General features: G+C 43.2%; 2 protein-coding genes across 7 annotated transcripts; one reads left to right on the top strand and one right to left on the bottom strand.

Annotated features, from left to right (window-relative positions):
• Window positions 1–16893: 16893 nt before the first annotated feature.
• On the bottom strand, window positions 16894–64433 carry FBXO15 (F-box protein 15). 6 transcript variants are annotated; one of them, XM_073898035.1, is made up of 10 exons: window positions 64415–64433; window positions 56515–56628; window positions 53840–53944; window positions 50280–50522; window positions 49515–49739; window positions 45988–46114; window positions 44426–44508; window positions 43325–43467; window positions 22737–22861; window positions 16894–17284 (listed from the first exon to the last, which is right to left on the bottom strand). In XM_073898035.1, exons 3-10 carry the CDS (start codon window positions 53941–53943, stop codon window positions 17018–17020), a joined length of 1317 nt encoding a protein of 438 aa, XP_073754136.1. In that variant the 5' UTR covers window position 53944; window positions 56515–56628; window positions 64415–64433; the 3' UTR covers window positions 16894–17017. The 6 variants fall into 6 exon arrangements, with proteins under 6 accessions (XP_073754136.1, XP_073754133.1, XP_025742478.2 ...); XM_073898032.1 differs by lacking the exon at window positions 64415–64433 and adding an exon at window positions 63773–63970; XM_025886693.2 differs by lacking the exon at window positions 64415–64433 and adding an exon at window positions 63773–63960 and having other exon boundaries at window positions 49515–49724.
• Window positions 64110–70586, top strand: TIMM21 (translocase of inner mitochondrial membrane 21). Its single transcript, XM_025886710.2, has 6 exons — window positions 64110–65134; window positions 67618–67680; window positions 67779–67876; window positions 69719–69792; window positions 69879–69984; window positions 70092–70586. Exons 1-6 carry the CDS (start codon window positions 64837–64839, stop codon window positions 70185–70187), a joined length of 735 nt encoding a protein of 244 aa, XP_025742495.1. The 5' UTR covers window positions 64110–64836; the 3' UTR covers window positions 70188–70586.
• The last annotated feature ends 1503 nt before the right edge of the window (window positions 70587–72089 follow it).

Genomic DNA, 72089 nt, shown 5'->3' with positions numbered 1-72089 from the left:
TTTCTTTCATAAGTGTTCCATAGTTTTCAGAGTACGGATCTTTTACCTCTTTGGTTAGGTTTATATCTAGGTATCCTATGGTTTTTGCTGCAGTTGTGAGCAGGATCAATTCCTTGATTTCTCTTTCCGCTGCTTCAATGTTACTGTATAGAAGTGCAACAGACTTCTGTGCATTGATTTTATATCCTGCAACTTTGCTGAATTCCTGTACCAGTTCTAGCAATTTTTTGGTGGAGTCTTTCAGGTTTTCTACATAGTACATTATGTCATCTGTGAAGAATGAAAGTTTGACTTCTTCTTTGCCAATTTGGATGCAATTTTATTTCTTTTTGTTGTCTCATTGCTGAGACTAGGACTTCCAGGACTATGTTGAACAACAGCAGTGAGAGTAGACATCCCTGTCAAGTTCCTGACCTTAGGGGAAAACCTCTCAGTTTCTCCCCATTGAAGATGATATTCGCTGTGGGTCTTTCATATATGGCTTTTATGATGTTGAGGTATGTTCCCTCTATCCCCCCATTGTGGAGGGTTTTTATCAAGAAAGGATGTTGTATTTTGTCAAATACTTTTTCTGCATCTATTGAGAGGATCATATGATTCTTTTCCTTTCTTTTATTAATGTGGTGTATCATGTTGATTGATTTGTGGATGTTGAGCCACCTCTGCAGCCCAGGAATAAACCCCACTTGGTCATGGTGAATAATCCTTTTAATGTACGGTTGGATCATATTAGCTAGTATCTTAGAATTTTCGCATTCATGTTTATCAGGGATATTGGTCTGTAATTCTCCCTTTGAGTGGGATTTTTGTTTGGTTTTGGGATCAAGGTAATGCTAGCCTCATAGAATTAGTTTGGAAGTTTTCCTTCCATTTCTATTTTCTGGAACAGTTTCAGAAGAATAGGTATTACTTCTTCTTTAAATGTTTGGTAGAATTCCCCTGGGAAGCCATCTGAACCCTGGATTCTTGTTCCTTGGGAGATTTTTGATTACTGATTCAATTTCTTTGCTAGTTATGGGTCTGTTCAGGTTTTCTATTTCTTCCTATTTCAGTTTTGGTAGTTTACAAGTTTCTAGGAATTTATCCATTTCTTCCATATTGCCTAATTTGTTGACATATAATTATATTATTATAATTGTATTTCTTCAGTGTTGGTTGTGATCTCTCCTCTTTCATTCATGATTTTATTTATTGGGTCCTTTCTCCCAAATAGGGAGTCTAATTTTAATCTTTTGCATATGGTTCTCCAATGGTCCTAGCACCATTTTATGAAGAGTCCATCATTTCCCATTTGAACTACAATTCTACCGTGCCATAAATTGTTTCCATTATGCATGATTTTGTTTCTGGGTTCCCAACTTTGTGTGTTTGTAAATCAATATTCTACCCTTGAGCTAATTTCACACTGTTTTAATTACTATGGTTACAAAATAAGTCTTAAAAGTATGTCTGCTAGCTTCTTCCTCAAAATTGTCTTCTCCATTCTTAGTCCTACAGTTTTCCATATGGCTTTTTAATTGTCTTTTTAAGTGTAAAACATTTTTGCAATGAGGTTGCAATTAGATCGCATTCATAGATTAACTTATTGGGAACTGACATTGTTAGAGTAAGTCTTTCCCTCCACAAAAATGGTCTCTACTTATTTACATTTTCTTTAATGTCTTCTCAGAAAGTTTAATAATTTCTCCATAAAGGTCTTATATATCCTTTGTTGAGTTTGTTCCCAAGGGCCATAGAGTTGTTTATTTAGGTTTTGGGTGGATTTTTTGGCAAGTACAAATAATATCTTATTTAATTAAACTTTCTAATAATTGATTTTTAAAAGAAATTGATTTCTACACATGGATAATTTATGCAGAAGCTTGGATGAAGTCTCTAATTTTAATATTCTTTCAACGGGTTAGTTTGGGGTTTTGATGTAGAAAATCATATCATCTGCAAATAACAGTTCGAGTATTCCTTTCTAATCATTTTTTCCCTTTTCCAGGCTTCCTGCACTACCTCAGACTGCTATCCAAAACAGTTACACAAACATCACTAATGGGCAAAATTAAGGCATTTAGGAGTGCATACTTCAATTATTAAAGTATGGAGAAAAATAAGGATGTGATAACCTAAAAGTCAGGATAGTGGTTGTCTTTAGAGAAAAGAGAGAGCGTTTTTACTGGAAAGGCACCTGGGGACCTGTGGGGTGAGGGCAGTATTGGGGTGAGGGCAGAACTGCGCCACAACTCTCTTGTATGCAGGGTTTTGAATCATAGTTCATCAATCTGTACACTTTTTCTTCATACAGCTTTTCTATAAGTGTTATAATTTACAATTTTAAAAAGATTTTAAATTGTTTAAAAAGGAATTGGAGAACATTCTGTTTTCACATGCTCCAGAACAGTTGGCAAAATGTTGGTATTATCTGGTCCTTACTGAACATCAAGTGAAAAATCAGTTTTAAATTCTTTAAACTTAGCGAGGGTTTTTTTTAATATATGGGGTTTTGATTACTGAATCTCTTCTAACAATTTTATTTCATTCACATGTTCTATTTCTTATTAAATCAATTTTTGTTGTACTTTTCCTAAAAAGCATTAGGTTTCTCTGCTTTCCTTTGAATAAATTAGTTCATTATCTCCCCATATTTTCAATTTGTCATATCAGTACTTTTGTCCTTTGTTTCATTGTTAATATCATTTATATCTACACCGTTGGAAGGCGATTTTTATTTTCCACGTTGTACTTCATTTTATACTTTTTAAGCTTCTTACAAGAAGCATGCATTGCTTTTATATTCCATGACAATCTAACATGTCTATTTCAATTTGGGGAGGAAAAAATAAGGCCTGTAGGCATTCTTTCATAAGGTGAAGTGGCACTGGATAGGGGCAGCAGCCTCACCCTTGTGTCCTAATTAACTGTCCAGCATGTCACAAGTCGGGCTTGCTAACATGTACGTCAGTACAGGAAAATGGATGTCACACAGCCCTTTTTAAAATAAAAACAATGCTTGTATAGGGATGATTATCAGAGCAAATAGATTCGTCTTCACATGTGCACCTTGCCCTAGGGAAGCCCCAACCCTGTGTTGTCTCCAGTTTGGGAACAGAAGTGCATTTACACCAAATCCTTGCTCTCGTGGTCTCCCGACAACAGGTGTTTGTTTCCATGACCACTGGCTATTGGAATGAAATTTTTGTCAACATCCACAGAAAGGTCAGTTCCCTTAACAGGAAGAAAGTAGACCAAGTTATTTTCAGCAAACCCTAAAATTCTGAGATTAGAGGAATGCAATGTATTAGGGAAATTATCTCATTAGCTTTTCAAGCAGGAGTCATTTATCAATTACTTGACCTCATATTTGTCATGCCCCTTAGCTGCTTCTTAGCTTTTGTTCTAAATAGTAGTACCACATGATCTCAATTTATCTTTATCTTGTATCTTAAGCTACAGAGCGTAATAAGTGAAAAGGTCATCCGCGTAGGTTAGTTTTTAACTACCCATTTCTTTTTTACTTCTCAGAGACAGACAGGCTCTCCCAACTCCTAATCTCATCCTCCCTATGCCACATGGTCTGCAGAGCTGGTAGGCTAAGAGGTAATTCTGCAAATGACACTAGCAGTGATTTATCATTTGTAAGGTTCACAGATGGCTAAAAGAGGGCTTATCCCATTGTTTCCTAGGTGAAACACCTCCTAGAGGCTGACTCTGGCTGAGGAATTTCACGAAAGCTATATTCCCAAAACTGAAGCTATTAACTTCTCTGGACACACAGCTACAAAATGTGCTGTGAGCAGAGACTTGGGCACAATTTCCAGCGTTCATTTGCCTCTAAAAATAACTTGCCTGATCACATAAGCAAAGCACCATTTCTCTAATGGATATTAGCGGCTCAATTATTTGAGTCAAGTCAGGAGGACACGCATAATTGCACTCACTTCAATGAACTAACTCACTCAGGTTGGACATTTGTTGACGGCCTACCATGTGAAGGGTGACATCAGTTGGTTACTGTAATCTCTTTGGCAAACTTTAATGAAGAATGAAGCTTCATTAGTTCAACATGTCCTCTCTGAGGGCTTTATTTAGCACGCTATCTTGTTCAGCAAGATTCCCTTCTAAATGACATCCTAGAGGTCACCGTGAAAGTGAACCACAAAGTGAGAACCGAGACGCATCCACTCCTTCAATGCCCAGATGGTTACAGTAAACACTAACCTCGGCGCAATCTCAATGCTCCTAACTTTCTAAAATTGAACGTTTTCAGCTGCATCCTGCCTTCCTCATCCACACATTAATGTCTTCCTTTAGATGCGCTCACAGTTTAGCTGCTGAGGAGGAGGGAGAGTTTTGCGCCACAGCATTCAATACCATCTGCAGCTGGTTGCTATATATACTGGATTTCCGATCCCAGGATGGGCACAACCGACTTCCTTTCATATGGAACAAATTCTCTCAGATTCCAATACAGCAAGTGGAAAACAGTGTTATGAACCCATTTTTAATTCACAGGGAGTTTCAATTTCCTCACTGACAGGTGTCCGGGAACTTTAATTTGAGCTCTGAAATTTTAGGCGTATCTTCAAGTTAAACAGACACTGAAGGTTGAAAACAGGGCAATTACTGTTGAATCATAGACAAATTTTATTACAGACTGTGGTAGAGTAAATGTTGTGAAGACAGGTAATACTTTGTACCTGCTGTGTGCTCAGTAACTATCCGTCGTACTGGGTTTCATAACTGAGAAGGAGCCTGGAGAAAAGCAGTTCTCTCCACTCTATCACAGCCCTGGCCTGTGTGTTTCTCAGAATCGGACCCCGTCCTCTACTGGGGTGTCTAAGGGCATACACGAGCTGCACAAGGCATTTCTCCTCTCATCACCATGTGATTTGTCATCGTCCACACCACACCAGTGGGACAGTAAGAACACAGCTATCTACCTGAGGCTGAATTCCTGGTGGCTCTGATTTATGATTCAGAACTCTGAGGGAATATTCTCCCAGAAAATGAATGCTGTTAATGTTTCTGGCGGAAAGAGAGGGGAGAGGGAGTGTGCAGTACGAGCTGCATTATGTGTTTGTCATTGCGAGCCACTAAATCCACATCTAACTCTCTACCTCCCATCAAATTTACCCAGGGATGACATCCACCATGTTTCATTGTGCCTGTCTACACCGGATGCTTTGACTTCCATCACTCAGTTATTTCTCTGGAGAATTCCAGTCTGGGTTATACACAGCATGCAGATTCTCAATTGCCCAAAGAACAGTGTATATTCATTGTGGGATGGCTGAGCGAGGAGCATTAACCTCTTGGTAACAAGCGCCTGGCATGGTTTACTTCCCGCCTCCCCCACCCAACGAGACAGCACATTCCCCAGCAGGGGTGGCCCACCAGGGCCATCAGACTGTGCACAGGTCAGGAGACTCCTTGGCTCAGCCACAGCACAGACTCTCCCTCCTTTGAGATTACAGATCCCAAGAGATCCCCTGGCTAGGCTGTGCATGTTTTGAAGACAAGGAGGGGCAGGAATATCCCCTGCACATACAAAACGATGTCTCCCACGCGCTAGGAGCTTAGTGAGTGAGCATTTTGTGAATGAATGAATGAATGAATGAATGAATGAATGAATACCTCTGAGGTTCCTTCTGCTAGCAGCAGTTTCTCAGGGGAAATGTACAAATATCACCTGATGGATTCAGGGCAGATACGAGAAGGAAAAGCCTTCCTACCCTGAATGAATATTATTACATGGGAGTCTGACATCTGGTCATGACTTTCGAGAGGGACCTTGTATGTCTATTCAATGTGCACTTACTGAGTCTGATGAGGAAGAATAATGAACAAAAAGATGCACCAGCCCTGTCCCAGGGGGCAAATCATCTATTCCAAGCCTCTACTTCTCTTCTCTTAGGCCTTCTTAGGACGGCCTGCCCCATTGCTCCCTCACCCCCGATCTTCTTGACCATTACCCTCTCCACCCCCCTCACTCTATCCTTGAATGAAGAAAGAGTTCTGTCTTGTCCTCTGCTTTGGTTCCTGACCCTCTAGCGACATGGTCAGCTACGTGTGCTGTCTGGAGACTGGCCAGGGGTTCTCTAGGTGGGGTCCTCGGTCTCATCTGGGAGCCCATTAGAAATGCAGATTCAGGGCCCCACTCTAGGTGTTGTGAATCAGAAACTCTGGGGGTGAGGCCCAAAAATTGGAGTTTTATTCAGATGTGAGCTACAATGTGTGAACCCCCACTTTAATCAAATCCCCCAATACCCTCCTGAGGCCCTCCTGAGTGGGAACGTGATTCTGAACAAGGGCAGCTCCAGAGCCCAGGACAGGCCACTGGGAGGCTGTATGTCTTCGTGGGGGCTGCAGTGGGGGTGACAAGCATGGGCGACATGTGGTGGGCATTGACCAGCAAGAGGAAGGAGGGATGACAGAGAAAGGAGAAGACCCACTCATGGGTGGCGGGGACAGTGTGTCAGTCAGGGTCCCCCAGAGAAACAGAACCAACAGGAGATAGGCCTATTTGTGATTAATGTTAAGAAATGGCTCACTCCTCTGTGAGGGCTGGCCTGCCGAGGGGAAAGCCAGGCAGGGTCCGCGGATGTGCAGTCTTGAGGCCAAATTCCTTCTCCTCTGGGAACTCTCAGTTTTTACTCTTAAGTGATAGATGAGCCCCACAGAGATAATGGAGGGCAACCTCCTTTACTCGGAGTCAAATGACTGTAGGCATTAGCCACCTCTACATAATCCCTTCACGGCAGTGCCGAAGTTAGTGCTCCAGCCTGGCGGGTGAGAGGACCTACCACGGGCCCTGGAGACACACCTCGCTTGTAGGGGGATTTTCCAAGGACCACTACCAGATGAGACGGAGCCATCTAAGACTGCAATTCCCTGGGGACCAAAGTCCCAGCAGAGGCAGAAATCCTGCCGTTTTAGAGTAAGATCTCAGCGCAGAGATCACCCAGCTAGAGGGTAACGTCGGATACGATTTTGCTGCCCACACTTGTAACTGAGGTCAACAAAGAGTTACTGAGCAGCTACTAAAGACACAAAATTAGGCATCTTTTCCATTAGCAGCCAGATCTCACCTCACATCCTTTCCTGGCCCGAAGCCAGGCCTGGGTGAGCTGTGCGATCTGCTTTATCAGGTAGTGAATGTATCTTGTCATCTTGGTAACCAGAGAACCCAGATCCGGCCCCGCACTGAATGGGTGCACGTGTTTGGATCGCTGGTCATTGTTGAGGGGAAACAAGGTTTCCTACCTGTGGTTTAGAATGAGTGCCATAAAGTAGGAGCAAGAACTTGCCACTTAAATGTGACGTATTCGCTGGAGCTCAAGGAACACTGACACCTCCAAACACCCCAGGGCTCACACTGAAGTTTGAAACACGGAGTTTACATTCATCTGCTACACGATCCTCTCACTGCTTTTACAGAATCCAACACATTTTAAAGGACTGAAGGCAATCCTCAGTATTCCGTCCAAGTTTCAAGCCCATACAGAATATCAAGGGAACAATTTCCTCACCTGAGATTACATTACGCTCTCTGCCTCCGGAATGAAACTTTTACCCTTTTCCTATTACCGTGTGGAAGGTTTTCCATTTCGCTCCCCTGCCCCCCTCCCAATGAAACAAAGTTTTTGCCATCTGGGGACTTTTTCCTACGGAGAGCTTTGAGGATCTCTGTAAAAAACTAGTTATAAATGTACCATAATTATCTCCTTGTGAAAGAGAGAAGAGCCTACAATTTATGGTCGGGCATCACGCGGGCCTATTTTAGCTGCACACAGAGCGCGTAGTAAATAGAAACATCAGCTTAGCCATTTCAGAGGGCCGCTTCGGAAACAGATTTCTCTTGCATGACCACTCATTCCACTTGAGCAGAAAGAATAATAGGGCAAATTAGCGATTTAGTTGTGGAACAGTGGCCAACAGAATCTTATTACAGAAAGAAAGTATTGTGTTCTGGGAAAATGGGTGGCCAGGGTTTATAAATCTGTAAGAGATACCACTTAGTATCTCATTCCATGACAACTACAATTTCTTGTGCCCTAATCAAAGGCAAGAAATCAGTATGTATTGGAAAAGCACGAGAACCAGGGGCAACAGAGGACTACTGGGGTGTCGGCCAGATGTGAATAAAAGATCAAATAATTCCTATTGCAGGCTCCAGAGTCTAGTTACATCAGAATTTAACAGACTTCATGCAGCCACAAACTAAATTTCAGATTTTTAAATATTTTATTACATTACAGTGACATTAATAGAATTACACATAAAATGTACTCATAATTCCATGACTTCAACAAATCAAATTGCATATATTTGTCCATTTTTCCATCTAGTCCCTGTTACAAAAAATATATATATAATTTTTGCTGAGCTTAAAGCACACTGCAGCTAAGAAGTGCTTGACATTTTAAATCAATACACAATGTTTTTAACCCCACTGTTTTGACCCTGAGGATGTTTACTCTCTATTTATTAATAAAAACATTTTCCTCAGAATTATACCAATGATAAAGGCCATTAAACCAACACAACCCTTTGACGGGCTCTCTAGACCACGTAAGTGAACTGTGCACACTGTTCCCTCTTCATAGCGCCAAACCCTTTCCATGTACAGTCCGCAACAGAAATGTGACTCACTTTTTTTTTTTTTGGTGCCTATCAAATTTTACAAATTAACATTTTTGCCACTAAGCATTTCCTTAAGTACTCATTACTTCTTCCAGGTCTGCTGTTCTTACGTGAAGTTTTGGTGACCATCAGGCTTCTTTTGGGCTCACTGTTTGCACCAAGGCTAACTTTTCCTAAAAATGTATGCAACCAAAAACATCACTGCAGCTGAAATGGTAAGAGTCCAAACATCCTGCTTTATTTATATATACACTACATAATAAGACTTTTCTTTTGTTTTTCATAGGTATAACCATCCATGACTGACTAAAATCCCTTAAACAGATGTATCAGAGATCAGTCCACCAGCTCAGTTGATGTTTTAGGACCTGCCTCAGCTTCCCTTTAAAAACAACAGAGGTGGAGCCAAGTGGGATCAGACATACACTGTGCACCACCACCAGTCAGGGGAATGCTGGCCCGGGAGTCACATGTTTGTTTGGTTTTTTTTTGACAGTTATTTAGTCACAGGTGTTGGTACAACATGGAGAGGAATACTCAGCATGAGTTATTAAAACGGGTGGGGGGCTGGGTGGCTCAGTCGGTTAAGTGTCAGATTCTTGATTTTGGCTCAGGTCGTGATCTCAGGGTCATAAGATCAAGCCCCATGTCAGGCTCCATGCTCAGCATGGAGTCTGCTTAAGATTCTCTCTCCCTCTCCCTCTGCCCCTCCCACTCATGCTCTCTAAAATAAATAAAAAAATCTTTAAAAAAAAATTATCAAGAGAAGGCATATGTCTCCTAACAAGAGAAGGTCCTGTTTCTAAAAGAATAAAAGAATGGTGTCTGGGGCACCTGGGTGGCTCAGTTGGTTAAGTGGACAACTCTAGATTTCGGCTCAGGTCATGATCTCAAGGTCTTGGGGTCATGCCCCGCATCGGGCTCTGGGCTTAATGGGGAGTCTGCTTGACGATTTTCTCTCTCTCTCTCCCCCCCTCTGACCCTACCCCTGCTCACATGCACTCTCTAAAATAAATCAAAATAAGCCTTTAAAAAAAAATGGTGCCTGAATTGAGTGCCCATCAGAGATGCTGCCACATGGAAATACTACCCATGTTGTCTTTTTAATTGTGGTGAGAACACAACATGAGATCTACCCTCTTAACAAATGTTTAAGTATACGATATTGTGAAATGTAGACACCGTGTTGTACAGATCCCTCGAGTTTATTCATCTTGTATAACTAGAATTTTATGCCCAACGAACATCTGCCCCACTGCCCTCTCCCCCAGCCCCCGGGGGCTGCTCTGTTCTCTTCTTCTCTGAGCTTGACTATTTTAGACACTTCATGTAAGTGGAATCATCAGTATTTGTCCTTTTAGGACTGGCTTACTTCACGTAACATAATGTCTCCAACATTCATCCACGTATAGCAGGATTTCCTTCTGTTTTAAGGCTGAAAAATATTCCACTTTATGCATACACCACATTTTCTCTATCCATTCATCTGTCTATGGATAGATTGCATCCGTATCTTGGCTGTTGTAATGAACATGGGGGTGCAGAAACCTCTTTGAGATCTTGATTTCAATGCCTTTGCATATATGCCCAGAAGTGGGATTATGATAGCTCTGAATCATATGGTAGTTTTATTTTTAGTTTTTTGAGGACCCTCCATCATGTTTTCCCCAGTGGCTACACCATTTTATATTCCTGCGAATAGTGCAGAAGGGTTCCGGTTTCTCCGCAATTTTACCAACACTTGCTACATTCGGGTTTTTGATTTCAGCATCCTTCCAGGTGTGAGGTGATCCCTCACTGTGGCTTTGACTCGCATTTCCCTCAGGATTGGTGATCCTGACCACCTTTTCTTATACCTGTTGGCCATATGCCTATCAAGTCTTTTGCCCATTTTCAAAATCAAGTTATTTTTGCTATTGAGTTGTAGGATGCCTTATCGTCTCCTAAGAGCCTTATTTTGCTTTTCCCAAAGTAAGCGCCACAGAATACGCAGCAGTACGCAGTAACAGTTAGGCACGGGCTTCAAAGACATGTGAATCCTAGCTCTGTTACCAGACGTGCACCTCTGAGCATATAATCCCTCTGAACCTCAGCTCCTTGTCATACAATGTTGTTAGCACACTACCTACCCCGCAGGGGTTTTAAGGACTTTTTTTTTTTTTTTTTTTTAAGTAGCCTCCATGCCCAGTGTGGAGCTCAATGTGGGGCTCAAACTCATGACCCTGAGATTAAGACCTGAGCTGAGATTAAGAGTCAGGAGCTTAACCGATGAGCCACCCAGGCGCCCCGGGTTTTTAAGGATTTTAAAGACACAGGTAAAGCTTGTTACACAGTGCCTGGCACACAATAAGCTCTCAAGTTTTAAAAAAATGAAAGTCATTATTTCATGGTGAACAGCCAACAGCAAGCCAGTAAGAGATCATAGGTGTTTCATCTCAAGTGTATGGGTACTTTTCTGAATTAGACACATAAAAATAATGTACTTTTTATACCCATCTCACTGTGACTCAATCATTTGACTATATGTCAACCAGTTAGCAAACGTTTGCCTTCGGGGCAATCCCCAGAGTCCAGTTTATAACCCCCAAGAGGCCAGAAGGTAAATGAGAGGGTTAACTAAGGCCAGCTGTCCAGGCTGAGGCTGAACCAGTTCGGTAAGACTCTAAAATCTGCCGTTCCACAGATAAATCCGACCGTTTCGCATTTCTCAGAGCACATGCTCATCCCTGTGCATCATTTTCAGGAAAAAACATAATTTTATGTACACCTGAAATGATGGGTGTGTGAGCCTGAGTCCCTGCCTGAGTCCTCTTGTCTCTCCTGTTCGGCTGAAGGCAGGGCCCGTCGCTCTTTCTAGCTGTGCCCAGACCAGCCCTTTCCTCCCCGACCTTGCCTGCAGCCTGGTGGACCTTGCAGCCTTGATCACGGGAGAGGCACCTTCAGCTGCTCCTCCTTTCTCCAGGTGCCCTACTGTCCCCCTTTCTTTCCCTGTGCTTAATCCTACTGAGCTGTGCTCAGTGCAGGTAGCTTTCGGCCCCAGGGGCTTCTGCAGCCCATGTCTTGTTTAGTGGAAGCTCAAGGAAAATCCGGATGTTAGTCCATGAAGCCGCAGGAGACTACAAAAGACATCCTATGCTGAAGTTGATGTGATATTCCACATACGAAATGTACCCTAGTGTGTAGAACCCACACCTTCACACCCAGTTCTTTAAAGGCACATTCTTTACACTATGGGCATTAAAAACATTTTGCAGAATGATTTTCTCATGTGAGCATTTTCTTTCTGCAGCAGTTACTATCAGACTTATCAAAGGTTAATGACAATGAGACAACAGTCAGGTGACATATAAAAATCATCTTTAAGAAGGCTGGTCAGATCTTTGGTCTGATTTTAAATCAGGCAAGATTTTGCATCTGGAGTACTCCTGAAATAAAAATATGTCCCTTTTATTCTACAGCGGTGGTAGGTATGCTTTTCTGGGTGTAGCTCACGCTTGTTTCCTTTACCAACTGCATAATTAAGAGTTTGCACCTGTTACTTTGATTTAACTTGAACTGATTTAAGTCAGTGAGTCTCCATCCTCACTGTATTTAAGACATCCAGCATAATTCCTCTTGCTTTACAGTCAAAAGTCTTCCCTTCAGACAAAGGAGTACGATGAGTAAAGGCTTTTATCTTACATGTCTGAAAACAATGTCACTAGATACAATACTAAGATGGTCAGCCCCCTAAAAGGTTTATTATTTAGGTTGGGCATAATGTGTGAGCATTTATGATACACACTAATTTATCTTAACCCTTGAGAAATATCTGCCCTTCCCCCACTGTTAATTCCTACAGCCACGAAGCCAGGTCCAACGAGGTGGGCACCTGCAGTGGGTGGAGTGGGGGATCCACATGGTCCAGGCAGGGTGAGGAGGGCGCCTCACTTGAAGCAGCCTGGTGAGGGAGGGCGGGCCTAAGGAGGGTGATGAGGACATCCATGCAGAGAAGTGGCTGTAATATGGTTGGTTTTGATTTGGTTTGGGGCTTTTCTTACTGCTGTCCCGAGACAGTCTTGAGGCTAGAGGCAGGTCAGTCCCCTTCCTAAGAGGCTAAGTCCAAACTCCACCCAACTCCCTTACCAGAGGGGCTCCCCCTCTCTGGTGCCACTCTGCACCTCCCCCAATGGCCCCCGATGTAGGCACCTGAGAACCAGGGACAACCCCTGTCAGAGGATTATCCAAATCTGCCAACCCATAAGGAGCTTTCAAAACCTAGCTATCGATGCTGGGCTTTTCATTCATAAGATGCCCCCTCCAGTTCGTGTGCTGTCGCCCTGTCACCGGGCACAACTCCCCGCATGGCCCGGCCTCCCTCATATGCAGCTGCCTTTCATCTATCTGAGCATTGGTATGTCCCAGCATCAAAAGACTCTTGAAATCTTATAAAATGGTGGCCCCACTGTGATGTTTCCAGGCCCACATGGGGAGAGGAGGCTGCACATGCAGGAGTGGGGGCCACCGAGGCATGATGTGTTGGGGCCCTGGCAGGGTGCGACGGGTCTCCTCGTGGCACAGCATGCAATCACGGTGTGCCAAGGTGAGGAGGCGGCATCTGCAGAGCCAGAGGGGAGCAGTGGGGGAACGAGCTGTCTCCCCAGGTCCCTCCACTGTGAACACACTATTCTGTCCTCTGTAACAGCAAGTGCCTTGTGGCAACACACTCCGAGACTACGTCCCTATATTGTTCCTATTTTCACCCACGAATTTTCGCATCCATTGAGGATTCTTGCCTATAAGAATCTACTATGGTTTTGTCAAATGGTGAGGATGAAGTTTTTTGGGAAAACTAAAAATAACCTCAGAGGCTTTTGTGCCGGACTTGCAAACTATAGCCCGAGGCCAATCTCAGCCCGCTGCCCGTTTTAGTAAATAAAGGTTTCCGGAACACAGGCAGGCCCGTTTGCTTGTGCACCATCTGTAGACTTCGCACTGCGGGGACCCAGCTGAGGAGGTGCAACAGGCACCGCACGTCCCCCACAAAGGCTAAACGACACTCGGGCCCCTCAAAGAAAAAGGTCTGCCAACCCCTGTGTTTAGGAAAAGATTGCATTTATGAGACAGGTACAGAAAGTTCAATAAAGAAAAAGAAAAATAATTCTTATAAAAACTTGACCAAATCATCAAAATAAAAAAAAAATCAACAGAAAGACTGAAGAACAAAAGTGAGACAATATTCCAGAAGAAAAGACTAAGAAGATAGAAATAATCGGAAAATCAATCCAAAAAGCATGACAGTTGATTAAAGCTACAGAAAAAGAGAAAATACTTTTTTAAATCCAGAATTGAAGTAAAAAATTCTTTAAATGACCCATAATGAATGAAAAAGATTTACTCCAAGGCACAGTGTCTTGAAATTTTGAAATACCAAGCTAGAGAAGAGAAAGAGAACAGCTCTCATACAAAGGAAGAACAATCAAATGGCACGACCTCCATCAACAGCAGTGCTAGGATATGTGCACATGTTAAAGCTGTCTTCACGTTCTAAGAGAAAACATTTGTCATCCTACAGTGTCTACCCAATTAAACCATCCATCAGACGTCTTCAGGAATTCATGGATGCAAAACGTGTCTCCCACGTCACTTTTCTTAGAAAGCGGCAGGAGAATGTGCACCACAAAAAAAAAAAAAAAAAAAAAAAAAAAAAGATATAAATGAAGAAAGAGGAAGACAAGACTCCATAAAATAAGATTCCCACAGGAACTTCCCAAGATAACGCTGTCCAGCAGGGCTAAAAAGAAGTTTAAAGCAAACAGAGGCAGAACTCTGGAAATGAAATAGCCTGGGGAAAAATAGAATTCGTAGATTATTTGACATGATTGACTTAGAAAAAACTGACCAACATATGAAAGACTGAACTTCTTGGAAAATTTAAGTTTCACCAAAGCCATGCAAGAAAAAAGGGAGACAATTATGCATCCAAGAAAAATAAAAAGCTGTAAAAGAAAGAAGTGCCCTATTACTCTGACCCTGCAGGGAACGATGCCACAGTCATAATTAACAATCCATAACAACTACATAAAACTGCTATATTTGATATGATGCAAGAGAGAAGATGGCTGGAATAGAAAAGCTATTATTTTATCTATACCTTAAGTCAATAGATGTCCAAAACTGACAAATCCAGAAACAGCCACAGAAGAATATTACTTAGAAATACGGGGGCAAACCTGAGAAGAAACAGCTTTAAACAGCTGACGTTATCTTAGACCCACGAGAGGACAGGTGGGGGCAGGGCTGGGTCTTCTGGCACCATTTGGCGATGTGTGGTGCGCACACCGTGCTCTGATAAGATGCTCACAAATGCCAGGACGCCGTGAATGCCCTTCCTCGCCTGCACTCACCCTTCGCCAGCACTGCTCACAGCGAACTCAGATGTGAAGGGCTCCCAGGCTCCTCAAGTCAGAATTTGTGCCTGCTTCCTTCATGCTCCCATAGCTGCTGGTATATTCCTTATAATAATTTCTGTTGATCCAACAAATCACATTATGAGACTGGCATCCTGTTAGATGCTGGAGATAGAGTAGTAAACAAGAGAGCTGAGTCCTGCTCACGGGACTAGCAGTCTGGCAGGCAGACATTACACACACACTCAATTCAGTATGGACAAGAGTTCTAAGAAGACGCCCCAGCCTGAGTTTCCCCCCCCATCCAGATAGCATTCCCCTGGGGCTAAAGAGAACCATGCTTGGTCTCTGCCTCTGCCTGGCTTCCGACATTTCCAGGACATCTACACCCTCCACAGTTTAACTCAGTGAGTTCCAGGCATCACCACAGTCTCATGGTCATCTTCTAATTCTGACCTGCAGGTGACACGTGGCTTCCACCCCTCTCCTGACGTCTTCATGGCTCAAGCCACTGCCTCTCCATCCCCCCCACGCTCACCCAGGTGGGGCAGGTGCTCTGCACCTCTCTGGGGGTACCACGAAATAACATGATCCCCTGCTCTCCGCTCTGACCCAGATTTCAGATTTCTCCCTTCCCAGGGCTCCTGAGCGAGGCCCCAGAGGCCAGGACAGCAGGGACAGCATCGGGGCAGGAGTCCTTTGTACTGTCACTTTCTTTGGCTAAGAACCTAATATCTGTCCCAGATCTTTTATTGCAGTCTTCAAGCAGCTCACACACACACAAACATCCCTCGAGAGAGAGCTGATCAGATAGCTCAGGATGAGAAAGAAAAATACAAAGGAGGGGACGCGCCTCCCAGTAGGAGCAACACGGCATTTCAGAAATCACTTCTGAGAGCGCCTGGGTGGCTCACTCGTTAAGCGTCTGCCTTCGGCTCAGGTCATGGTCCCAGGGTCCTGGGATCGAGCCCCACATCGGGCTCCCTGCTCTGCGGGAAGCCTGCTTCTCCCTCTCCCACTCCCCCTGCTTGTGTTCCTGCTCTCGCTGTGTCTCTCTCTGTCAAATAAATTAATTAATTAATTAATTAATTAAAAAAAAAGAAATCACTTCTGAGAGTAACCTTAAGGAGATAAAAACATGTTCAAAAAATAATCTATACAATCTAAAATGAATTTAGAGCAAAATCCCTAAAAAAAAAAACAAAAAAAACCCACATATACTTAGATACACGTTACCCCTGTTTGAAGCCCAAGTGTCTGTCAATTCTCTTAAAGCACTTCTGCAGAGGATGCGTTCACCACTAACTCATCCGTCTGGGTCTCCACTAATGTCCAGCTGGGGGTCTTCACTGCATTTGTATCACACTTTGCTCTATTAAGCAATGACAGTTTCTTCAAATGATTTCAGATACATCTTACCTTGTGAGGTAGGCCCTTGTTGAATTTAGTTTCATTAAATACTAATGTGGCTGCTGAATGCTATGATTACAGCACTTTCTCATTTCAATGGACACCATGAAGTTCATATTTAAATACACTTTTTCATTTTGGGTTCTAGCCAATAAAGAAAAAAACCTTTATCTCTACCACACACACACACCCATGCACACAATGATCACACACATACACACACATGTACACGCACACATGTGCACAGTGATCACATGCACACACACACACACACATTGATCACACACACAGTGATCACACGCTTAAGCAGAATTCCTTGTCTTTTAAATTCTAAGGGCAAAAGAGAAGTAAATATCTTTTTCCTTATTTTATATGAATTTTCATTGGGACATGCTATTTTCATGTTTTTAAAATTTAACTTAATTCTCTAAACATTAACTTTGAAATGACCCATAAATCATAATTTCTAATGTGAAAGAAGAACGCTTCAAACAGACTGCTTTATTTCAACTTCCAACACCAAGAACACAACCGGTGAGTCCAAAATAAACAAACAGCAACAATAATTTGCCACCTCCTGCCAACACTTAGTATGTTGTCCCAAACCAGTGGTTTATTTTTGCTATCCTCAGGTAAAGGACCAGGCTGACGATGAAGTATTCTTCTGTCTCTCTGATCCACACCAGCTCCATGTGCACTTTTCCTTCCGAGTCCACATAGTCAACATAGTAAGTGTGTCCCAAGAAGTTAGGCCCATCAGAGGGCCCGGAAGATCTCATGCAAACAGGGGAACTGAAACACCAAAAGGGTTTCCCATATTCATCCAAAAGGGTTACGTCCATTATAGAACAGCTCTACAAAATAAACACAAATACTCATGAGTGTAAGGGCAAAATGGCCAAGTGGACCTGATTTCCAGGTCTAACTAATACGTGTGTAAATGCGTAAATGAAGCCTTTGCTGTGAAGGACGAAGTGAAAGGGGAGGAGGAGATAGAAGAGAACAGTTACAGAAGAAGGCAGGGCCACACCAAGACGGTGAATGAGCAAGAAGCACCGGAGGGACTAGGAACCGGGGGCGCTGGGGGGCGACGGGGTCATGCGGGCGGCAGGGGGGCTCTCACATCACCTCCACCACCGCAAGCAGCAACCAGTGCCAGTAAATGCATCTCCGATAAACGGAGCAATGAAACCGGGCTGGGGGCAGCGAGAACAGCACAGGGACGTTGGTGACCATGACACGCCTGCGAGGAGACAGTAACGTGAGCCCTCAGCCGTCGGTGGTAGTAACTCACGGGAAAGAGATGGAAGGAGTATCTATAGGACACACTGAGCAGCACCCGGTACCGGGAGGTGTGGGTAGGGGAGAAAGGGGCGCTGACCTTCTACTCTCTCCCCCACTGCTGCAGAAGGGCAGGGTCTGGGGAGAAGAAACGTGTCCACTTCAGACACGCTGCATCTACAATGCCACGTGAAGAGTCACTGCTGCACGGGGACTTGAGTCGGGGGAGGTGCTGATAATGATTAATCAATATACATTGACTTTTTTAGTTGTGGTAAAACACATGCAACAGAACTTTACCACTGCAACCGTTTTTAAGCGTACAGCTTAGTGGCATTAAGTGACACTGCTGTGCGGCCTTCAGTACCGTAGACCTCCAGAGCCCTTTTCATCTCGCAAGCCTGACACTCTGGACCCATTAACTTCCCAGCCCTCCCTCCCTGCAGCCCCTGGGAACCACCATTCTACTCAATGTCTCTGTGAACTGACCACTCTCGGGACTTCATGTAAGTGGAATCTTACAGTATTTGACCTTTTGTGTCTGCCTTATTTCACTTAACAAAATGCCCTCAAGGTTCACCCATGTTGTAGCGTGTGCCAGAATTTCCTTCCTTTGTAGGGTGGGACAATAGTCCGTAGTATGCATACACCACCTTGTGTTTATCCGTTCAGCTTCTGGTGGACACCGGGTTTCTTTGAGTCACCTTTGACTCTTGTGAAAAAATGCTATGAAATGAACATGAGTGTGTAATGTTAGCTATAATTTTTAACATGTTCTGTTTACTAAACACTAATCCAAGCAGTTTACATATACTATTTTATTTAATTCTCAAGAATTAATTTTTTTTTCTCAAGAAACTATGTGGTAGTATGAAGGCTAAAATCTTCTAACACTTCCCTTTTTAAGAAATGGCTCATTATTTGCCATGACTTATGCCCTGTGTTAGTATTTTACTAATTGGAATTTAAATGCTTACTCTTAGATATCTGCATAAAATGGAACAATGATATCAACCTAATTATAGAGACACAGATATTACAGATACCTACATAGAGAGATATATAAAGATATTATAGATGTCAGCATAAACACTGCTTTCAGAGATCTATAAATGATTAAATGTGGCCAATAGCACTGACCATTTGGACCTGAGTATGATCAGGCCAAAGAGTCCTGCCTCAAAAAAGTGTTTCTCAGAGAGAAATTAAAGGAACACAAACATTCCAAAAGTTAAAAAAAAAAAAGAGAGAGAGATAGAGAGAGAGATGGTCTAGTAAGTAAGGGATGAGAAGTGGTTCCTGCCTCTGGAGGAGACCTGAGTGAAGAACAAGCCAACATGAACCATCCCCAGGCCCCGATGGCAGAGAATACAGACCAGAGCTGAAAGCCACTGCCCACATGAGGTGGGGGCCATCCAGCGAGACAGCCTGAGGAGCCCAACACTAGACCCTCCACGTCCTGGAACAGCACACATCCACCCATCACACCCTCTGCTTCTGACAGAACAGGGACTACGTTCACAGACCATGGAGAAGGGCTCACTGGGGCTGAGAACAGGGGGAACCAAAGCCAACCCTGAGAGCTAGAATGTGTCTCTGTCTGTGCTCAGGCAGCCAGAGCCCTTCTGGAATAAACAGCTATCATCACGGCCATTTGATGAAGGAAGCTCCGTGGCCATGTCAATGCCCAAGATAATACACCTGGTCGGGTGGTCATGCGGACCCAAGCCTTTCTTTACCCCATCGCCCTTCATCATCTTAACTACTGGTTTAGCAGTCTCTCGGTTTTGTTACTTAAAACCTCATCAAAATCCAGCAGCACAGACACAGTGGCTAGAACCATGAGCAAGGAGGAGACCATGAGAAGAAGGTGACACCCTGGGCTGCCCCAACATTCCAGAGGAAGATAGAGAAGGAAATCCAGGAGGTACGGTCAAGAGGTATAAGAACTCTTTGATAAGGATGCTGCTCATGAGCCCTGAGCCCTTCAGGAAACGGCTTCCTGTCTGCTTTCGGCCCCTCAGCTGCCAGACAGAGTTGTGAGCTATCTTCCGAAGCTCTCCTGGTTCTAAAAGCCTAGCATTCTCCAATTCCTACATATCCTATGGAACACCCGGCACACAGTGGCACAAAAAAACCCTTTAACAGCCTCAACTCCAAATTCTTTATCCTAGGTTGTGAGGCCCTTTGTGAGCGCCCCCCAGCCTGCCTTTCCACCCACCTCCTGGTACCCCCTCCCTCCTCTGGTGTGGAGCCCGGTCACACTGGGAAAGCTCAAGATGGACAGACAGCCACCGCTGGGCTCTTCCACCCCTTTCCAGGCTCAGTGGATACCCAAACCCTGCTTCACAGAGCACAGAGGCCACCTCCTCCTTAATGCACGTGGGGTGTCGGGTTCCTCCCAAGGTGCCGACTCCTTCAATCACCCAGCACTGCCAGCAAATCCACCAGGGCATCTTTCTTGGGGGCTGGGGTGGGGGCACAGCCACCATCACACACTGAACCTGGGACACGCCCATCGGCAGGCTTCACTATTCTTGCATAAAGCACAACCACAGTTACACTAAAATATCTGGCTTGAATTACAACGAATGCTGAGCTCCATATAGATCTAGAAGTAAGTAACATTAAAATAACACAAAAAATGCCAAGGCATGAAAGGAGAAAGTACAAGGAATGGATATAAGAAAAGCCTTACCAAAGGACACTCCATCCATCAGCACTTCTGATAGGAACGGAGAGAAGGCAGGGCAGGAGAGCGGTTTTGACCGGCACTGAATTCTACCGAAGCCTGCAGCAGCGACCACCCTGGCCATTCAAACGGCCTTTGTAAGACAGACTGGAGAGCGGTCGGAGAACAGCGGGCCTGTGTGGGTTCAGCACTAACAGCACCCGGGGCAGGCGGCTCTACAATGTATTTGAGACCACAATCTGACTTTGAAAAGGAAAAGAAAACCTCATCAGCTTTTAACGTGATGTTTTTAAGTATTTATGGCTGAGCAATCCCCCGTACAAAATGATGGGTTACTGATGTTGGACTCCAGGCACCCAGGCGGGAGTTACGTCTGGTTTGAACGACCAACGGGGCCGGCCTCACACTCCCGTGGCTCCTCTGGCAGAGAAGATCCCTCTGTGAACAGTAACCAGGAGGACCCCAGAGAGCCCACCCGTGACCACATGCCACTTCGACAACACAGTGCAACGGGCAGCTCCGCCGTCCGTCATTATCACGATCACTGGTATCTGTCCCGGGCCCAGAGTTGACAGCTTGGGTGACACTTTCTCACTGACCTGCGCCACAACAGCGTGCTGAGCGACAGTCCAGGAGGCCGTTTCCACAATCTCTGCCACAAGCATGCCGCTTTGTTGGTTTTTCATAGTTATATGTATTTAAGAAACTTTTTTACAGTTTACCCTTGTTAATAAAATACCCTGAGAGCAATTTCTCAAAACATGTTTTATAGTTTCACAATAGTCACGCTGCTCAGATGCCTGAGGGAAATGCCCGACCCGCGCGGCAAACACAAGGCACAGGACATCCCTTACCTCGCCCTTTAGGACCTCTGAGGGTAGCTCAGTCCTAACACCAAACCCCAAATTACGAACAGGAAAATACAAATGGACCTTGCCCAGCCGCAGCAGGCCCCCGGGAGAGGGTACAGCCGTGGAGCCCCACTCCAGCTCCCCCCAGAGCCCAGCTGGGAGAAGAAACTGCAGGAGAAAGTGTGCAGGGACATGCAGCCCATGCCTGACTGCAAGGACCAAACCCCGTTTTCAGATCAAGCCATTTTACTGGAAAAATGCATTCCTGAGTCACGTCGGTCTAGCGACCTACAGAATCACGGCCTGGAGCTCATTTTGAAGCTATACCTTCGGCTTCTGTTTGCTGTAAAAAATCTGTCCCCACAGTTGCAGCTAAAATGCTATTTAGGGTGTCCTACCTAAAGTCCCACCAGAGACTGTGTGTGTGACGAGAGCTATGATGGAGCTCTGTTTCTCTGTAGAACTACACCACGTCCCTCACTCTGCTCTCATCCTGCTCCAAATACCAGAAAACACAGAACAAATTACATCAGTTTTATAATCACACAGACACGTTAACTCTTCAGTATCTGTATTTTGCCTTTCTTGGACCACAAGGTCTACTCTGACTATAATATTTTATTTTAGTACATATTTTTATAAGACCCATTAAAAAAGGATCTGTGCTCTTAAAGACATGAAGATTCTTTTATATATGATAAAAATAATCTATACCAAAGTTTAAATGTTTGTTTTCCAATAAATAAGGGCTAATAAACCAGCTCACTGTATCAAATTACAAGTGGCTCAAGAGATAATACTTAATGATAATTAACTGTTTTCAACACTCAATGATAACACTGCCCTTGTCATCACCAGTAATCGTCCTAACAAAGTGTCCACACTTGTACGGCAGAAGAGAGGCGTGTTACTGATGACAGATCCCAGTGGCTTGCCAGGAACAGGTAAATGCCATCCATCCCACAAAGCAAAGACAGAGAACAATGAGAACCAGGGGCAGCCACGGGCACAAGATCACAGAGGAAACAAAACTACGTCTCAAAGGCTCTCATGCTCCTCCGCCGCCTCTTCTTTCCCCCTTCCCTGCCGACTCCCAACCGTAACTGTTCAAGGGAGGGTGTTCCAGGAAATCTCTGCATCCTGACTGGTAACCTGATGTAAGAGCAAGTAAGATGTTGAGTCAATGCTACTTGCCTGGTCCAACCTAGAGCTCCACTTTTTCTCCACAAGACAGACAGACAGACAGACAGAGGGGCTTCAAGGGAGGGCAGGGGTACAAAAACATTGCTGCATATTACGCACCACTCCTGATCCCCACCCTCAGCAAAAACCAGAAGGTACAGGCTAAGAGAATGCGCACGTATCTTCAGACATTAGAACACTAAAACTGGGACTTTAAAAGCAGTATCAAAGATATACACAGACAGACTTTTTTATTATACAGAAACCAGGTTACATTAAGAAAATAAAACAACAAATTACCTTTATACAGCCATTGAAAACATCCGTTCTCCAAGAGAGGCCAACTTTTCCAATAAGAGGTAGGTGTTCTGTGTTATTTTTGAAACTTATAACAACAAGCTTCACATATCCATTTTCAATGGATCCTGAAAAGAGTTAAGATTTTTTAAATTACGACATACCCATGCAGGACAAGTCAAGACTCCTTAGGCTTGCTGCTTCATAAAGAATGCCTCATCTAGCCACGTCCTGGATGCAGGCATCTGGCTTGAGGCCGGTGGCATACCCACACTCCAGAGACAGAGACACAAGTGCACACTCTGGAAACACGATCTCAAAGCGGGTGGGGGGAGCTGACTGGGGTGAACCTGGATCTCACCTGTCACCGATGAGAGGTTGCTAAGGAGGCCGAGGTTCTTCTGATTTGATTAAGCTAACAGCAGTACAAACAGTACACAAGAACTGTGGAGCTTTCCGGAAAGCAGATGCCAGAGTGGTCCAGACATGAGATGTGAGGGAGCAAGGAGGGCAATGTCCAGAGGACTGAGGAACTTGAGAGCAGGGAAGTATGGAAGAAATGAGAAGCCCCGCGCACATAAAGGAGTAAACATCTTTCATGTGCTTATTGGTAAGTAAAAATCCGTGCACTTGCTACCAACAGCTTGAGACCAGAGGCCTTGCCCCTTCTCTGACTAAACACTGACGAAGAGCTACCTGGCCACTAGCAAGGGCCCAACACAACCCAGGTGCACGAGTTCCACTTTCCAAGGCCCTGATGCTCAGACAGCCCCCAGGACTGCTGAGCTTCCCGTGACCATGAGCTCCGCACCCTCCTTTTACGTGCCCTGAAAAGTGACCAGCACGCGGGACAACATAACAGCTCCTTCACTTGTACGCAAGCTTTCTTCAGAAAGAGGCACCTTGACAAAGGTAAGATGTGAGTCACAGGGCAAAGCAGACAGAAGAATGGGAAGCACAAATGTTCTTTGGCCTTAGATGGGTTATTTCAGGAGAAAAATAAAGCCAAAGCTAGGTTGCCTTAGGAGCCAAAGCCCTACCCTAGAAATTCTGCACGGTGTCATCACTTAAGCCAAGCCTTAGTGCTGCTTTGCCAGCAGCCTCTTCTGTGACACAGTAATGGCTCTAAGGGAGATACCCACCAGGAGCAGAACTTTCCGGCCCTGCAGGAGGGTGCTGGGAGCCCATCTGTACCAAGAACAGAGGCAGCCCATGACGTGGTCCCCTCGCTGCTGAGTAATTAGCAAAGACCGTGCAGCTCCTCTCCTCCTCTCCCCAGGTGCGGAAGCCAATGCCAAATGACACTGACCCTTCCCGGCAAGAGCTCCACTGTCACCTCGGCAGGGCTCAATGGAAGCAGGGAGGAAATCTGTGAGAAGCGAAGCCTCAGAGGAGACGTGGTAATGACATTCTGAATGGACCAGATGTGGCTCTGCTCTGCTCTATATTACTGCACAGCCATGTGCAAAATCGGGAGAGACCTCCGACTGGCTGGCATGTGCACTGGCAGCCAGACGATGCCATACAGAAAGCCGCGAGTTCATTTTCCATGTGGCTTGTCCTCAGGACACTGCAGAAAACGGACCCCAAAGTACAACAGCCAATAACATCTCAATGGCAATTGTCTAAGCTAATAAACATGAAATCTCTGTGGAAGCAAGGACTGTTGTTATTTTATTACCAAATATTCTCCCGCTTTAGAATAACTCTAACATTTGCAGTATCTTCAAAGGTCAGAGCTCTCTCGGCATACTCTGTAAGTGCTCGTATCTATCAGAGAAAAAGGTTAAGCTCACCCTACATTTAAACAATCTGCACACGGAATGTATGTGTGAAAACGTGTATATATAAAATAGGCAATATTTTTGAGTATTTACTGTACACCAGCCATTGTGTTAAGCACTTTATGTAGAGTAGCTTAAAAGACTACTTTAAAATATCTTAAAATCCTACTATTAATTAGGTATTATAGTTTTCTGAATTCACAGGTGAGAGAAGGGCACACAAAGAGATTAACTGTACGTCACCCAAGGTCATACCACTGGTAAGTGGCAGAGACATGATTCAAACATTATGTGTCTATTATAAGATGGATCTTACAATAGATTAAAACATATACAAAAAGGGGAAACATAATCACCTATTTGCTTAAATACTGAGAATTTATAATACAGATTTAAATTCTCATAAACTTTTGCTTTTGTACTACTGCCAATAGAGAAAAATCTATAAATTAGCAGACAATATTTGCTGGGGAATCACTTATGGCTCCCCCAAATTTGTGGCAATTCCTGCATCTGTGCATCTCATGCTTACTCCTCTCCCCTCCCCAACCTTCGTATAACTAGGTCATAAGTGGCCTGGGTTCCTTCACTTAAGCTAACATCCCCTTAGTGAATTCCTGTGTTGCTTAAACCCACCACAATAAATTCTGTTAGAAACTCCAACTCTAACCTACCAAACCATAAGACCATCCCCAAAATGCAGAGAAATTAAATTCAAGGCTCACTGCCCTTGGCTTCAAGTGACATTCACTTACAAGCCTGGCTTTTAGAGTCATGAAGGCCTCATTCCAAGCCCTGCCCAGCCATTTACTAGCTGTGTAACCCTGGTCAAGTAGGGTTTAAGCTGAGTAAAATAAGGACACAAATAGAAAATACTTTATAAAGCTTTGTGAAGATTAACAAAACTAAGAATACATATTAACATTACAGGGTAGATTATTATATATCCCAGGCTAAAGGTGCTAAGCACCTTATATATATTACATCAATAATACTCCTCTAAGAGCCAAGCCTACTGCCAAGCAGGAAGTAGGTATGTACCACGTGCACGGATAACAAGACTCAATAATTATAAACACATCTGTTTACCCAAATGATCTACAGATTTAATGCAATCACAATAATAAACCCAGCAGGCATTTTAATAACTTATAAAGAATCAATATAGAAAAATAAGTAAATAATAAAATTTGACTATCTGATTCTAAAATTCATATGGAATACTAAGGACCTATAAAATAGCCACACAATCTTAAGAAGAAAAAAAAGCTGACTTTAAGACATATTATAGAGGTACAGCAATCAAAACAGTGGGGCATCACTGTAAGACACACAAATAGATGAACAGAACAGAATAGATGGGCCCAAATATAGATCAACACTTTTACAAGCAATTGACTTTTAACAAAGACATCAAAATAATTCAATGAGAAAGTCTTTTCACAAATGGTGCAAAAAAACTTATTATCCATATGGAAAAACAGAATGAACCTCAATCCTTACCTTATAATACTTAACACAAAAATTAATTAGCGATGGATCATGAATCTAAATGTAAAGGTTAAAACCATAATACAACTGGAGGAAAGAATATCTCTATAATCTGGAGTAGGAAAAGTTTTTAAGCGCCCCCCCAAAAAATTATAAAATAAAAAAACTGATAAATTAGATTTCATCAAAATGAGAAACTTCTGATCATTAAAAGATACAATTAAAAGGCAAGAATACATAGTGGGGAAAGGACAGTCTCTTTGATGAATGGTGTTGGGAAAACTGGACAGCCACACGCAAAAATAAAAATAAAACTGGAAAACTATCTTACACCATATCCAAAAATTAACTCAAAATAGATTAAGACCTGAATGTAAGACCAGAAACCATAAAACTCCTAGAAAAAAACATAAGCTCCTTGATATAGGTCTTAGCAATACATTTCTGTATCTGCCTCCAAAAGCAAAGTCAACAAAAGCAAAAGTAAACAAATGGGACTACTTCAAACTAAAAAGCTTCCACACCACTAAGGAAACCATCAACAAAGTGAAAAGATAACCTACTGAATAGGAGAAGATATTTGCAAATAATATGGCCAATAGGAGCTGATATGCCAAAGAACTCATAAAACTCAATACCAAAGAAAATCTAATTAAAAAAGGGACAGAGAATCTAAAAATGTCTCTTCCCAAAGAAGACATCCAGATGGCTAACAGACACATGAAAAGATGTTTGACATCACTCATCATCAGAGAATGCAAATCAAAATCACCCTGAGAGATTTCCTCACACCTGTCAGAATGGCTATTATCAAAAAGAAAAAGAAAAAGAAAAAAGAAATAACAAGTACTGGTGAGAATGTGGAGAAAAGGGGACCCTCGTGCACTGTCGGTGGGAAGTAGCTGCACTAATTTACACTTTCTACCATGGAAAACAGTATAGATGTTTCTCAAAAATGTTTTTAAAAAACTACTGTATGATCCAGCAACTCCACTTTTGGGTATTCGTCCAAAGGAAATATAATCACTATGTCAAAAAAAACCTTTTCATCGCCATGTTCACTCTAGCATTATTTACAATAGCCAAGGTATGAAACAACCTAAGTGCCCATCAATGGATGAACGGAAAAAAATATGTAATACACATATAGAAATCATATCCAAAAATATGTAACACACACACACACACACACACACACACACACACACACACACACTAAATAGAATATTATTCAGCCGCAAAAAAGAAGGAAATCCTTCATTTGCAACAACATGGGTGGACCTAAAGGACATTATGCTAAGTGAGCTAAGCCAGACACAGAAAGACAAAACCCTATGATTTCACTTATATATGGAATCTGAAAAACAAAACAAGTGAAAAAACAAAACTCATAAATACAGAGAACACAATGGTGGTTGCTAGAGGGGAGGAGTGGATGAAATGGGTGAAGCAGGTCAAGAGGTACAGACTACACTTACAAAATACATAAGTCACAGGGGTGTAATGTACAGCATGGGGACTACAGTCAAATATTTGTGGAGCATACTTAAAAGTTGCTGAAAGTTTCTGTATGGTGACAGAGGGTAACTAGACTTACTGCAGTGATCATTTCACGATGTATAAATATCCAATCAGTACATTGTACTATAGAGTAATGTAATGTTATAATATGTCAATTATACCTCAATAAAAAATGTTTTAAAGATACCATTTAGAAAATGAATAAGCCAGCCACAGACTGGGAAAAGATACTTGTAGAACATTTATCTGCCAAACAACTGGTATTTAGAATACATACATAAAGGACTCCTATAATTCAAGAAAAGACAAGTCATTATTTTTAAAAAGGTGAAAGGATTAGTAGACGCTTCAAAAAGAAGACAGGAAAATGGCCAAGAGGCACGTAGAAAGGCGCTCACCACTACTGGCCATTAGGGAGACAGAAATCAAGGCCATGATGATCATCTTACTCCCACACAATGGAACAACTAAAACTTAAAAGACTAATTACATTAAATGTCAGCTGGGATATGGAAACACTCTAAAAAAATATTTTGGCAATTTCTTACACATAGAATTTTCTTTTTTAATCTTTTTTTTTTTAAGACTTTATTTATTTATTTGACAGAGAGAGACACAGCGAGAGAGGGAACACAAGCAGGGAGAGGGGGAGAGGGAGAAGCAGGCTTCCTGCAGAGCAGAGAGCCCAATGCAGGGTTCCACCCTAGGACCCTGGGATCATGACCTGAGCTGAAGGCAGATGCTTAAGGACTGAGCCACCCAGGCGCCCCTCTTTTTTTTTTAAAAGATTTATTTATTTGAGAGAAAGAGGGAATGAGAGAGAGAGAGAGCATGAGCAGGGGAAGGGTCAGAGGGAGAAGCAGACTCCCCACCGAACAGGGAGCCCGATGTGGGACCTGATCCCAGGACTCCAGGATCATGACCTGAGCTGAAGGCAGTCACTTAATCAACTGAGCCGCACAGGTGCCCTGAATTTTCTTACACATAAAAAAATGTCTGGCAATTTTTAATAAATAAACCTCCCCCAAAACCCAATGATTCCAGTACTAGGTATTTTGCCAAGAGAAACAAAAAACTTACGTCGACAAAAAAGACTTTCACAAGAATTCTGTGACAGCTTTATTCAAGATAGTCCCAAACACGAAACAACCCAAATTTCCTGTCCATCAACAGGAAAACAAATAAGCAAATTGTGGCATATTCATTCAATGGAGTATTACTCATCAATAAATAGGAATGACTATCAGTACCTGCAACAGTATAAATGAAACTCAAAGGCATTTTGCTGAAAGAAAGAATCCGGACACAAAAGAGTACCTCCTGTAGGAAGGATCCCATTGATATAAAGTCCTAGAAAAAGCAAAACTAATCTGTGGTGAAAAAAAGAATCAGAAAAAATGTACATGGGAGTTCTTGTACTATTCTTGTAATTTTTCTAGGTTGGAAATTACATCAAAATAAAAAGTTACCAAAAAAGTAGCACTCAATAAAGGTGAGCTGTTAGCAGCTCTATCAACCTTCCTCTGAAGGCCCCCTTCTGCTTATGACAACTAGCGGTTCTTTTCCTATCAACAGATAACTCTAGGAATGCCGAAATCTGTGTCCTCAGATCTTCTTCCTCTTCCCTTAGGGAGTTTAGTCCCTCAAAACTTCAGTATTCCCCTCCATGGCTAACAGCACCTTTCAGCCTACACTAATCTCTTCCTTTTCTAACCCCTGCTGCACACACACCTGAACATTTAATTATACTGGATTGTTTCTGCATGTTCGATGTTTCCTGAAATAACCTACAGTCTTTGGGAATAAAGGTCATGTCTTCTATGGCGTGATTAATGGCACTACTTATCACATTTCTCATTTCTCAGCTATGATTAGAATTCATTTTATGCCCCATAAATAGAACATAGAAAAAGCAGGAAGTAAAGAATGTTGGGAGGAGAGATTGACTGATTGTTTGGTTTGACTGAATGATTTTCCTAAGGCAAACAGGGAGAAAAGGGAAGGGGGTTAAAGCAGAATAGTACTGCCTGAGGTTCTTTTCTGAGGCAGGAAAAGCAACACACATCAACCCGAGGAGCGAGCACTGAGTAAGGTGGAGCCCTGGAGCGCCATCTGAGAGACCAACGTAGTACCTACCATGAGTTAATGGACTGGACATCAGGAAGCAACTCTCAGGTGGGTGTGTAAATCTTGGGTAAAGAGGAAGGAAGACCCTACAAACTCAAATATATTTAGTATTAACAATTTAAAGCTGCAGAGACTCCAACGTGACAAAGGAATAATTAATAACAAGACAGAAAAGTCATTAGACTCTAATGATCAAAAAGAATAGGCACCTGCTCTTAGGTGATGAAATCTTGAGTACCTCCCCCTTTCCTTGTTAGGTATCTAATATAAATCTCCTCAAGGCAAACACATAGCTTCTCTCTTTTTCTCAGCTATTTTCAGATACCTCTGTTGTTTCCCAAACCCCTGATACACATGAAATTTAAGTAGCTAAATCCAGACACAGATTATGGACTATGAAAAGAGAGGAGGACTCTGAACATGATGAGGTTCAGAAATTTCTCCCTTGGTTTCACTTGCTGTAAGGACTGTAAGAGTGAAATGAATCGGAGCTGTGTTAGAAGGAGACCGGAAAAGTAGAACTCTCAGATCTGTAGGACAATTTCCCTCCCGAATCCAGAACTGTTGAGTATGACATCAGGAAAACCCCTTAAGTCTTTGAGCCACAGAGTCTCTACTTCTTTCATACTAGCGAGAACCCTAACAGGCTACATTTGCTGCTAGTATTATTCCTGGTCCTGGTGACAAAAACTCGATTTTCAACAGGATGAAGTGTGTACTTAGAATCTTTAAAAGTTCACTGTTCATTAATTCAATAATGTTTCAAAATAACTTTTTCTATTGATGTAAAAATTCAGACTGGTATTTTCACAAGACCCAGTTCTATCTTCCATGCCTGTGGACCAATTTTCTATCAATCCAGTCTATTTCACTATGCGTTATTTTTTCTAGGCTAGTCTTTCCAGAGATGTTTAAGGAGAAGGTATATGGATATTTGTTTTGGGCTCACCAGTATCTGTTCTGCCTTTCTCGCTAAGCATGTTCTAGTATTCCTCTGAGACACACACGCAGGTCAGTCCCCATATTTCAGATGGTAGCAGCCAGGCTCAGATACGGAGCATCCCATTCACCTGGCACATTACTGAGTCAGGGATGAGTCCCTAAGCCGACTAGAGCCAAGGAGATGCAATGAGACTCCTGGGGAGGGGGTGCTGGAAAGGAGAACCTCACACTAGGACATGAGATCTAGAGCTAGCCACAGCTGCCTTGAAAGTAGGAACTGTAACTCAGAATATAGTGAAGCAGGAAGAATCAGAATGAGAGAGACGAGGAGGGACAGACAGGCTGTCTAGACATATCCAGTCCCACTGACAGGCACTAAGCCCTCGCCTCAAACTGTTTGAAATAAAACCTCCCCCTGGATTTTTCAACATGAATTATTTTTGCTAAGCCAGTTTTAGGTTAGGTTTTCTGTAGTTTTCAACCAAATTTTTTTTTATCTGTACAGAAGTGCTTTTTTTTTCCTTCTAAAATAATTTTTGAATCAGAAAACATGAATATAAGTGGAAAAAAAAGATGATGATGGGAAAACAGATTTGAGATGATGCTGAGACACAAATGGCTAAATGCAGGTCCCAGAGGAGGTAGGAGCATCTATATTTAGGAAAAGAAATTGGGATATACTTTTTGGAGAGAAGTGGGACATCTTTTTCTCTGAAACAGGAAAGAACACAAAGAGACTGTAATATAGTGACAACGTGACAGCAGATGAGAGAGGAAGACCAGGAAGCACAGAGGTGACAACGTTTCTTAGCACAGCAGGTAGTGAGGCCAAGAACAAGGAACAGAGCAGGAAGACGACCGTGACCGTATCTAAACAGCCCTTACACGACATATAAAGGGGACTTACGGCAAGCTGATTAAAAGACTTCTGAGTCGCAACAAGGGGTAAGTCAGAGTCTGACAGCACCAATGGACACCTATTTGTGATTTCCCCCAAGGAACTGGGGCACATTCAAGTTAAGAAGCAGCATCACGGTGAGCAGTATTTTAGTTATTGATGCAGGGAAGCCACAGGGCAACAAGAAAAGGGGCTCTGAGGTGACTGACAGCAAACCTGTAACCCAGGCTGTGTGCCCCGAAAATCATGGCAGAAAGGGAACAAAGAACCAGAAGAAGCAGAAGAAGAAACCCAAGAGGTCTGTAGAAGGTACAGGAATCATGGAGGGTAACATGCTTGTGATCTGAGAAGTGGCTCTAAGCTCAATGTCCTGATGGTCTAAGGTTCTAATAACAACTAAATTCACACCAGGAAAAAATTAGAAAACCCATTTCTTATGTTTCTTATTAGATGTAACTTCCTCAAACTGCTTGTTTTAAGAGATTCTATTTTTCACAATTGCCTTCATAAATATCCATGAGAAAAGCACAATGTATTATTTAAACAATATGCTTGAAAGTGGAAACAAAAACAAAATGAAGACCTCTTATCCTTCCTTTTAAATTATTTTAAAAATTCAAATTGCCACAGAGAAAGAAAAAATCAAAATCTGAGGTCGAATGTCACACAGAAGTCAGAGTCCAGAACAGCAGCAGACGATGAGAAGGACCCACAAAGAGGACTCTCCTCACACAGCCTGTGTTTCTGCAGGGCCAGCTTCAGACACAGCCTGCTCTGCTGCTGTCATTTTGAAATCCTTGCATTTCTTTTTTTTTTTTTTTAAAGATTTTATTTATTTATTTGAGAGAGAGAGAATGAGAGACAGCACGAGAGGGAAGAGGGTCAGAGGGAGAAGCAGACTCCCCGCTGAGCAGGGAGCCCGATGTGGGACTCGATCCCGGGACTCCAGGATCATGACCTGAGCCGAAGGCAGTCGCTTAACCGACTGAGCCACCCAGGCGCCCCTGAAATCCTTGCATTTCTAACAAGGAGCCCTGCAGTTTCATTTTGCACTGGGTCCCACAAATCACATGGCCTGTGTCTTACTTTTAGATAGGGTACTTCAACTCTTTTTTTTTATTATTACCATATAATGTATTATTTGTTTCAGGGGTGGAGGTCTATGATTCATCAGTCTTACACAATTCACCATAGCACATACCCTCCCCAGTGTCCATCACCCAGCCACCCCATGCCACCCACCCCCCACCACTCCAGCAACCTTCAGTTTGTTTCCTGAGATGAAGAGTCCCTTATGGTTTGTCTCCCTCTCTAGTTTTGTCTTGTTTCATTTTTTCCTCTCTTCCCCTATGATCCTCTGTCTTGGTTCTCAAATTCCACATATCAGTGAGATCATATGATACTGTCTTTGTCTGACTGACGTATTTTGCTTAGCATAACACCCTCTAGTTCCATCCACGTCGTTGCAAATGGCAAGATTTCATTTTTTATGGCTGCATGATATCCCATTGTATATATAGCTCTGGCATAAAGGTTATGGAGATGTGGGTTCTCCTGTTCTGTGAACGGTAATCTGTAATGTTGATTTTTCATAATGGCTCACCAGATGGACAAAATAGGAAAAATGTACTAACAACCACTGATGAAGACACTGTAAAGAATTATCTGTTCTAATTTTCATAGGTAATCACCACCCCCAGATGGGAGTGTACTATTTCTAATGTCTTCCTGTTATGATAAATGCTTAGAGAGAATAATCCGACCTAGAAACATAGAAAGTAATTAGTATCAAAAGAGGGAACAAAACAAGTCATTTATTTTTGGAATCACAACAGTAAAAATGAGATAACATGCTACCTATGAAAAATATTTGAAACAAAGTATTAAAACCTTACAAGTAGAATTTCTTTAAAGAGAGGCTATCTGGGCTTATCAGGTTCTGCTGCTGAACAGCTGAAACCCCACTTTTCTGGAGGAACAAGAAGTTTCTGAAATCCAAACCTTCTTTTTCTCCCCTTAATATTTTCTATTGTGTCTTACAGAGTTAAGTACTGAACATGTATTATTTAATCAGTATTTCAATGAAGAGCATATTGCAGAAACTCTGTAGGATATAGCCTGAATCTAACAGAACACAGAAACATAAGCTGAAAGAATTCACTCACAATAAAAATGAAGCACCAGTGAGTGGAGGGTCCACAGAGAGAACACTTCTTCAGAGGGCAGTGACAGAGACTTAAATAAAGAAGAGAGTCTGAAACTCTAAATATAAAGAGATCAATGCCTTCCAATTTAACATACACATTTAAAGCAAATCTGATCAAAATCCAAATGAGATCTTTTAAAAAATCTGGCCGAATGATCATTAAATACATCTAAAAGAATAACTGGGTTAAAATAATAGAGAAAACTTAGATAAAAATTCATCAGTATGAAATTTTATATCGGGGGAGGGACACATAATTTCATAACAAAATACACAAGACGGTGAAGGGCTGGCTCAGTCGGATGAGCATGCGACTCTTCATCTCGGGGTTGTGAGTTCGAGCCCCATATTGAGTGTAAAGATGACTTAAATAAGTAAGCAAGGACACTGAGAGCTGGCCATGGCCACATGCCTGGGAGAGGTGGCAGCACGGTGGTTCCTGTGAAAATGCCCCCCCCCAACACACACAGCCCACCCAGCAGCCGCCACACCCACCCACCTCTACTGTAGTCAACAGCCTTTGTAAATAATCAAACTAATATTCAAAGACACATGCAGATGTAAAACAATCAGATGTCACTTTCACCTCTCAAATGATCCAATATTTTTCAAAATAACACGCATCACAATAGCACTACAACCATGAAAAACTGAGACCAAAAGGCCCATTAAGAGAATGGGTCAATGCATCATGATAAAACCAAACAAGTGGAGGCCATACAACTTTTCATGATCTAATTTGCTAAACGATTCAGTGACATGGGAAAATGCCCACAATGTAAGGGGAAAAGGCAGAGTATGGCACTGTTCACGAAATGTAGTCCACAGATAGAAATAGTCCTGTATATTTGAAAATGGGCCAAAATATAAAGAATAGTTGTCCTTGGTAAATTTTATTTGCTTCCTTATAAACTTCGATATATTCAGAATTTTCAAACCCTATAACAAAAAGGCATTAGTTTTTAAATGCATTTTTCTAACAACTCGAAAAGTCAAATGACCGAAGCAGCATATTTTAAAAATCCTTTCCCTTTGATTCTTCACTATCACTCCCTCCCAATCCTGATAAAAAGGCTACAACATGCTGTCCTGGGCAAAACCCTTTTCCTTCAGTTTCTGAAAATTGGTAATAATTAGCTTGATACAAAGATCAAACATACACATTCCTTCATAGTTTGCATTGCTGATTATGCTTTTCAAGCTCTATTTACACTTCAAAAACGCAGCTGCAGTATTTCCTGCCTGCTCCTTCCAGAGGCTGGACCACACTCCCGTGGAAGTGCTCACGGACAGTTGTGCAGAGCTGAGTCAACACAGCAGCCCTGGGACGGTCTACTCTCAGGGAGGCCTGCTGGCAAGGCTGGCCCGTGGCTGTCCAGGCACTTGGATTCCAGAAGGATTCCCACCTCATCTTTCCTAACCCATATGAGTGGCTCACTGCATCATCCTCCAAAAAGCTTGTATCAACCGCATGATTCATGCTGAACGTCCTTCCCTCTGGGAGTCTGGAATGTTGTAGTGCCAGGCAGAGGGTGCCTACAGGACCAGTCCCCAGTAAAAACCCCGGGTACTGAGTCTTTAAATGAGCTTCTCAGGCAGACAACCTTTCACACGTATTTTCACAACTCATTCCTGGAGAAAATAAGTGCTTCCCAGGTGACTCCCTGGCAGAAGGCTTTCCTCTGCACATCCCCCTACACACCTTCTCCCCTTTGCCAAGTTTGCTCTGTACCCTTTCACCTAATAAACCTTAGCCATGAATACTACTATATCCTAAGTCCTGTGAGTACTCCCGTGAATCACTGAATCTGGGTTGGTCCTGAGGACCCAATGCCATAGTCCACCCACATTTGCGAAAGAACAGAAGACAGAATGCAGACAGAGAAATACATGAGGCACTTCTATAAGCTTAATTCACAGTTTCATTCACAAACCACTCTTTCATTATTTCCTTCACTGTTTTTCCTTCCTACCCCTGTGCCCCTCATAAATCCACTTCAGGTGACAAAATATTTCTTCTCCTAAACTGCCTCTTAGCTTGATTTTAGGGACAATACACAAAGAAGCAGGTAGCAAATATGGACAGGTACAGGGATCATAAATTTTTCTTTGAAGAGAGATAATATGGATCCTTTTAGGAAAACTCTGAATCCAGCCATGACTTGTCAAAGTGGCAGAACACATAAAAATACAAAGAGAAAATGTCCCAGGTTCCTTGGGGGAGGAATATGACAAAGTTCCAAAGGGAAGGAGTCAAGCCTTTAGGGAGAGAAGAAAGGACACAGATCCTTTTATTCACTAGGAGGTAGTGCTGAGAGGTAGAAATTCCTACCCCCCAGTACAGTGTCTGACTGAGGGAAGAAGCTTGAGCAGTATCTTATAAAATGAGGCCCTAGGCTACTCCTGAGCACTCTGGAATAGAGCCCGTTCTGATATGAGTGGGCGAAGGTAGGTGAAGAATATAGCAGGGCTGGGCAGTCACCGGCCTGGAAACTCAGCCCACCAGACCAGTGTTGGGATCCTAAGCCAAGAGGCATTCGCTGTGGCTTCAAGCAGATGAGGATAGCCCTGCCGAACGCAGGGCCTTGCTGGTGGGCCGCAGAGGTACTGCTCATCCTGGGTATCTCCCACTGAGCCGGCTCAGGCCTGATCTCTTCTATGTGTCAGGAATCTCACTCCAGGCACCAAGAACTCACCAGGGTCATCTGCTTTGTTTGCAGTAACATGTATGGTAAAAAGGAAAAAAAAAAAAAAATCTAAAGGACCTTGCAGCAAAGTCCATGAGACTTTGAGTACAGAGACTAAGATGAGACTAAGAAAAGAGAACAAAGGGATAGCTTGTTCAGAGAAAATACTGTGATGGAAAGGTAGAGCATCTCAACTGGCCAGAACTCACTCTGATATTTCAATGGGCTTGTGCCATCTGAATATAAACATGGCATGAATCCTTTGATTATGTGTACTCCCTGCAGAGTCAGTTCTCAAGAGTCTCCCAGCCAATCTTAGGCAAATGATTCTGTACAATGCACTCTGCACTACCACTCTAGAGAAATATATACACATCCTCTAAAAGATGAAGATATGCTCAGATACACAGGTATATCATGGTACAACTCATTGAAACAGCTAGTAATTGGTGTGCTGTGTGCCCCACATTTGTCAGAATAATCTGATAAAAGACTCTGGAGCAACAAAAGATGTGTAGAGGGGCTCTGCTCCACCTCAGTGACACCACACATTCTTGGTCAGCGGGTTTAACATGAGGTAAGACCAGTCCCTTCTAACTATCCATTTTCAAAATTTAATCAAGACCTGGATGGTGATCACACAGGTGTTTGCTTTATGATAATCTGTTTTATGCATTTCTTTGTGTCAGTGCACAATACAAAGAAGTTTAATTACAAAAAAAGAGAAATGCTAGGGAACAAGTTAATACACAGAACAGTGGTTAACACAATATACAGAACCAGCAAGGAGGGACACACAGGTGGCTTCGAAGACACTGGTAATGCTGGATTTCCTAAGCTGCGTGGTGGCTACATGGGTTTTATTATTTTTTCCGTGGACTGTCCACTCATCATATGTAGGAAAGAATATAATATCTCACAATTAAAATTTTAAAACAAAAGTTTTATCAGCCATTCCATATGCACATGAGTATGTCTAAATGGATTTTAGCCTCAACTCTGCAAGTCGCATCATAAATTCCCACTGGGGTTTTTTAATAAAACTGCAGTGAATTTGTGGACTAAAGTGGTATGTCCTCAGAATTCTTATTTAAAGATGGAATGCTGGAAATGACCCTACACAATCACCAAATTCAGGCTCCGTTTATAAGTTATGTCATATTTAAAGCTGTGCCCTTTCCATGACCCATGACTCCTGCTAACTGGTCTGGACCCCTCCCCATTACCCTGTCTGAACACTGCACTGGTCACTTGTTCTGCCCTTCCTGAGGACCCCCCAGGAATCCCTAGCCCCCCGCATGTGCCTGTCACCTGGCTCAGCAGGCTTCTCTGTACAACCTGAGGAGGGCAGGCCCCGTGTCTGACACGTCTCTGCCCTGTGCCCGGCACACGTCCTACCTTGCCCCTTTACTTCCTCCAATTCCTACAGATGGCCTCGTTAGAATCAGGCCAGGTTTCTCATGTCTCACTGATGACAAACAGTGGACAGAACCACCTCAACGCTAGGGACATGATGATAAAACATTTTATCCTTGATAGGGACAGAAAGTGTTCTTAAAATGCAGGGCTAAGTGTTGTCATCCCCAACCGCAATGACACAGCCAGAATTTACTAAATATACCACATGGTACCACAAGAGAGTTTCTCAAAAACTGTAGAGGACATTCCAGTTTGTACTTCTCTAAAATGTGCGAGGACGCAGATGGCAGCAGCGCCCTCTGCTGATTCCTGAGCGCAGAACCACATGCCGAGGAAAGGCGTCCCGCATGTGCAGGCTTCTCAAGGTGGAAATCTGTTTTCTAATTGTGAAAACAGATGAAAGGTGAGTTACCCCCATCTCAGCTTCCCATCCTCCTCCATCTTCCTCAGTCTCTGGATCTTGTATAATCATCTGGCCTCCCCAGCGGGCTACCAGCATTAACAGAGAAGTGGCTACGGGCTGCCCCCACAAGCCGGCAGAGAAGGACCCTTCCTGACCGCCCTTAGGACGCCAACACTTTGAAAAGACAGACCAAGTCACACACACAAGAACACGTATTCTAGAAGCATGTCACTGAAAGTACAAACATATGGAAGACAGCGCAGCCCAGTATTTAAGACCCACACTCTGGAGACTGGCCTGTGCAGGTGCAGATGGAGCTCTGCCATGTGTGAGCCGCGTGTCATTAGAGAACTGACCTACACTACCAGCTCCAGCCACTTCACCAATAACACAGGAGAGCAAATAGTACCCAACTCACAGGCTTGCTAAGAAGATTAAGTTGAATAATTAATATAAACATAAAACATTCAGCAAAAACCTATAATGAGCGCCCACAAGTTTTCCCTGTACTATCATCTTCCTCATTAAGGGCACAGCTCAGGTATAAGGAGTGCATACAAACCTTAATCGAGGTTATGCTGTATTTGTGTAGAACTAGGAAAGGGTGAGTCCTCTCCTCTGAAGTTCTACGTACTCCCCTAGGACAGATCTGACCTAAGAGACCTAATCCCGGGAGGACACAGCTCAGGCTCCTTAGATCCTCTCAGATAAGAAAGACTGGAAGTGAGAGAGGGCACTTGAGGATGTCCTCCGAGAGAGAGAAAAAATTCTCCACTAACACGACCCAGAGGGCACATGTGTTTGTACCGAGGATTGACTGCCGCACGTTAGTAGCCCCCTCAAGAGTATATAACAGAAAGAGGAAGGAGATTTTATTCTTTATTTCAAATAACAGAATAAAATTTAAAGGGTTGAAGTACTAAGAAGAAAGGCAGAATTTTCACAACTTCGTAAAACTGGGAGGGCCGTTCCCAGGGCAGGACCCTGAGCAGAGGCTGCAGAGCACATTCAAGCCCAGGAGGGCTCATTTTCTAGATCACCTTTCAGTTCCTTCCTGATTCAGACACTCCAAGATTCTGGGCATAGCAGGAAGGGCACTGAAGAAAAACAAGAAACCCTGAAAATTAAACAACGCAGCCAACTCAAAAAGCTAGAAAGAGATCAAAATAAACCTAAAGAAAACAGATGACTTTCTAGGAAATCATACAAATACTAAAAATTGATTCAATGTAAAGTAGAACACCTGCTTATAACCAGATCAGAAACAGATTTTAAAAAATGAAATTATAAATAATCTGAGTGTAAATGGAAAAAACACTAAATACCAACAGAAACTTAAAAATAAGCATACATATGACATAAGAAGCTTCTATCAGAGGTTCCAAGATGTTTACCATTAGAAGATATACTGAGGAAATTTGTTACATTAATAGCATAAAGAAGACGGAATCACATGTTCATCAATAGTTGCCCTAAGATGTATTTGACAACATTTAACAACCATCTCCAATATTTTTTTTTTAAAATCCAACTACTTTAGGAATAAAAAATTCCTTGACTAAACTACCTTGTATGAACACATAATACAAACCTAGAACAAACATCCCTAGTAATAAAATATTTTATTAACTTCTTATCCCTATTAAGTTAGGAATCCCCCCTCCCCCACATAGAAGGGAATTTGACAGTCTCTTTCAAAATAATATGTGCATTTGCCCTTTGGCCTAGCAATCCTATTCCTAAGAAAGTATTCCAAAGACAAACTGGCAAAATATAAAAGGATGTATGAAAAAGGCCATATATTTACTATACCACTACCTGCAACAGCAACGACTGGAAACCACAGAAAGAAACCATTAAAAAACTACCTACCTATAGCTGGTTTAAAAAGAGAGAATGAGAAAAATCTCTATGTCATTCTAAAGAGTAATCTTCAGAATATATTACCAACTGGAAAAAAGCAAGGAACTTTTAAAAAGGAGTATAATATGCCTTAATAAACTGGGAGAAATATAAATACACTGACATATAGCATCATATATTCAGAAAAGAGCATTTAAAGAATAAGCCAAAGGCCAATATACAGGGTCACCTTTGAAAAAAGGGAGAAAAAGGAGGGATGAAGGACAAGGGTAGAAGTAAACCTCCCTGAAATCCCCTGTTTTATAGTTTCAACTATAAACCACATAAATGTGGAATGTAAATTTTTTAATGTAAAAATAGAAGGAAAGCAATCCTGAAAAATTAAAAAAATCAACTGAAACAAATCACTCTGATTGTATGTCAAAGTGGTAGCACAACCACACGGAGAATTACTTTAGGTGATTTAACTCTCTGGCATGAGGTATCTTAAGCCCATAAAGAGTCACAGGAAAATCTTAACTAAAAGAACATTATTCAATGGGTTCATTATTAGTAACAATATCAATATTGCTATTCTAAAATTATTCTATATTTTGATATTGTTTGGGACAAAGACTTTCAGCATGAGAAAGAGATACCAAGTACTTAGTCAAAGAAGTTAATTAAAAACCTTAAAATCTTTCATTTAGACGAATGCATGATTTATTTCTTCCCATTATAAAATGTACAAACTTTCTTAGCACTGCCTACGGAAAACGCTAAAAGGAATGAAAACCAAAGAGCAACATGCATCTCCAGGATCCAGATTATAGTTTCTAAATACCATAGTGTAGTGGAACTAAAAGGAACCAGACCTCCTAGGGAAAAGATAATTCCAGATCTGTGCAAGAAACAGACAAGATGAGCCCGAGGTATCTGGTCGTGTTAGAGTGCAAGCAAGCTACCAAAGATGACTAGAGTCATGTCAAAAGACCCCAGAAGACGACAATTTGAGCATCACAATAACTATAAAAGGAATAATGACTGAAAATAGACTAAAACACATAAACTACATTTTTTATCTATGAGTTCATAATAATACTTCCCCCCTGCCAAAAAAAAAAAAAAAACTCTAAGTCATCTTTGAAGATTGTTAGAGCATTAATCACTATTCTGTAAATAAAGAGAAAGATTCAAGCATGTACCCTGCCCTTCCCAAACTAATCATATTTCAGTTAACTAAACAGTTGATGAGAGAAAACTCTTCTTTACGGAAGGATCCTAGATAATGGGCATAGAGGGAATGATTGAACTAGGGAAACATCATTTTTGCAATCTCTAATAAAATAATGGATATAAGTGCCCATCATTTGGTGAACATTCACAGAGAAATTTGTACTAGAAGGAGCAAGCCAAAAAACTCCTTAACCCACTGATCAATCTTAACATAATTAATATTTAGACAAATGTCTTAAAAGATACAACATATCAAATCTCACTCAAGAAGAAACATAACTTAAGTAGCCCTCTCTCTATAAAAGAAATTGAAGTTAAAAACCTTCCCACAAAGAAAGCTCCAGGCCTTGATGGCTCCCAGGTGAATTCCACCAACCATTTAAGGGGAACTACTACCAATTCCATGTAGAAGCCTCCAAAAAATTCCAGAGGTAGGAAGGAATACATTCCAACTTAATCTATGGCCTGAGACCAAAGCCACATAAAACATTACAACTGGAAGATACAATGAAAGAGAAGTAACAAAGATGAAATACTAAAGATCTTAACAAGAAATAGGCAAAACTAGTATGAAGAAAATTCTGAAACACCCTAAAAGACATGTCAGTATCTTTGAACAAAATGAAAACCAAACCACATTCTTGGGTAGGACAATTCAACAACAAAGACGTCAATTCACCTCAGGTCAATATATATATTTGACATAATTCTAATAAGAATGCCAACAAGCATAGAAAAACCTAGAAATCCTGAGTCAAAAAACAAAGACTCAAAGACTAATGTGGGTGTATCAAAAGGGCACAGAAGCCAGCTCGAAGTAGATCCCAATGATCAAACTAAGGACAATTTTAGCTTCAAAAAGAAAAATGTCTGTAATTATCTATAAATTATTGAATAAATAAAAAACCAAGAGTCCACAATGACACTAAACAACAAAAGACAAAAGAGAGAGAGTGCACTCAAAATAATTTCCACCACAGGAGATGATGATAACATCAATTCCTTAATCTGAGCATTGGTGATCAAAAGAGAAAGGTCATTTACCCTGCCACAACAGGAGTTCACCAGTTGATGTGGGGAATTTCTTTAGAAAATCTCAACTAATAAATGTAGAAATATTAGAAAATCACCAAAAATTAGAAAATTACCATTTTCTAAATGCTAAAAGAAATTGATTCAGGCAAGGATTAGTAATGGATGTCAAATCCATCAAATGAAAGAATTCTGGGGAAGTGGATGTTCAAAAATGAAGTATAAAATTTCCCCTATAAAATATTACCAAAAATGTTTAACTTGAGGGGCACCTGGGTGGCTCAGTCGTTAAGCGTCTGCCTTCGGCTCAGGTCATGATCCCAGGGTCCTGGGATGGAGCCCCGCACCGGGCTCCCTGCTCAGCGGGGAGTCTGCTTCTCCTCTCCCTCCGCCGCTCCCCCTGTTGTGCTCTCTCCCTCTCTCTCTCTCTAGTAAAACAAATAAAATCTTTAAGGAAAAAAAAAAGGATGAAAAAATGGAGACAAAGCAGAACAGGGGGCATTCTACATTCCTTCTTCCCTTTCACTCACCGAGGCTTCCTCCCTCTCAGCCTACCCTAGTCTCTGTCTCAGCTTTGGTGAGCATGATAAACATGGACGCAGTATATACAGAAGGGTGGTTTCTCTTTATTCTTATCCTGGACAGATGCTACACTGGCCCTGTGGGCAAGTTTACTGAATTCCTTTGAGAAAGAAGGGAAGAAGTTTGAGGGGGAGGAGGCACAGCAGGGCAAAACAGTAAGGAGATTATCTATAGAAAAGATGAGTAGAGAATATTCCAGAAGGTAGAAAGATGGTAATGAAGGAGATGGAGTCCAAGGCTAATGGGACTAGATCCGGCCATGGGATTCCACAAGTCCTAGGATGAGGTATGGGTATGGGAAGACGGAGTGCCAACAGATGATCAGTGAAGAGACAATTCTTAACTCAGATATAAAAATTGGTCCCCATATTGTCTCCAACCTTTTAATTTCATACTGAAACAAAAACTGAATTAGTTTCACCTTTCTTGGTAAAGAGACTGCGAAATGTACCACACATGTAGAAAATTCCAGCGCTGTGCATATCAACATGGAGCTGGTAGCCATGCAGTCCGCACTCTGGGTTGTCATCCAAAAGGGGGGTATGAGGAGGTAGCTCGTAGGGGCTAAAAAGCAAAACAAAACATACACACAAGTTTGTCAACACCAGAGATAAAAATGTGTAAACTGAAAATACTCTTTAAAAAAATTAATATCCAACCAAACACCAGCTCCTATCAATCCTCTACACAGTTCCTGATAATCTTCCACACCAGGAACTCAGAAGAAATGCTTTGTATTCCTTTCACCGTCTTCTATAAAAACAGGCAAAGGAATGAGTTCCCTAAGTAAGGATCCACAAGATGACCACAGATGAATACGTTTCCGGGATCTGCCTGGGACAGTAGCTCTACAGAGACAACTCTGCTCCTCAGAAGTCTCAATAACCAGAGGATAGAGCTGCGCAGCAGGAAAATGCACCAAACAAAAGACCTACAGATCAGGAACCCACGCAGAAGACCCAAAGCTATGAGGAACCAAGTTTTATTCAGTAAGAAAAACCTTACTTTGTAAGGTAACAAACTCAAAAGCATTTAGGAGCTTTTCAGATAATTGTTAAAAAATGAGTATTGAGAGCAATCGTGAAATGAAAAGCATACTCCCCACCTGAAGACCTTCAAATTCATGGAAAGACACACACTGTGTTAACCAAGCAAAACACATCTGCAGACCCAACTCAGCCATGGGTCTGCGTGCCTTGCAAGATATGAAAACTCACATTAGTGCAGAGAACGGGAAGCATCTTGATGCACTGGCATCTTGCAGTAATGACACTATCCTGCCCCCATAAATAATATCCTTCTAGGGACATAATCCTTAACCCAGAACAAATAAAGCAAATATGTAATCATGAATAATCCAATTATTTTAGCAACAGCTAAGTAATTATGCCTGTTGGCTTGTGTCTACTGATTAAAAACAGAATATCCTTGTAGCTATTCTCAGGATATTAAGATGGTATCAACTTCTAATCCTTTACATTGACTCTACAAAAATTTAATACACCCACATATAAATACATACACAGTGGCTGAGCCTAACGTGCTCTTCTCCACAAGGTGATGGAAATGAAGATTTGCCATAACAAAAGCCAGTTCTTCCTCCCTCTGAAAAATTAATTAGAAAGAATACATTTTCAACTGAAATATTTTAATTTTTCACAAGGTCGTTGTGAAGATTGCAGCATATTCATCTTACAAATAAATGCAGTTTCTTACAACTGTAAGATTACCACAATACTAATGCATTATTACTGCTAATACATTATTACTATCCCATAAGAATTACATGTCATATTGGCAGCAGGACCACAATTCACCCAAATACGCAGAGCATGAAGTACCAAAAGAATTAACATCCTAGCACTTGTGAAATATCAAAATACTCTATCATACACAATTGTGAAAATATACATTGTTAGTTCCAGGTTCTTTCAAACTCTTTCCCAAAATAAGGACAACAGTGGTAAGACCTTCACATATACAAGATTAATTCCACAAATACTTAACATTAGTGGCATAGGTTCCTCTCGAGTACCTGCCTGACTTGGCAAAGCCAGTGGGAATGAACAGATTCACCCACCAGGTTGAGTAGTAGCAAATGTGACTGTAGAGGAACAGACATCCATCTCTCCCCAAATTCACAGCTGACATTGACTGGTGGAGGTAATCCAGAATGTTCGATCTGAGGCACCGCTCTCCAGTAGCCAGCCAGAGGACAACTGGACCAACCAGGGTCCTCATAACTACATGAGCCAACACCAACTAATGAATCAAGTCAAGGAAATGCCCAGCAAGCCAACTGCTGCCTGGGCCACAAGTCACCCTCACGCAGAGAGCGAGGGAGGGATAGAAACACTGACTGCCTCAGCAGGTTGAGAAAGACAAAGTATGACGAGAGGATGATGCTGTAGATCTTGGTTCTGTCTAGCATCGTTTAGACTTGTGGACTGTTATTCTCAGCAACACATTTGTGAACTGCTATCTTAAAACCACCACAGACCAAGGCCACAGATCTCCACACACGTGTGGTGTACAGAGAAACATCACACTGTTACGCTCTTCACTGAAGTGACTGCCCAGAAAGTAACCCCAGAGGAGGGAGCCAGCCAACAGCCTCACCCCGTGATAAAAGAAACCTCATCTAGTGGGAAAGGAGAACTCTTTAGACACTGTCCCCGGAGGGCAGATTACACTCAGGGCCACACGTCTGGGATCAGAAATATGTGTGGAGACTGGGTAAACACACGGTAAGAGACACTCTGGCAGACACGGGCTGTGAGAGGAGGAAGGAGCATGGACTGCTGGGAAGGAGAAAGGGGGAGACTCCCATGACACAGACGGGAGAATGCAAACAAAACCATGCAGGCAAGAACAGGTTACCTGTCATTTTTGACAGCAGAACAGGCGAGTGGCCTCCACAGAACAGGGGGTCATTTAGCTAGAAAAATGAAGTTGTTAGAACATAAAACAGAATGTCGTTAGTGGAAAGTTGGAGGGACCTCACATTCGGTGTCATACATCATGGCGAGTCAATGTGGAGCTGGGAGGAAGATGGCACAGAGCAGGCAGGGACTCGAACCTTACCTTCCACAGCCCCACCAGGAGGCCTGGGTGTAGACAGAAGATCCGAATGAGTCTGTCCCAGCCAATCATGGTGGATTCAGTTAAATTACTCAGGTTGTACTTTGCAATTAAAGAATGCCACCGAGGTCTTTGAACATCCATGCCAAAGGAAGGAAAGAGAAATGAGCTTTCACATCTGGAGTGTTATCAATCCTGTCTAGTGTATCTAAAAATACTTTTAAAGAGCATGCTAATAATGTGCACCTTGCTAATAAATGGTGCATGGAGGGTCAGGGGACATAAAAACTCCTATAAATAAAAGGAAAATGGACACACCCAAATTTCTCACCCAACTATGTTTTCCTTCCCTTCCTCCTTGCTCTTACTCTCAACTCAACAGCCCATTCAGAAGTAAGTGGAAGAATCATGAGGGTGAGAAAGAACCATCTTTTCTCCTCTTTCCCTCAGAGCCCAGCACAATGTCACCATCAAAAGTAGATTCTCATATGTATTCCTAATCAAGAGAAATAATGCATAAGCAAAGATGAAATATTTTAAATGACAAAAAAGCAGGTGGTCTCAGTAGGCTGTCTGGAAGCAGATATATATAGATATATATACCTTTTAAAGTTATTATCAAGGATAACTCAGAGAGAGTGAAAATTTTAATATTAGAAAATGAATTTAAACCCAAATCCTGAGTATTGTCATGAAGATCCACTGTGAACTCTGTATTAGAATTAGTGTCTAAGGGTAACAACTCAGGTGTAAGGAAACTCTGCTATTCATCATAAGAGGTAAAAACAACAGAATGAAACATTCTATAAGCACTATAATGGTAAACATAGATGTCTGTCATTTCCAGGGATATAGAGATAGTTTAGGAAATTATAAGGGAGATGAGATCTCAGTGGTCAATGAACATAGCTCAGCATTAGAGGCAAGTCCCTAAGGAGCTGGGGCCACATGGCATTCAAGCATTCTCCTCCAGCTCCTAAGACACCAGCTGGCAGGAGACAGGTATTCAAATGTTCCCTAAGTAAAAGAATCAGAAAACTAAGGAGTTCAGCGGTGGTACTGTTTCCAAGTGGGAGCATGAGAGGGGGAGGCTTTAAGCATCAGAACCAGATCTACAGCTTCCAGACTACCCTGGTCTCTCCCTCAATTTTCAAAGGATTTTTTGTGCTGAAAACCACAGTGGTTAGGGAGAGGTGGCTGGCAAGCATGTGCGTGATGTGTGACCTAAAAATATACCCCGCATAGGTAGACTACATGGGGAGGAAGCCAAACAAAGGGTTAGGAACCTACGTCTGGCATCAAGGAAACCTTAGATCCAAACCTAAGGTGCTCAGAAATGGTAGTCACTGCCTGTGTAGACAGACGAGGCCAGGTGGGGCGTGAAAAGCCTCCTCTCACACTCTTCAGTGGGCCCAAAAGGAGAATACTCATCACCATGGCTCCAGAGCAGTTTAAACAAACCCCACAGAGAACGGGCTAAGTCCTCATGTGCCTTGGCCTCACAGGCCACAGAGAGAAATGAAGGCTAATGTTTACCCAACATTTTTCCCAAATTTGGAGAAGTATAGCATAAACCACAAAATGGAGAACACTTGCAGAAGAGAAAATTTAATGAATCGGACTAGAATGGTAAAAATTACAGGAAAATTCAAATTGCAAATTACATAAATAAGGCTTTTGCTGCTCTTGAGAAACTTCTCATGGAGGAAACAAAAAATACCCAAATAACAATCACCAAGTTTCTCTTTTGCTGTCACACAAATGCATATGGGGTTTGTACTTCTGCACGATAAAGGCATTTGCTCTCCAACTTGCAATAAAAGAGCCCATCAAAACAGATTCCTAAAAAACACTTTTAGTGTCTGTTCTCCACAGCTTATCAAATGCTGGCTGAAGTCTACTTAGTTTTAATGGAAATAAATTACACTAAATTTTCCCAATAAATTCTAGCACTTCTCTCACTGTGCAGTATCTAGTATTCCTGACCCGGATGGCAGTTTTCAGGAGCAAAATATCTTTAACTGAGATTTATAATTCAACACTATCCACTTCGTCTTCCATGACTATCTTAATTGATGTTAATAATGTTGTCCTAATGCCTATAAATAATATTTCATGATATGCCAAATAACATATTGTTCAGTCAAATTAGTACAGAGATGGTGGACTGATTTTCCAAACATCATTTCAAACACTACATTAGAAAAATCTGGTGTCTATCATGATACCATATGAAATTTCAGGAATTTATCCAAATAAAGTTATCATTTAAAAAATTAAACATGCTTCTAAAATATCTTCAGTAACATAATCAGGGAAAATTATTCACATGTTATTCTTCATAGCATTAAGGTTATTTTCAGATTATAGTGAGACCTGGCTTTATCATCACTAAGAAGCCCAATGCTCTCACATTCCCAGCACAACAAGTAGAAACCTAATCACTGAAACAATCCTCAAAGAATCAGCCCCAGAGAGGAGAAGCTAAAACAAGGTCCTGGGTTACAGAGTTGCAAAAATGTGTCCGCGTCCAGGGAAACCATGAAAGAATGTTGTCGCACCATGACAACACCTCCATCCCAAGGTCACATGTGACCTGTGAGAGAAACCAGGGGTGGAACCCCAGCACACAGGCTGGTAGGAACAATGACGTGGTAAATGCCATGGCAACGTCAAAGGATGCTAGGCAGCGAAGGAGGCAGTCGAGGGCAGGCAATTGACCCTGGAGAAGGTAGCTGCAACCTCTGTACCTCTACATCTGCCGTGCCTTTTATGTAGGTGCACTCACTTGCTCAGGAGGTCAGGACACTACAGCAGGTAGCGTCCTGGAGAAAGTGACTAATGAGCAGAAGAGTGAGCCGGAGAGACTTGTAATGCATATGGACGCAGCACAGAGCTCCTGAGGACAGAGCCCCTAAGTAAGGACTCCATGCACATCAGCAAGGTGACACACATGGATCTGACTGATGCACTTTACAGTGAAACCTTCTGATCTTCTTCACAGCAGCCGTGCATGCTAAATACTCCTTGCCATCATCACCACCCCCCTTCCACACTCGGGAAAGCTGAGGCATAGAGAGACTAAGCTACTTGCACAAGATCACACATCCCCGTCAGTTCAACAGAAAGGAGCATAAACATAAGATTTATTACCTTATGGCCTAATGTTTAAACTATGATTACTGTACCATTTACTAAAGAAGATATAATAGTTGTATAAATCTTTGTCTTAAAATGGTTAAAACTAAAAAGCTCAAAACCTTAGCCATCAATCACCTAGGAATTTTGTTAATTAGAATACTCTTCTCTGTTATAGACAACCAAGGTATGAGGAACCTAAATTTAGATCTAATCATAAATGTTATAAATCCATTCTTTTTCTATTCTATAGTGATCTGGGATGCAAGAGACATCTTTAAGATGCAATCAAATTAAAATACGCTGATGGTATTTTTTAAATTATAAGAATGGCAACTAGTATTTATACATAAGATGTTCTCACCCAAAGGTTCTGTTGAATGAGTACTTACCCATTTTTGGAGGGGGTTTTAGACCGGTCCATAAAAACTGGCATCATACCACACAAATCTAAGGTTGACAACGTGGCTAGCTGTGGCCAATTTTTGCCATACCACATAATCGTCACTGATGAATCATTTATGGAAAGGTCAACGTGCTCCATGATGTACTCTTTTCCATTTTTTTCTTTCAGTATAATTACCCAACCTAAACCAGATATTCTGCAGAAAGAAAAGCTAAAAATGATTGCCTCATTGCAGAAAAAAAAAAAAAATGCTAAGGTCAATTTTACATATCATCTCTAAAGTATCTAGGTCCTAAAAAGTCAAAGTTGAAGTTCTCAGAAGGTGTCTGACATAAATTTTTTGTTCATCAATGGTCCTCTCTATAGAGCGTCTCTCCTCACCTCACAAACATTCACTGAACACCTACCATGTTCTCGGAACTAGCAACACACAGACAAGACCAAGTTCTGCCCAGAAGGAAGGATGCTCTGGATGCTATTGCTTTACTACACCAGATTACTAGGTTATTTCTGCTTTTCATAAAAACTTCAGACCATTTATATGGAATAAGGAAATGCTATACAGCTAGCAGATGCACAGGAACACAGGAATATATCAAGACCATCCCTCACAGTATAACCTGCACATACATCCTTATACACCCAATACCCTGAGCTTACACCATCCTTCTTTTTATGGTGACGTGCACATAACTGTTAAACGGGGCCCTCAAGTAGCCACATGCGCATGGCTCAAGAGGGTGCTCTGTACCTGAGGGCCTCTTTGGTTTTGACTGGAAGGCCTGTGTAAGTGTTGACAGGCTGGAGAACCTGAGCTAGCGCTGCTTTTACAGATGCTCTTTGTTTTGTGATATATTCTTTCTTCCAGTATCCAGCTTCTTTATCCTCAACCGACAGTAAGTTCATAGATACAGCAGTCGTCTCTGCTGAGTTAACTTTCCAGTTAGATCTTTTAGGTGAAAATGCAGTTGAATAGATTCTGATCCAAATAAAACTGGGGGAGAAGAGGAACTACGTTAACTAAGACACATTGTCATGCCGCTGCAGTAGCAATATATTACCTTAGAGATGCATGATCTCTTTAAATAGCCCGAGTCCACGAATGAATCAAACTGAATATTTACAGTCGCTCATGTGTTGAAGTGAACTGCAGTTTGAGGTAAGTGTTTCAGATTCATCAACCCCAGAAACATGTAGTAAAAGGAAAAGCTTGTTTCCCAGGGTCAAGTTAAAATGAGTGATCTCATGGTATGTGGCATCATCCAAACCACTGCCATCCTACAGCAATAATGGAATAACAGATTATAGAAAAATAACAAGAAATATACAAGGTGATTCCTATTGTGTTATTTTAAGTATATACATTTTTAAAGGATTGGAAAGGAACCATATATACAGGCACACATGGAGAAATGTCAGCAGCAATGGAACGGTATATTATTTTTGATTTCTATGTTTTAATTTTTCCACAAGGAACACATTATGCTTGCACAAAGAGAAGAAAGTGAAAAAATTCACTGCATAATGAATGAAAAAAATGAAGAAAAAAATAACAACAGTTAGTATTTTTTGAGCACTGTGTTAAGCATAATTTGAGCCCTTTATAAACGTTAACTACTTTAATCATCAACAAACCCATGAAGTAGCTACTATTATTGTCCCCACAGAACTGAAAATGTAATGAGGCCCCAGTGCAAAGATCTGGCCCAGGCCAGTCTGTGTAAGTCGAGGAAACGGTAGGCCCAGGGTTGTACCCACGCAGCCTCAACCAGAGCCCACCCTCCCACCCCCTGGGCTTCTCAGCCTCTTCAGTAGCACAGAAATCAACTTGAGGAAACCAAGAAATTTAACCAAATGCAGAGAGCCCATCAGCTACCAAGTTGACTCCAAATTCAGCTCTGAGCCACAGCCTGTGTGTCCCTCGTGCCCATCACACCCCGAGGCCCAGGAGAAGTCACAGGAACAGTGGCAATGAGCAGCTGAACAGAGCCCAAGGCACCTCTCTCCCAGCCACTGCTCTCCTTCAGGGAAAGAAAGAAGCTTCTCTTGGGGGAAACTGAGGCGGGGCTAAAATCAATCTCCTACAGTGGAAGGTGAGCTTTACATAAGTAAATGTAATGATGTGCTAATTTATGTCTCCACATTTCTGTGTAGTTCAGTGTGGGATGAGCTGGCCAGTGGCCAAGAGGCAGTGGGGAGAAGGCATGCCCCACGCTCCACAGGTGAGCCCGCACTCCGTCAGCTGGTCGTCACCCCAGAGCAAGGGGCACCTCGCAGACATTCCACTTGCACATGGGTCTCCCTGATGCAGGCAGTACACGGACTTCCCAACAGACTCACCCACAATCTGACCCCTACCAACACTCTTGCTAGTAAGCACTCTGAAATCATTTCTCACCCCACACAATCCTTTCACACCAAGTTTTCTGCCCTCAGGTATTTATTTTCTCAGTTCAGAAATGTCTGGCCTTTCATACGTGAGCTAAGAGTTGCAAAATGATGATGAGTTGAGTCCATGTAGGTAAATCTGACACTGTTTTGCCAAAATCCCTTGAGTAGGCGCTTTTAAAAACTCCCTTTACATAAAAGCTTGTTCGTATTTTCTTCAATTTATTTTACTCATCATCTTACTCCACAGAAGTGTTCCCAAATTTCTCACGGGGCCCCACAGAACTGCAGCTGAGTCTATTCCTGCCCATGCACCAGTGCTCCCAAACTACTAGAGCAAACACTGGGGGTAGGGGGAGCAGAGCACGAACCCCAAACCCCACACACCTTCAGTTAGAACTACACCTAACGTCTGTATGAAGAACCACTTTCACACACGGCAGCTTACCGTATTTACCACAAGTGAAGCCTAAAAAGAACATTTGATAGAATTAAAATGCTGTGCAGATTGTTCCGCTCGATTATTTATAAAATACAAATGTCAAGTATAAGATGCTTCTAACAAGTACTTAAAACCCAAACACAGTCATTTCTTGATCACCCATCCTGTTAAAAAACTAAGGTGGATTTGAGGACAAGGGCATAGTTAGCTATTCTGACTACCAGTCAGGCACAGACAAAATTCAAACAAGTTGTTGACAAAACGGGGCCAATTTAATGTTCTGATGAACAGTGTTAGTACGCCCTTTATGAAATCTAACTATAAAATCAGACAATGACTCTTAAAAATAAAATTCAACATATGCAGGGGCGCCTAGGTGGCTCAGTCGGTTGAGCACATCTTTTTTTTTTAAGATTTTACTTATTTACTTGACAGAGAGAGAGAGAGAGAGAGAGAGAGAGAGAGAGAGCACAAGCAGGAGGAGTGGCAGGAGCACCTGACTCTCCATTTCTGCTCTCGTTATGGTCTGGGGGGGCGTGGAATTGAGCCCCTTGTCAGGCTCCATGTTCAGGGTGGAGTCAGCTTAAGATTCTCTCCTTCTCCCTCACTCCCCCGCTCATCCTTGTGCACACATTCGCTCTCTCTCTTTAAAATAAAAATCTTTAAATAAAAAATAAAATAAAATGCAATGTACGCAATTAAGATATTTCTTATAACAAGAAAACAAACACAAGGGTAATTTAATCAGAAGCTCAGATTTTTAAAAGACAACTCCCAAGAAAGTGGGATGGGCACATAATTAATAATAAAAGCATGCAAGGAACAATACTAGAGGTATGGCCCCAAATCCACTGGAAGGCCCAGTGCCTGCACCATCTGGGCCTGTGAAGGTCAGTGGGGAGAGGTGATATTTAGAGAAACTAAGCAATTTATAATTTATCAGCTTATTGAGTAATTGGAGCTGTATCCTTAAAGTAAGAACCCTTCAAAGAGCTATAATTTGGATATTTAATTGACCTCTTTCATGAAAAATGCCTTACTGCACTTTGCTTTAGTGAATGTCTTCACCTCTTACTAAGAGTCATTAAGAAAGAGACACAAAATTGTTCTACATCCATTCTAGTACTGTCAAGAACATGCGTATTTCCCTTGAACCCACACTGAACCCACTTGTGTGCATACTGACACAGACAAGAGATGTATTTTTCCATACAGGAGACAACAGTTGCACCAATAGTAAGTTTGATCTTTTTCAGTTCATGCAAAGATATTCCTTTTTTTTTTAAACATGTAAATGCAAATCACTGGAAATATCCATTTGACCACTTAAAGCATTAGACATATTACATCTATTCTAAAAACACTTTCAAAAGTAACTCTTTTAAGTTTAAAAAAAAATGGTTAAAACGGTCTCACTAGTTTTCATGACTTCCATCAAAACGCCATCAAGAGACAAGAGAGAGATTTGGTTTTCTCCTTACTTGTCATTGGCCAGATGATAAAAGCGCCTATTCACACATCCAGCACACAGCAGGGTCACAGCATCCAAGTAGGAAAAGATCTTCAGCAAGATTTCTGAAGGCATCCTGTGAGAGGGGAAGAAATCAGAGAAGCGGGCAAGCATTTGAGCTAAAAGTTACCCAGAAAACAACAGGTGTTCACTTCCAAACAGAAGGTGACCAGCACCCCTCCTGTACGAGAGGCACTCTGTACCGTTAACTTCCACTGGTTTCTCAACTGAAATGTCTATCACAATCCTCATGACCTAAACGAATCCAGAGACCCAAGGTTACGGGAAGCTAACATCCTTGGCATGTTATTCATATTCACACACTGTGAATCCACAGGCAGGATTTCCCCACCTCCCTCATGAAAGTATGCATCATTCTTCAGGGAGATAAAAGGAAGTAAGAGAAAAAGAATGCGTTCTTAGCTATTCATTAAAAAATAACACAGAATCCTCCTCCTCCTCCTCAAAAAAAAAAAAAAAGGAACTGGAATAGGAAATATCCACTTATTTTTCACCTAACCCATACCACTCTCACGCACCCTCTTCCTGCATGTCCTCACACTTGAAACCTTCCTCTGGGGCTTTAAGGAGACACCAAGCCCCATAAGATTTTCTGAACTCTTTTCCTTTCTCATTTATGGCCTAAATAAATGACATTGAGCTGGATTCTCAATACCCCATGTATTTCTATGACCTTACACTTTTACAAAACAACTATCAGAATCTGAAAGTGTCCAGAAAACCTTACCAATGTGAGGAAGTCAGGAATGGGCACGTTTGGGCACGTTTGGACCTAAGGCTGGAAGAAAGTAAGCCAGAGAAGACGGGGGGGGGGGGGGGGGAGGCCTGGAGATAAAGAACTGAGGCAGTAAAACGCTTTGACCAATTTAAAATGGCTTGCCCCTGCTCTCCACTTGTGATTTTAACGATTTTAAATTTTATATTAAAATTAAAAAATAAAATATCAGGTTATCAAATGTTTCCATAGGGAAATAATCAGTCCCAAGATTCTGATAATACTGAGAAAGAATGAAGTAGATCCTCAGAGAAAAGATGATGAATGCAAGACAGGCCTGATCCGTGTCACTAGTCGAAGCTACCCCTACTCAAATCCTTCAGAGCTATTTAACCAAAGACTCCCTGATTGTTTAAACTAGCGGTTTTGCTTAGGGATTAATTAAATCCCTCCTGCCAAATGAAATTCCTTACATTCAGAGTCAATAAATTAGATGCTTTTAGTGACAAAATGTTGCTAATGCAGAGATGGTACAGTTGCAAGAAAGCACATTTTGTGACCCTTTGGGTTACCCATTGCACATAGTTTTCATATTTTGATTCAACTGTTTCACAAAAATTCAGTTATTATTTTTTTAAATAATTCAAAAAAATGTAGAGTTGGGCTTAAAGAAAACATTTCAGAAAGGTATCTGGCAAATCTTATCCAGGAAGAATTATTTAATTGGACTAAAATCCTATTCAAAGGCCATTAGAGAAGTTCACCCTCCTACCCAGCAGACTAACATAACGAAAGGGGGGGGCTCTCCCTGTACTTCTCTAGCAAAAGCAGAAAAACCCCACTTTATATTAGAACAGTAAAGATCAAAGACATTCCTAATTATTGTTCATGAGGTTTCCTCAAAGCCAGTACTATCACTATCCACACCCATATTGGGTCACTTTGTGTGGGATTCTAATTATTTCATGCTGCAGCGGAGGGAAGTGGGGAAGGATGGGGAAGGAGATGGGGCAAGTGAGAGACAGGACCATCCTAGAAGCTGCAAGTGTCAGAGCACAGGATCTGGTACAGAGAAGGTCCTCGAGTATTTGATGGATGGATGAACTGAATCAATATTCGTTCTGTTTCCCGTATCAGATCATTGTATGACAGATCGTGTTCTCAGACTACAGGGTTTAAAACTTAAATTACTGTCCTTAATTCTTTCTTTTTTAGTTTTCATTTCTTTTTTTCAGCACACACTTTTTTCATTTCTTCTTTCAGTACACACTGAAAGTATGTACTCTGTTAGCTGAGTTATAGTATCAAAGCCCAAAATTTAAAATCAGGTAACTTATGGTTGAATCTGAATTTTGCAATATGCAGACTATGTGAGCCATCCTTCGCTTGCTGTAAATGTCTGCAGTGATCCCACGCATTCAGGGCGCCACACAATGCTTAGCAGAGAGTTGGTGTCCCAGAAGCATCAGCACAACAAAAATCCACAGGCATCTCAGCATCAATTTCAAATAGTTCAAAAAAAGGATTCTGCAGAACCTTTCCAGGGCAAAATGGGCTCCCAAAGCACTGAAAGCTAAGAGACCCAGAGACCTCTGGAGCTTTTAGAAGAACACACTTTAATCTCCTTTCCACTGTTTCAAGGGTCTTTATCAACAGAATGTGAATAATTTTGAAGAACATTTTTTAAAAAGGAAAATTTACTTGTCACTTTTAGTTCACTTCATAAACCTAGTCTAATAATGACAGTGGTGACAGGCTGATGACTCACAGCAAACTCTCCATGTTGTACTTTCTTCCCACGCAATTCTATTCTCAGCTCAGAACAGCAGCTTGGTATGTACAGCATTGGAACTTTCTCTAAGAACTCCACCCCAGAGCCCCCTAGAAGAGCGCCAATTATTGCGACTCACCTCTCCAGAGACACAGGATGCACAGTGGAGGGCTGCTCACAGCGCCTTCCCCGCCCAGCGCACTGCTTCAGGGTAGTCCTTCCTGCACACCTGGCGCTTGGCCCCTTTCTGAAACTAAGATGGAAAAGTCAAGTTGTAAGAACAGGTGACCTGTCCAGTCCCCTCTACAAAACCGTAAAGGGTTCATAAACTCCAAGAATGACTCATTATAAAATTTCATCTCAGGAAAGGAGGAAGGAAGGAGAGAAAGAAAGGAGAAAGAAGGAAGGAAAGTAAGAAGGAAGTGGGGAGTGGGGTCGGACAGCCAAGGGACTGTGAAACATTCCATGTGTCCTGAGTAAGTAAACCTGAAAACTGGACTTACTCTGATGCGTTTTAAACATAAGATTAATCACTTCTGGCCTTTTGGCTAAGATCAAGTGTAGTAAACAGTAAGATTAAACATTTGCTTTTATAGAATGTCAACATATCAGAGAGGTGCTATAAAGCTTATTTAGTGGAATAAAAGGAAAAAAATAAAATGTTATCAACTGGCCGGCTTCAACAATAGCACAAATGTAACAAAAAACTGCATCAATCAAGAGAAACTTTAGATTTGTGAACCAGAACTGCCCACATAATCTACAACCTTGCTAGTCGTTGAGGGATAACTGGCTCCAACCCTGGCTGCAGCGATCACAGCCACAGAAACACCAAATACTCATCCTCCAATTTTTTTAACATTTTAAGTATCTCACATTCAATGGAATATATTTAACTGGCCATCTATTTTTTATTTTAGTGGTACAAAAAAATAGTAAATCTTACAATCAAAGGCTTTTAAGATTCAATGAAATAAGGTATCATATTTTATGCAGTTAGTTCTTTTCAGAAGTTCCTAAAATAAATTTTTATTAAAATCAGCCCTCAAAACCAGCACTGCTCCACAGCAGCTTGGTAGGGATCTGAAACCTACCCAGAAACCCAGGAAGGCATGGAGCCCACAGCCTTCAGTTTCTAGGCAGCAGCCCCCAGACAGACCTACTGGTGGATACGCTAATTCTCTTGGAAAGGTTTGGAAGCTGCTTCTTTACCACACACACAAACATACATACATCAATTACTGACCCGCCTCCCACCCAGCATGTGACTAAAATCTAGAGCATAGGTTCCACACACCCAGTTCACCAATATGCCATTGCTCTGAGTATGTACTTTGGTCACCAAGAGTTTAGCACCCCCCATTTTTCCTACCAAGCCGATTCCCTGGATATACTTGGACTAACAATCAAAAAGGATATGGGTAACAACTGGGGGCAAAATGAGGGTCACGAGAAGTTGGAAGGAAGGGCAATCATCTCTCTGGAAGTAGAAGAACGAAAGCCCCAGGGATGGATCTGAACAGAGGATGGTCCTAGATCCCAAGCACGGCCCCGCCCATAGGAGGCACAGGGAGCGCATGGCCCATAACGGAGCACAGCCTGAAACCCCCCGTGGAAAAGGGCACGCCATGATGTGCACATCCGCAAACACTCAAACTGCCTGATGATTCCCCATGGGCTTCTGAGCAGCCAGAGAATTAGTTTGTCCTCCCTTTCTAGGTTTTTCTCTTCAGAAACAGCATAATGGCTGGTCATGATAAGCCCTCAATAAACATTAGCTAGCATCTGCATGCTGGCACCTCCACCTAGGAGAGGAGGGACATAGTAAACCTTTCCAGACCCTGGAGGATAACAAAGTCACCGAGGTAAGAAACGCTGGCTACCCAGGCCTCTCCATGCCCGCTTCAGCAAAAGACATTCAACATGCCAGTGAGTTCTTGGGAACGCAGAGAAGTTAGGCAGAACCAGTGGTACCCAGTCTGTGCCCAGCAGCACAGGAAGGGGAGGGACAGCAGGCAGAAGGGACCCTCATTTGGAAAGCTCCACCACGCCCTCCCCCTTTATCCAGAAAACTCCACCTATGCAACAGATTTTTGTATTTCTGTTGAAAGTATTATTTTAGCAAAGATTTCCACAACAGAAAAGCTTCAACTCCACTGACCTGGCTCTAACACAGTAATGAGAAGTGAAATACAATTTCCTAATTGTGTTAGTGTCCTAGGGCTGCCTTAACAAACTGACTCAAACTAGGTGGCTTAAAACAACAGATATTTGTTTTCTCAGTCCTAGAGGCCAAAAGTCCAAAGTCAAAGTGTTGGGAGGGCCATGCTCCCTCCACAAAGTCTCTAAAGAAGACTCCTTCCTTGCCCCTTCCAGCTTCTGGTGGTTGCTGACAATCCTTGGTGTTCCTTAGCTTGTGGCAGCTAAGATGACCAACTCTGCCCTCTGCTGCGTCTTACCCAGCCATCTTCCCTGGGTGTCTCTTCTTACAGGGGCGCCAGTCACATTGGGGTTAGGATCCATCCTAACCCCAGTGTGACCTCATCTTAACTAGTTACATCTACAAAGACCCCATTTCCAAATAAAATCACATCCTAGGGTTCTGGGTAAATGCGAATTTGGGGAGCACCATTCAACACAATACACAATTTTTAAACATATATTTTTAAATGATTTAAAAGCACTCCTTATTTTAAGTCGTTAACTTCTTGTAAATTCTGTACCAATCTGTATTACATAGTCAAAAATCAAGTATCTTTAGTTGACAGAGGGTTCTAACACATAAGCTTTAAATAAAAGGCATTTCTATTACTCCTCCGTCAAGTAATACTATCTGCCGGGATTTCCCAGCCAGTGACCCTTGGACCCCTGCCAGTATTCATGGTCATCCAAGGAGTCTGGGGGTCTGTATATACACATTGTATGTGAAGACTGAGGAAAGCTTCCTTAACTTAAATGAATACTGCTGGGGGGCACCTGGGTGGCTCAGTCGGTTAAGTGTCTGCTTTCGGCTCAGATCATGATCTCAGAGTCCTGAGATGGAGTCCCGCATCGGGCTCCCTGCTCAGCGAGGAGTCTGCTTCTCCCTCTGCCTGATGTTCCCCCTGCTTGTGCTCTCTCTGTGTCAAATAAATAATTTTTTTTTTTTTAAAATGAAGACTGCTGGGGGGTCCTCAAATATAAATTTGTTTAAAAGCATTAGTAAATTGGGATGTCTGGGCAGCTCAGTTGGTTAAGCGTCTGCCTTCGGCTCAGGTCATGATCTCAGGGTCCTGGGTTGAGCCCCGCATCGGGCTCCCTGCTCAGCGGGGAGCCTGCTTCTCCCTCTACCTGCCGCTCCCCCTGCTTGTGCCCTCTCTCTCTCTGACAAATAAATAAAATCTTAAAAAAAAAAAGGCATTAGTAAATTGGTAACAGCTTTTTGCCACACATATTTCTGCAATCAAAAAGTATCAAAAAAATAAAGTCTATTACACCCTAAGTCCTTTCCAAGGGAGTGGAAGAAAAGTAAATTAATATGCTGTATCAATCCGTTTCAATCTAACAAACTGGCAAAGACCAAATAAAGAACATCTCATTCACTGCTGGGAGCACAAATTGGTATAAACAGTATGGAAAACCAAATCTGGTAGTGTTTATCAAGAGCTTAAAAGGCACTTGTATTTTTTTAAGCCAGGAATTTCACTTGTACAAAATATATCCTTAAGCAAGAAAATGAGCCCAAAAATGTGACTCGAGAAAGTCTGTCTCAGAGTTGTCTGCACTGACGAACTTCCAGAGACAGTACAGGGATTGGTTAAACAGCCTGGCTCCATACAGTGAACAAAGCTCAGCCAATTAAAATGGACAGTTTCAACACAGGTGAAAGTGTCTGAGACAGAAACGAGCTCATGATGCCTTCCAGATGTCTGCATGGCTTGGTCCCTCACCTCCTTCAGGTATTCATGCAAATGTCACCATCTCACTGACAACTCCTCTCTCAAACTCCAACCCATACTACACACACACACACACACACACACACACACACACACACACACACACGATGCATGTACACGCACGCACTCTAGGCCCCCTCCTTATTTTTTTCCTTAGCACCTATCACCATCCATCACTACACATCTTACTTATCTACTCCGTTCACATCACTGGAATTATAAGCTCCCCATCTGCAGGTCTTTTGCACAAGTTTTTTTCACTCCTGATTCTTCACCCACAACATCCTGGCATACAGAGACAGTCAATAAATACCTGCTACATAAATAACATATCAGTTGAAAAAAGCAGGCTAATTCAGGATACACTACATAATCATATCTTTGATTTTGTCTTTTAAGAGAAAAAGTAAATACGCACAAAGGAAAAAGTTCTGGAAGGAAAGACAAAGAAAAATCTTACAAGGTTTTTGGGTGGTGGTTGTTTTTAAATGGGGGCTGAGGAATTGAAGGGCCAGAACTCCATGTATTTTCTAGTATTACTTAATATATTGAATATGCAATGAACTGTGGGATTTTTATTGTTTTAATTTCAAAACGAGAATCCCATACACGAGAAGGTTTGGACTCACAGTGTGATAGCATAAGCCTTTAGGGCAGGTACAGTGGTTCCAAAGGCATCCACACAGCTGGAGGACCAGCTGCCCTGAAATCTGGGGGCACACCCAAAAGCTCAAAAGTTCTTTGAAGTCTCTTAATTGATCTTAAGAATTAATGCAAATGTTGCATTCTACTGGATAACTTATCTGTGGTTGTCTTATTGTACAAATGTATTATATTACTTACCAGTTAAATTACTTAACATTTTTCCCAAAGCCACTGCATTAATTTTACACGTCAGGAGGATGCCCCATGCATTCCCACTGGCACCTGTTTGAGAAATACAGCCTTTCTCTTGCTGTTTTACTTATCCAGAATTAAAATAGATCTTATGAATCCCTATTTCACAAATCAGAGAAGACTATAGTTCTAACAAGGCACTTACAGTGACTCATTCAAGGTCCCAACATAGAGGCCAAGAGCCCCAGAGACTTTCCCATCTCCCGACTGTCCTTCCAGAGCTCTTCTGACTGTATTATATTATTATATTCTATATCTTATCAGTATGGCTTTTGGTATTATTGAAAGTACCTCTCCATTTCTCCATAAAATAAACCAAGTGCACATTTTCAAGGGCCACACAATTAACAAATCAGTAAGTTCCATGCATGTCCTCATGTAGATTTATGTGTCTACAAAATTAAGTGCATACTTAGCTGACATAATTAGTAAGATGACATTTAGTTTAAAAACAGTTTTTAAGTAACAGATTTTGCCTGAGAGCTTTGAATAAATTCAATATTTAAAAAAATTTACCTTTAAAAAAAAGAGAAAAAATTATCTTCTGTCCCTAAGTTTTGATACTTGATAAACCAAAGAAACTAGATCAAGTCGAAATTAAGCCAACCTGATATCCTTTCTGCTATTTTTCTCACAGTTTATGACATTTACACATGTTCACATTTTTTCATTAAAAAGGGAGCTGATTCCTTATTAAAATCTAATTTTTCTGCAGTGAGACAATAAAAATCACCACCTACTTAGACCATCTGCAATCATTCTTGGCAGCTGATTTTTCTTTCCCATAAAGAATGCAGACCTCACCAAATCACAGGTTGACATGCGGGCTCCAATGCCAGGCACTCTAATTACATCATCACCAAGAAGTTCGCTCAACTTACAAAGCAATAGAAGATTCATCACATAAAAATCATTCTGCTCCCCACTGACAGAGCTGTATATATAAAGACTAATTTTAGGAATCGTGGCAAATTGATTTAAAGTTCGAGGCTCCAATTTAAATGCCACTGTTTCTCTCCTACAGAAGTTTTGAAGGCACTGTCACCATTTTAGTTCTCACGAGGCTTGTGGTATGTCTAGCACTGCCGCTATTCTCAAGAACCAACTATTACCATAATACTAAGGTGCAGAGAACCACTTCTGAAGCCAGGGTAAGTGGGTAATGGACCCTAGGATGAACACGGGACGACATCCTGGAGATTCGGGAGAACACAAAGTAATTTAAGTTATGGAACTCTTAAATAACAGAATCATACTTTATACATAAACATAGACATTTGGTTTGTTAGAAGGCATAATACACATGAGTTTTCCTATCTTACAAATCATGAGGACTTGCAAGCAAAAAGACTCCTCAAGAATGCAAATTGTTCTTTGTATTGTCCCTCCACCTGGGAACCAACTGGGATGATGGGCATAAAGCGAGGAACCACTCACCATAAAACGAGAAGAATCTGATAAGGTACCACGATAGCACACCGACACCTCTAACAGACTGCATCTTTCACTGTGAAATGAACCTGAGTCATCACCCTGGGAGTTCAGCTAAAGATCCTTTTGGAATGTACCTGCAGCCTCCCGCTTCCTGACCCTTCCCCATCTCCTCAAAACTGCCTTCTCTCACCGTAGAAGAGGGCCACCCTTCAGAACCAGGGTGCCCAAGAGAAATGAAGGAGATGGGTCTCTAGACCCCAGGACAAGAACGCAAGCCCAGCACCTCGTCAGGAAGACAGGCAGAAGGGGACGAGGGATGGACACGAACGGGTGGCTATCAACAGGCATCCCTTCAGGGTGTGCCTAGAAACCGGCCGCCCGGGGGGCTCAGCTGCGAAGCAGCCAACGCTTGGTTTCAGCTTGAGCCGTGATCTCAGGGTTGCGAGCTTGAGCTCCCCGGTGGGACTCGGCCCTGGGCGACTGGCCTGCTTAAGATTCGCTCCCTCCCTCTCCCTCCGCCTCCCCCCGCCTCTCTCCAAAAGAAAAGAGAAGAAAATGCAGAGGAGCCCTCGAAGCTGGAAGCGCAGAAACTGCCCCGGGAAAACACGTTCCCAGCCCAACCCACCCGCCAGAATTATCCGCTTAGGGGCTGTGTCCTCCATTCACCAACCACGGGCGGGAAAAGAAAATTGGTAACTTCTCAAAAGAAGATTCCACTTTCCTAGCTTGCAAACTCCTAAAGAGGACGAAAGGTGAGTTCCCGCCCCAGGAAAAGCAAGGAGCCTGGGGGACGCGTTCTGAACGGGTGCCCTCCCGCGACCTGCAGGTACAGACCCGTGACAGGCCCCTGCCCTCACAGGTGCAGCTCATCGGCGCGGCGAAGCGCCGCGAGCCTCGGCTCCAGGGTTCCCAGTTCCCCACAGTGCCTAGCACTGAATGAAGACAAGGAGGAGGGCTGTTCCCCGGGGAAGCCAGCCTACTTGTGTCAGGACGGGGGGTAACTGCGCGTTTCCAAGTTGAGGGCATTTCCTCCCGCCATTCTTCAGAAACACACCGCGCTGGGCCGAAGAACGAAAACAGAGGGGGAAGGGTGGCGGGGTACTGACCCGACCCGCGGCCCCCAGTCACCTGAACCCGGCGGGCCCGGCGGCCTCCCGGTCAGTCCCCGGGGCCGCGCCGGCGCCGCCGGGCGGCAAACGCGGCGCCTGGAAGCCGAACCAAAGCTGCTGCAGGAGCCGGCCGCGTCCCGTCGCCATGGAGACCCGGCGGGAGCGCCCGAGGCGGAGAGGCGGCCCGAGGGAGGAGCGCGCCACCCGCGCCACGCCCCCTCGACGCCGACGCCCTCGCCGACGCCTGTGCGTAAGGGCGGGGCGAAGGGCGGCACCGCCCTTCCGCCGGCCTCGGGAGCTCTTCTAGAAACTTCTGGGGCCCTGCTTCTTCCCACGCCCCACGGCCGGAGGCTGAGGACGCTGCGTGGCAAGCGGACCGCTGAGTTTCGGCCACTGGCGTTGGGCACTGCGGCGGCCTCGTCCCTACCCCCTGCTGGCTCTGGGGAAGTTTGTGCTGCTTCCTGTCCGCTTTTCTTGGGGAGAAACCGAAACGCAAAGGCTACGTCATTTGCCCATGAGGAGGGGCAAAGCCACAATCAGACCGAGAATTTCCCAGTTTACAGTCCTCCCAGAGAGTCACAAGAACACCCAGCTTATAATTTGCTAATTTGATTTTTGTCAGTTGCGGGGTTACTCCGCCCACCCCCGCGGCGCCACGTACGTGCCGCGCAGGTGTCGGGAACTCTCGAAGGTAGCGGAAGGGCCACGCTCTCTGGCCGCCTTGCACTACGGGAAATGTAGTCCTGGTGCCTTTCCTGCTCTGTGAAGGGGGAGGGCCTCGAACTACTATTCCCAGGGCGCCTCGAGGTTTCCCAGGTTACTTTGCAGAGGCATGGCGGGTAGTGTGTGAACGTCGGTCCGGAAGGTGATTAAAGCCCTTGAATTCGATTAAAAAGAGCATGGAAGGGAAGAGGAAGTGGACGCAGCTTCTTTCGTGAGCTAACGTTTTTGCCGAAAACGCCGTGCGGAATCACCCTTGTGAATGTGTAGCCCTGAGTACACTCCGGCTGCGTGTGTATCGGGCCGTGAAGCTTTGCTCTTCGTAGTTGGCACCTTTCCACAGCGGAGCAGTTTTCTGTGATCATGATGTGTACCTTCTTACGGGCTGCACAGTGTGCGGAGAAGCTGCGCGGGTCGTCGGGGAAGCGGTTGTTCCCGCCCCACTTGGTGCTGAGCAGAGCTTGCCTGAAGACCGCGCCCCGCCTGAGCTGGGCTGTGCGGGAGCGAAAGGAAACGGTGCAACCCCGGCGTATCCTTGGAGTCGCCCAGAAAACCATCTGGACGCAGGGCCAGAGCGCGCAGAGGCTGGGGGACGACGGCAGCAAACAGGTGTCTGTGCACAGCCAGGGGCGGGAAGCCGGCGTCTCGACGTCACAGAAAGGTAACGGGGTGGTCAGTCTTTCCAGCAAACGTGGCGAGAGCTCCCCGTGCGCTTCCGCACGGGCTCGGTGCTAGAGACGGGAAGACCGTTCAACACAGTTCAGAATTTGAGAAAAGAGACCTGCAGTTCTCTTCGCAGACTTGAACCCGGATTTCAGAGTTGATTTTTACATAACTTTGTTGAATTATGTCTAGAAGATTTTTCTCAACTTTTTATCAGTTTTAGCGTGGAGCTGTATAAAACTTCACCATTGTTTGAAAGTTTATCACAAGTAGATTTCACAGCTGTCCGTTACCTCCGTTGAGCTTCCTGCTCACTCCCTCAGACATTAAAACCATGTATGAGGCACACTTCCCCAGTTTCACACAACTGAAAATTAAGACCACATTTCCCTAATCCTAACTTCCTAATGGCCGCGTCAGTGCGCTTGAAAACGACCGTCCACGGGTATTTTTGACCTTCCACTTTCTCTATGCTCGACGCTTGAGCAGATGCTAGTGGGTGTGCCAGGGAGTTCCTGTACACAGATTAGCACCTGATGAAGAAGAAACAGTGAGAACACAGTAATTGTGCTCCGGAGAGAGTACCGGCGAGCGTAACGCAGACACAGAGTGATTGGGTGTGATGAGCAGGTATTATTGAGGCATAACCCGTATGGATTGGCTCAGGTGGGTCAGCTCAGCTCCTGAATGACTCCTGTGCCCAGATGTTGAGACAGACTCAACATGGGCAGTAATAGAACATAGATAATGGGAAAGGCAAAAATGTAGCTCTGTCAGGAAAAGTCAGAGTTTTCATAGATGACCTAATGAATTTAATGTTTATTGTTTATTTCTTCATTTCTCAAGTAATCTGTAGAAAAAATAAGTAAAACGGAAGCAAACGGTTGAGACGCCACGATTATACCGTGCAAAGATGACTATTGTTAATTTTGCTCTATGTCATTTCAATACGTAAAGTCTTTAATAACATTAACAAAAAAAAAGGTATGCTATCAAGTGTGTAATCTGCTGAATATGTAAAACACATAATCATTCATTCAAACAGCCGGAACAGGGTTGTGAGGGATGATTGAAAACCCAGCACGAGTGAACAGCCTGTATGCGGAGGGCAGAGGCACAAGTGTCAAAGAGCGTCTGTGCGGTCTTCTGGCTCCAGCAGCAGTGCTGCTTACACTGCACATGGGTCCTACCGCAGAGTCCTGTCCTCATCCGCACCCCATTCAGAGGTGACAGCCTTCCTGGTGGCTCAGTGAACGAGTGGGAGCAGTATTCCCAAATGTGGGATATGCTGCCCGCAGAGTACAGAGGGACCTATCACAGCGTGGTATGGGATGCAGTAGTTTCTTTTATTTGGGATGGGGTATCTTAGCATGCCCCACGCAGTGTACCCCTAAGAGTTTTGCATATGTGGTCGGTGAACCCTGGATCTGCTCTCTGGGCTCATCCCCCCCACACACACACACTTGGAGTACATGTGTTTACCAAGCTTTCTGACACACATGCCCCTTGTTACTTTGGGCTCTAATATGATGGCGTAAATAGAATGGACAAATGTGATGTTTTGCAGAATGTCCACAACAGTGTTGTCCAAATAAAACTTGACTCAGTGATGGAAATGTTCTATCTGTATGCGGTCTCTGTGTGGTAGCCACTAGCCACATGTGGCCATTCAGCACTTGAAGTGTTGCTAGTGTGATTGAGGAACTGGGTGTTTATTTAATTTTAAGTTAACTTAATTGTAAAATTAAACTCAAATAGCCATGTGTGGTGTGTGGTTACTGTACAGGACAGCCAAAATCCAGAAGGTCCAGGTCCCTTAAAACGAGGTGATAACAAGTGGGAGACCTAACAGATCCTAAGCAAGGCCATACACGTGCACTGTAGTCTGTGTCATGTTCCCACAAACCCTGCTGCTCCTTCTCAGTAGAGATGCCAGATCTAGACAGGTTCTTCATTTTCTAAGTTTATTTGCTTCACAAATCTGGCCAAGCAAATTTCTGTTCTAAATTCCATTCTGTTTATACTGTGTGTGCAGCCAGTGGGGGGTGGGGGTGGCAGGGTGGGAAGTGACTGTCAGAGTTGAGGCCTGTTTCGATCCCTTGGACTGCAGCTGACAAAGCAAACACTTGGTCTGTGAGCAGCAGAATGTGCCTGGCGCTGCCCAGTCTGTATCGTGTTTTCATGCCGAGGGCCTGCATCACTTGTTCTAGTGTTTTTTCGTCTGAGAAAGTAAAGAGGTATTAAAATTGTAATACTAAATAAAGTACAGATTCCCTGGCCCAGAACTCTATTGAGGTTCTTTTGAAAACTTTCTTCAGGTGGTTCTGATTCACAGGGAGGCTTGGGAGCAGCCACTCCAGAGCACACGCAGACCCCCACATGGGGTCCTGAGTCCACATGTCCCCCACTAGAAGTGCTGAAGCCGTGAGTGCTCCCGCCTGTCAGGCACACATCTAACTCAGCTGTGCTTTCTCTCCACAGTGAAAGAAGCTGGAAGAGATTTTACCTATTTGATTGTGGTGCTTTTTGGAATCAGCATCACAGGTTGATCACAGCAAGTACAATACCAACCCCTAAAATCTTTTAACTTAACATTTGTCTTGCTCTTGCTTTGCTTGATCTTCTTTTTCTATAATTTGCAGGTGGCTTGTTTTACACAGTTTTCAAAGAACTTTTTTCTTCATCAAGCCCTAATAAGATCTATGGGAAAGCCTTAGAAAAATGCAGATCACACCCTGAGGTTAGTCTTCCAGATGGAATCACACACACTCTGAAGATGGGGAAAAAATGCCCCCGGGGCCGGGGCGGGGTGGGCAGGGAGCCAGAACACACATATTGGTTCTGAGAGTAGTGATGTTTGTATGATAATAAAGTCATATGGTTGGATTGTGATTATGTTATTAGCTCTCTGTTCTGTACTTGAAATGCTTTAGGACCCCCTAAAGGTCTGTGTAGCAGTGTTTTCATTCTAATTATACAAGAGAGTCACTTGTTGTCATAGATATTAAAGGCTTAGACCTTGCCAGAGTATTAAACTCTTGTGGTAAGTTTCTAGCCTTGTAAAAACCTGATCCATGAGCTCGTGATCATAATAGTAATTATTGACACTCGCTGAAGGCACATTATGCACCAGGCACTACACTCAGTGCCTCATCGTTCTTGGCTCTCACAGAAACCGTTTGTGTTAAATACTGCGACTGTTTGGCTTGCAGAAGGAGAGACCGACACTTCAGAGATTAGGTATTGCTGAGATCGCAGAGCTGTAAGCGGGACAGCCAGGACCTGAGCCCAAGTTTGTGTGACTCCAAAGCTTATGTCTTGAGCGCAGCCTGCCCAAAGCATTCCCTGGAAGGAGGCTGACGTATGGAAAAGTTGCCCACGTTCTGTTAGGGGTCCTGCCAGAAGGAAGGCTTTCCGCGATGCCTTCCGGTCACAAATAGCCAGCGCAGCCATTGTAGCGCCAAGAGTTCCTACTCCCTGGGTGGAAGGCTTCAGCGTGGAAAAATATTACCCATTGAAATCTTAATCTTTATACCTTGAAGGAAAACAGCAGATAGCACCAAAAACTATCAGGGCAGCTTCTCACACATACCCAGGTGTGTGAGAAACAACACGCACCACCCCGTGACGGGCGAGGTACGAAGATCCAGGTGCCCTGACTGGTTTCCCTGGGGCCTCACCTCCGCTTGCTCCACCTGTTTCTCCAATCCTGTCAGGGAGGAGACCTCAGGCATCTTGCTCTTTAAATCTGTTGATTTCTTGCCATTGGACTGTGGGCTGTCAGTGAGAACCATGGAGGAGGAGGCAGGGAAACACATCTCTGAGTATGTGGGAAATGAGCAGGGAATAAGGAAGGTTCCAGTTACAGTTACTTTTTTTTGGAAAGGCTCCAAAGTATTTGCATTTTAAATTCAAGAAGAGCTACATTTCCATGTCATTATCAGTTTTCCTGTTAGGAATCATGGTTTCATACCTCTCGATCTGAGGTGATTATTGCAGGCTTCCCCCGGTATCTGAAAGTGGCGCACTCCCATGAAAGCTCTCATTTAAGTCAAGGGCGTGAAGCAAGGGCACAGCCACCATTTTCTGAAAGCAAAGAGGCCTTTGGGTTTTGTTCAGTTAGCAAACAGGTACTAATGTAGGATCTTCTTTAGAGTGAAGTCGTGAAGCGAACATTTGGATAGCTGGAGAAACCTGTACTCATTACCTTTCACCGTCTTTAGTGACTCAAAAAATTGTCTTGTTCTTGTACCTTTGAGTATTAGACCCCATGAGATACATTTCACTAAAAACATTCAAATGTGTGTTTAAACGTTTGCCCACCTTGTTGTGCCTGGTTTTTGTGGGAAGTAGGAACACCTGTCGTGAAGCCATGGGTCACACCACAGGGTCACCGACTAAAGTGCACAAAAGACGTACTTGTGGAAGCAGGTTTTTCATTATTGGGAGTTGTCATTTTGAAAAGGTCCCAGGCTTAATTTGTTTTCTTAAAAAAAATCACTTGATTTGTCAGAAAATATTACCCTGAGAAGCGTGAAAGGGTGGAGGCCTTACCGAGTCCCACACTGCATCTGTCCCATAGGTCATCAGTGTGTTCGGCGAGCCTGTGAAGGGCTACGGGGAGGCGACGCGCCGCGGGCGGAGACAGCACGTCAGGTACCGCGCTTCGCGTGCGTTCCAAAAACTCGGGGTCATTTTTAAGTGACAGGAATTGAGGCTGTGCTCTTTCGTTTTCTTGACAGTTTTATTGAATATGTAAAGGATGGGCTGAAACACATGCGCGTGAAGTTCTACATCCAGGGCTCTGAGCCTGGGAAGCAAGGAACAGTGCATCTTGAAGTGAAGGAGGTGTGGGGACTGGGTGGGGACTGGGTGGGGACCGAGGGCTCTGGGGCCTAAGCGGGACGTAAGCCCTGGGGACAAAAGTTACACCTGGAAATATGTTTGTTTTCCAGAACCCAGAAAGTGGCGAGTATGAGTTTCGATATATATTTGTTGAACTTGAGCCCTACCCTAGAAGGACTATTGTCATTGAAGATAATCGATCCTGAGGTGATTGCAGGGCCTCAGCAAGCATGGCTTCCGGGCAGATGTGGCATGGTGTGGACCCCCAGCCCTGCTCCTCCCTGCTCCTCCCTGCTCCTCCCGAGTCGGTAGAATGAGGCAGGACAGAGTGTGTAGCTCAGAAAAAATGCAAGTGGGTAGTCATTGCATTTAAACACAGTGAACTGGAGGTTCTCTTGTAGAGGGCAAAATCATGACGTGGAACATAGTTTATGCTCTCTCTGAATCGATCATGGACAGTATTTCTGCTCTAGTTAATATTCTCTTTCATGATAAATCTTCGTTAATTAAAAATTTTACACCATGTAAATAAAAGAGTTGACTATTTTATGCTTTTATGTTGTATAACTGTATAAAATCTGAAATAAAGTCAAAACTAACAAAAAGATGTCAGAAGCAGCTTGTTTCCATAGACTTCGGAATCTGACTTGAACACGTGAAAACATTTGAGGACTGTAGGAAGTTCAGTGACAAGTGCACATGATAAACGTACTCCACGATGCCTGTGGAAAGGCTGTAGTAATGTAGCGTATCTCGTACTTCATCCTCAGTGAGTGGGCACACTGTGTGTGGTGGGAGAAGCCCACACCCGCTGGTCAGGGGGACTGGTCCCTCAGGTGCACATCAGACCTCGCCATCCTGGCTGGTTAGTACAGCAACGAGAGGACAGGTGCAAGCGTCTGACCACAGATGGCATCATGGAGTGTCCCCACGCCCTTTAGAAGGGGCACCCCTCCCAACTGCCAGAGGAGCATGGAGACCAGTGAGCGTGGTGCAAGTATATGTTAGAATGCCTTTCTGGGAGATGACAACTCTCTTTTACCTCAAGCATTGACGGGTGTTCTGGAGAAAAGTGACCTCACAAGAATATAGTCGTGACTGTGAAGTGCCCGTGTACTGGGAGAGTTCTAGAAATGTCCTTATCTGTGGGGCACGGGGGTGCGGAGGGCCTGGTACATCATGTGACAACAGCGTTAAGACTTTTCTCCGGTAGCAAGGGAGAGCATCAGAAACGAGCAGGAGTGGAAGCGACTGTGTCTCTAGAAAGGGAACTGGTAGCTGTGTGGAGAATGAGAGCCGGGGAAGAGGCCAGCGTGAAAAACGGGCCGTTCGGACGACAGGAGGAAGCTGGAGAAGGTGCTACCGTGGAGACGTTTAGCGGGTAGGAGAACAGGACTCTGCAGCTAAGCGGATATAGAGGGAGTGGCCCAGAATAGCTCTCAGGTCCCCCCGGAGTGATCATAGGAAGTTCAGGAAGGGAGCGGAGATAGTAAGTTGTGCATCTAGCTTAACAAGCAGGTACCTGAGTCAGCCAGGTGGCTGGTCTAGAAGCAACAGGACAGTCGAATCTGGAGCTCCGAATGCTCTCTGGCCTAGAGAAGGAGGTCGGAGAGCCCTGCAGGGGGGAAGCAGCCGAAGCTGACGGGGTGAGTTGTCCGGTGCAGCACGCAGGGGCCGAGTGGGGAGGGCACACCCCAGCCCCTATCAGGGTTAACGCACACTAAGGATTCATGGGTCTCCGCTTTGAATTTTGAACTTGTTTTGTCTTTTTTCTTGGGTTGTTAAAGATGAAAGAAATTTGGGGACATGCAAAAGAAAAGGAGGCAAAGAAGGAGACACTGAAAGGCAGGGAAGAAAGGCGACAGCGATGGAGCAAAGTCCCAGGGGACTGGATTCAGCAAACTGGAGGGAGGCGGGGGTCTGTGCGTGTGACGGGTTTGGAGGCATCCCCAGCCTGGGTATGTCATCAGCCAAGAAAATGCTCAAAGTGGGGTTGGGCCTTGGAGCGGGGGATGAGGTTCGGGATAGCCTCCGAAGGAAAGAGAGGAGACGGACCAGGGTGAGATCAGCCCCAGAACGTGTGTGGGGCGGCAGCCGGCACAGACATG

The sequence above is a fragment of the Callorhinus ursinus genome, unplaced genomic scaffold (genome assembly GCF_003265705.2).
Source record: "Callorhinus ursinus isolate GAN/ISIS: 27379988/994484 unplaced genomic scaffold, GSC_fseal_2.0 scaffold11, whole genome shotgun sequence".
NCBI lineage: Eukaryota > Metazoa > Chordata > Mammalia > Carnivora > Otariidae > Callorhinus > Callorhinus ursinus.
This window is presented reverse-complemented; position numbering and strand designations above follow the sequence as displayed.

What these genes read in the sequence shown, in the direction of transcription:
- FBXO15 (XM_073898032.1), bottom strand. Translation starts at nt 63,900, where the DNA reads ATGGCGACGGGACGCGGCCGGCTCCTGCAGCAGCTTTGGTTCGGCTTC. An exon ending in CATCCTGTGTCTCTGGAGAG is followed by an intron (nt 53,945 to 56,514) that starts GTGAGTCGCAAT and finishes CCCCTCTCACAG; the next exon opens with GATGCCTTCAGAAATCTTGC. An exon ending in TCCTGGTGGGGCTGTGGAAG is followed by an intron (nt 44,509 to 45,987) that starts GTAAGGTTCGAG and finishes TTAATTTTTCAG; the next exon opens with AGGGAGGAAGAACTGGCTTT.
- TIMM21 (XM_025886710.2), top strand. Translation starts at nt 64,837, where the DNA reads ATGATGTGTACCTTCTTACGGGCTGCACAGTGTGCGGAGAAGCTGCGC. An exon ending in TTTTGGAATCAGCATCACAG is followed by an intron (nt 67,681 to 67,778) that starts GTTGATCACAGC and finishes TATAATTTGCAG; the next exon opens with GTGGCTTGTTTTACACAGTT. An exon ending in GGGCGGAGACAGCACGTCAG is followed by an intron (nt 69,793 to 69,878) that starts GTACCGCGCTTC and finishes TTTTCTTGACAG; the next exon opens with TTTTATTGAATATGTAAAGG.